The following is a 72089-nucleotide window of genomic DNA, read 5'->3' as shown; positions in this document are numbered from 1 at the left end:
CAATCTCCGTTTCTTCTTCTCAATCCTAGACACTGAGGCAGGTAAATTGATTTACTCTATATTAGAAATTAGTAAAGCTTCCGGAATTGAATTTGACGGAGCCTATAAAATCGGTTCTTTTAATGGGTAAGTTTGTTCTTCCAATTGGACTGATATTGGTTCTTTGGAATTCACACTTCTTAAAGGATCTTTCAACGGAAAGGACATTTCTCAAAACTGTGTAGAAAATGGAACAGCTTGACACGGAACCGAAGCCTCCGTAATTGGTACCTCATTAGGATGCTCAATTGATTCAGGTCTTATATTGAATAAGAGGCCCATGTCAAGACCTGGATTGGATGGCCCCGTAATTGGATCCAGTTGGTCCTTCACTTCAGCATCATCCAAATGTTGAATTGGTCCTTTCTCTTTTTGTTGACTTCTTGTAATGGCAGCTTGGACTACTTCTACCTGATGAAGTGGTGAATCTTGAGGACCTTGATTTATCTCTTCCATTTTTTCTTGGCTTTGAATTTATTGATCTCGATTATTGAAATTGAACGGGGCATTAAATTACTGATAAGTATGATCCAACTACTTATAATTTATACACACCGGCACATAATCATCACTGGCTTTGGAATTGAGACATTCATTGGTATAATGACCAATCTGTTTGCAATAGAAACAACGAATTGGTCTTCTTGTATCTCCATCCGTCATATTGGATATCTCCACCAATATATACCTACTAGGCTTGTTCTATGTAGGGTTAGAAAATGATCCTAGTTGTCCTGTTGATAAGGTACTTGGTTCGATGACATCGGTGGAGCATATTGCTGATACCTCTACTACTCCTTTCCATAGTTCTGGGGGTTTGATGCAAACCCTTGATTAAAATTCGAACTTTAAAAATTATTGAATGTTCAATTTTGTTGATAAGATCGATTTTCATTCCATCCATACATATTTCTCGTTTGAACTTGATTGACTTCTCAATGAATCAGTAGGATCATGGTCTGATTACTGAATTGTTGTTGCATTTGTAAATCCCAACAATTTTGGATAAGGTACTTTCCTCCGCATAATGTATATTGAACACCCATTATTTTGGGTAATGGACATTCTGTATCAAAATGACCTTGTCCCTTATAATTATTACACCATATATTAGGTCTCGTATTAGAAGGCTTATGTTATTTTTTCTTGTCTTTAGCCAAATTTACGGCCAATTCTTCCTTCTTTGTTAGATTTAATAACAAGGCTTCATTTGGATCATTAATAGTCACATTTTTGAACAACTTCGATTGTTGATAGGTTGGCGATGTAAAATAAGGTGTCATTATTATTGGCACTAATGCTTGGAGTAGGGTATTATTAATTGGTTGTTGTAACATAACATTCTTCACATTGGAGGCAACCAATTGTGGATAATTATCCATCCACATATTTCTCGATTGTATTTGTTGGCTTTCTGAACTTGGAATCATTGTGGCCTCCACTGTTAATAATTGGTCATAATGACATTCTTTCCATACCTTTGCTCGTGCCAACGATGCCTCTATCATAGCTGATCGAGCCTCTTTTATAAACATTTTTAATTTTGGTGGATGCAAACCGGTAATTAACATCAACAATATAAACACATCTGGCATTTGATTATTTGACCATTTATCAAGTATATTCACGATACGGCCATAATAGGATTCTACGGATTCTCCCACAAACATCCTACTATTCATAAAACTTTTTCGAAGTCGATCTTCAAATCCAATTGGTCTTAAATGGATTACAAAGGCATTCCTTAAGGCCTCCCAATTGAGAAATCTATCCACTAGTTGCTGAATATACCATTCAAAAGCTACATCTTTTAAAGTTGCTGGCAACCATCTCAACCAAATGTCTTCAATTCTATCATTATTAGCCATGCAGGCTCTCAAGAATTGAGATATATGGTGATCGAGATCAAAGTCCGGCCAACCACTAAAAGTAGGTAATGGTGCCATACTTGTAGTTTGGTCTCCTACTGATTCCATTTGTACTGCAATTGGTACTTGTGGCACTCTCGTGGCCATTGGTGTTATCACTGGTCTCCTTACTATTTAAATTTGAATTTTTCTTTCTTTGGTTTTTCTTGGACCTGCAATTTCTTTTTATCGTTCTTGTAGGATATTTCTTATGTATAATCGCTCCTATCTTTCTTTCGCTTGTCCATTAATTCTTTGTTAATCCTTCCCACTATGATTATCACTCATAATCTTTCATTCTTCTTTACAAAATCAATACTGCCATGAATTATAACTCATATATTTGTAATCCTAAAATTGATTCTTCTCACGTTTTAATTCAACATATAATTCCACCTCTAATATAATCAATTTTTAATATTTCATATTGTTATCATTTCTCCGGCAGCAGTGCCAAAATATTGTTCTCGTTGCATTCAAGCTTTAGTAGAACAAAGCAATTGAACTAATAGAGGTGGGTTCGAACATGGAAAAAGATTGGTTATATGAATTGGGTCTGTCACTATCACACTTCACTGTATTTTGACTATCTAAAATCAAGTATCAAACTACAAAATATCATGGCTTACTACTTCTATCTTAATTCAACCCATAATCCATTCTACGATTATCAATTCAAGAATACTTCTCTCAATCACAATTCTTTATAACCAAATAATAAAAAAACAAAGAAATAGCACCTCGCTTACCACGGCTTATGACTCTCACAATCTGACTCTTATCATTCTTTCCTCAACCTATTAATCCTACTAAAAAGATGATCCATCGACCAGCGGATTCTAAAGGTTATAATCCTTTAAATTCTTAACCATTTATTATAGTAACAGTCTATTATTACCAACTAAACTGCCTAACCATCAATCTAATTCTTAAGGTTGTCAATAACCAATAAGTAACTTATCACAAATTTTATTTACCTATTCTACAATCAACAAGAAGGCTTTTGGTTGCATCACATACATGGAATGATCAGCCTCACTTCTTACAAATCCTTCGTTCAAAAAGAAGGTGTCAATACATTGGTATGATGCCCTTGATGATTGCTTAAGCCCATACAATGATTTCTTTAACTTACACACAAGGTGTTGTTTGCCTTCTTCAATAAATCCTTGAGGTTCATCTATGTGGATTTTTTCTTCCAATTCTCCATTCAAGAAAGCCATCTTCACATCCATTTGGTGCATCTCTAAGTCCATTGTTGCCCCAATTGCCACAATCATTCTAATGGTGGTGAATTTGGCCAGGGGAGCAGATGTCTCATTGAAATCAATATCAGCAACTTGTGAGTAGCTTTTGGCAACCAATCTTGCCTTATACCTCATAATATTATCCATTGCATCCTTTTTGGTTCTAAACACCTACTTACAACCAATTGAAGCTTGATTTGGTAGAAGTTGAGTCAATTCCCATGTTCTATTATCCATGAGTGATTTGTACTCTTCTTCCATAGCATTCTCCCACTTCATAACATCCATGGACTTCATTGCATCACATAAATTCAACGGATCAGCAAGAAATGTAACATGGGCATGTACTTTACTTACTTGAGGAAAAATATGGTCCTTCCACCATTCACCATGTTGTTTTCTATCTCTCAAAAGATATTTCCTTTCCTTTGAAGAAGATTCAACTTGTTGCACTCCATAGTCACCTCCAATCTTCTTTTCTTTTGAAGATAGTCTTTTCTCACTCAAAAGTTCATAATCTTCATCACCATCATCATCAACATCTTCATGCTCTTCATTGTTGGTCTTAGCAATTGTAGAGGTCTTCTTGTCCACCTTCTTTACCTCTTCATCTTCATTTCCACCTTTACAACCATCATTGTCTTTGTCTTCTTCATTCTTTGCTGAATTTGAAGATGTGTCTACAAACACACCATTACTCCTACTTGGACACATCTTCAAGTGCTCACAAGTATCCTTGTGCTCCAAAAACTCAACATCACGACTTTTGATGATCTTTTTAGTCTCCAAACACATGAACCTATAAGCCTTTGTATCTTCACAATATCCAACAAATACACATTTTGTACCTTTTGCATCAAATTTTGATCTCATACAATCTGGTATCTTTACATATGCTATGCATCTAAAGGTCTTCATGTGAGAAACTGCTGATGGAGAATTGCAAGGGAAATTGGAATTCCTTCTTGAAGATAAAGAAGAAGATGAAGGATTGACAACAAAGTGGAAGAACATTGAAGATGCGGTGGGTTTGCTTACAAAAAGAGAAAGGAAGAAGGATAGGAGCAATATTCCGAAAACAGTACAAGCACCCAAAGCGCCAGTATGTACAATACCACCAATAATGCCTACAGTTCAACCTTCGATATCCTTATCAAAGAAAGCAGATATGGGGATGGAAGAAATTATACGAGGAATGCGAGATCTTCAAATCAAATTGGTAAGACTGAAAGAGAATACTTCTACAAATAATTTGAAGAATGTTTCAAAATAAGGATATGGACAAAGATGCATTTGGTGTGATGATGCTTCACACACTAGAAAAGATTGTAATGAATTTAATAATATTATACGGCAAGGAATTATTTGCTAGAAAGATGGGAAGATAGCGTTAAAAGATAGGGAGGATCTTCTTCAAACCAATTTTGACAAGGGAGGAATGAGAGCATTGGTTCAAGATTACTTAAAAGAACATGAAACAGCAATACGAGAAAGTGTAAGTTATGATGCTAGAGTAGATGATGACCTTGGTGGAAGTATGGAAACTAGTGAGTTTTGGGCTTCTGCCATTTTTACAATGCAAGAAGGGAAATTACCTCGAGAAGCATTATTGAGGACTGCAGCTACAATAGGATGTGCAACAGGTTGGAAGGATCTTGTTGAGTCTCTTTCAGTTCATACATATATTGCTAAGAGCCAACATGAAGCTTTGATGGAAGAAAAGAGACGAGAAAATTTTGATGATACAAGAGAAGGAAATTCTTCTAAGATGCAAACTTGAGGAGACAAGGCTCGAGAGACAGCTTCACAAGAATTGCCTGTAAAGGATACCTCAGCATCATTGGAAGAAAAAATAAGAGAGACAAAAGATAAGGGCAAATCAATTGCTTATAAGCTACTTTTTGACATTGAAGCGGCAACAAATTTGAAAGGGGTGTTGGAAGAATGTATATTAAATGCTAAGGTGGAATTCACATTGAAAGAAGTTTTGGAAATTGCAAAGAAGGAGTTTCATGATGTTATCATTGACAGCATTAAGTGAAAGAGGCAATTAATGAGCGAAACTGGAATGAGTCATGCTATTGATGCAAAAATATGTAGAGATGAAGAAGAGGTTGATATTGGTTACAAGCAACCAACAAATGAAAAGAATGGGTATAATCAACGAGTACGTTTTGAAGATTATAGTGATAAGAAAATGGAAACTTTGAGCCATTATACTAGAAAGTATTAGGTAAGGGCAACAACTAAAGTATTGGTGAAAGTAGGAGATATAGAAGAACCAATTGTTGCTTTAGTCGACCATGGTTCTGAAATAAATCTCATGTCTAAAGATCGTTATAAGAAGCAAAAATGGCCAATTGATATGGAACATGGATGGGCAATACAAGTAGCTAATAACACACGGGGCAAATTATATGGAGCTTGTCTAGATGTCAAAATTCGGATTGGGGATGTTGCGACGGAGCAACATTTCTTTATTCAAGATATAACGTCTTATCCGTTGATTTTAGGACAACCTTATATTACGGCAACACGGATGGAAACAAAGGTACTTGACGATGGTTCTGCTTATGCAAGGATACGTAGTGAAGATAGGAGGAAAGCTGTACAATTTCTAACAATATCTCCTAACCATGAACAGAATCGAGATAGGTTAAGGGAGAAACCATTACCAAAGATTGTTGAAGGATTTAAGGATTTTGGAGAGGTACCACTATAAAGCAAGATTATGGAGGTACAAAAGAGGAGGTACTCTTGCTAGATGAAGGTACCTTTGATGCGAGTTTTATTGGTATTTTGAAGAATGGAAATATTATGTATAAGAAAGTTGATGATTTTAAAAGAAAAGAAAGAAAAAGATTACATAATATTGAAGGAGAATTATGCAAGTTAGGTACATTGCAAGATGATGAGAGGATTTTAGGTGTTTATGAAGAAAATGGACTGGAAGATTCATTGGAATTGATTACATCTATTGGATTAGGAGATAATGATAAGATTATTGAGATTCATTCAAGAGAAGTTTATACCATACTTGAATCTTTTCAAGTACCAGAAGTCACTATAGAGACGAGATATAAAACGGCAGATAAGAAGGTAAAGCCTATTGCCAGACCATTACCAAAAGATTCTAAGGAACAAATAGGAGAAGCATTAAAAGAAGCAAATTTAAGAGATCCAATGAGAATAGGACATCAATTTACTAAAGAGACTTTTGAAGAATTAAAGATTGATTTTGATGGTTTTTTATTATCGGAGGAAATTACTTGCTTCAAAAAGATGTTGGCTAAACAAGGTAGATCATTTGCCTTCAAATCTTATGAAATTGAGTAAATGGATCCGAATATTATAACACCTATGGTTATCTTCACTATACCGCATGTACCTTGGAATCTAAGACTGATTCTAGTACCGAGGGCACATTTACCTAAATTGATGGAACTATTAAAAGAAAAGATGAAGATGAAAATATTGGAACTCTCATTTGTATCATATTCTAGTCGATGGTTTACGGTACCTAAGAAGAATGGGTCACTACAGTTTATTCAAGATATGCAACACGTGAATACAGTAACTATCAAGAATCCAGGAATTAGACCTATTGTGGATGAATTTACTGAGGTATTTGCAGGAAGGGCGATCTATTCAATGGGTGACTTGTATTCAGGTTATGATCAATTTCAACTTGCCAAAGGAAGTAGAGATATGACAATAATGAAGACACCACTTGGATTGGTTAGAATGTGCACTCTTCCTCAAGGCGCGACCAACTCAATTATGCATATGATGAATGGGATGAATAAGGTATTGAGAGATTTTATTCCAGAAAAGAATATACCTTTTCTGGATGATGTTCCTATAAAAGAGTGCACAGAAGGAGACAAGGATGAAACTTTAGATACGAGGGGGTGTCGCAAATATGTTGTTGATCATATACAAGATTGTGAAAAGATTTTAACTCGGCTTGGAGAAGTTCATCTTACATTATCGGATATGAAGTCCGTATTTGGAATACAAGAGGTTGTGATTGTTGGACATTTATGTGGATCTTACGGAAGAAAACCAGATCCGACTAAAGTTGATGTAATTGGAAGGATGAAAGAGGATTGTGAATCTTTAGCAGAGGTTCGCAGGTTTTTAGGTGCATGTGTATTTTATCGAATCTGGATCCCTCATTATGCTCACATAGCAGATCCACTATATGAACTGTTATGCAAGGGCTATCGATTTAAATGGAAAGAAAGGCATATTCATGCAATGCAAAGATTGAAGAAATTATTGATGTCACCTCCAATATTGAGGAAGGTTGATTATAAGTGCAATAGACCAGTGATTCTTATTGTGGATACTAGTCCAATTGCCATTGGATGGGCTGTGGGTCAAGATTATTCAAGTGGGAATAGATTTGCAGTTCGATTTGGAGCTAAAGTTTTAAGTATTCGTCAGCGTGCATACTCGCAAGTCAAAAGAGAACTTTGGGGAGTTGTTTCGGCTATGAAAGCTGAAAAGGACTATTTGATTGGGGCAGTAGTAGTAATTAAAACAGATTGCTTGCCATTGCTTAGAATGATTACTAACTGTTCAATGCCAGATATTGCAATGTTGAGATTGATTGCTTATATTAAGTCACTAAATCCGAAATTTAAGCATGTTACTGGGAAGGACAATTTAGTAGCAGACATGCTATCTCGAGCAAGATATGAGAGGGAGGACGAAATGGTTGAAGACATTGATGACATCGGAATGAAATTCTATTCAATATCAAATCTCAACAGAGAAGACAAGCTATTTCTTGAAGAATCTTATGAAGGAAAATTATTGGATATTGGTCATTACTTGAATACCTTGACTAAGCAAGAGAATTGGTCTACAGAGAAATTCAAACAAATAAGAAAAAAAGCATATGGATTTTTGCTTTGAGATGGATTCTTATGGAAGAGACCGAAGAAAGGAATTGGGATGCAACAACGAGTGATAGGAAAAAAAGAAGAAAAACTAAAATTATTAAAGGAGTTTCATGATAGTTTATGGATAGGGCATAGAGGAATCTAGGCTACTTTTGCTAAACTCAAGGAACGATATTGGTGGAAAAATATGTATCAAGATGTGCTCTTATTTGTAAAGTCATGTGAAATCTGTCAATCATATTCTAATATTTGACATCGAGATGGTCTTCATCTTACGTATCCTTTGGCTATTCATTTTAAATGTGTTGTCGATTTGGTTATTATGCCAATTGGGTTATGGCAGATGAGATATTTGGTCTTAGCTCGAGAAGATTTATCAAATCAAGTAGAAGGAAGAGCATTGAGGACAAAATCTACAGAGGGAATTTGTAGGTTTCTGATTGAAGATGTCATTTGCCACTACGGATGCGTAGGAAAAATCAGTGCAGATCGTGGAGAATTAAATGCACAAGAAGCTCATAAGTTCTTTGAAAGATGTAGAGTTAAATTATCACTGACTACTGCTTATAATCCGGAAGGGAATGCAAAAAGTAAACCTGGTCACCCACCGATTGTAAAAGCATTAGTTAAAGCTTGTAATGGAAAAGTTAAAGAGTGGCCACGGCTTTTGTCATTTGCATTATGGGCTGATCGAACAACACATAGTTTGGTGACAAGATATATGCCAGTAGAACTTATGACAGGTCAAAAACCAATTATGTCGATTGAAGAAAGGATACTTACTTGGAGTATGCTACCATCGGAAGATGGATTGACAAGAGAAGAACTTTTGGCTATTAGGATTCAACAATTGGAGCAAAGATCAGAAGATATGCAGATAGTATTGGAAAGGTTAAAAAGAGCAAGGTTACAAAACAAGGCACGATTTGATAAGCAACATCGATTGAGATCTAAAGCAATTGAAGAAGGTGACTGGGTACTTATTTATGATAATAGTCTGGATAATCAACATAGTACTTTGCGGAAATTTTCAAAACGTTGGTTTGGACCATATGTAATAACAACTGTTCATGATAATGCGACTTACTCATTACGGAAGTTAGATGGTATAAAATTGAAAATACCAATTGCATGGAAGTGAGTAAAAATATTTAAATGAAGATACGTGGAGATAAATATGGAAGACTTTAATGAAGGTATAGAGATTCCGCAGCAAGAAGATGAAAGTGATTTGGATAATGAAGGTGACGAAGACAAACTGGACAAAGACGTAGAGAATATATTATAAATCAAACAACAATTGGATAAATTGGTGCATACTAGAGGATGCACAGGTTCAGAGAGGGTGGATTTCGTGTTGTAACACGAGTATACCATGAAAATATAAAGAAAGGGGACTTTTATTAATATTCAGTTACCTCGAATATTGGGAGCAACGACTGATTTCAATGCCAATATTCAGGGGCCAGTTCAGACACCCCATCATAGTCGATTACGACATACTTATCAGTAACGAAATGCTCCATTCGAGTCCAATAGTGGAAGTCAACAGAATCGAAAGGACTAAATCGATGATTGAGCGAGCCTGACGTGAAGGACCAATTTGACCCAATTACGGGAACATCCAAGTCTTACTACGGGCCTCTTAGCCAATATGAGACCTGAATTGGTCGGGCAATTCAATGTGGTCTCGATTACGAGAGTTTCGATTCCGTTTTAGGCTATCCTGTTCTCTGTGTCGTTTCAGAGAACGTTGTTTTTGGAAAAAGAACCTTTTAAAAGGCAAAAAATGGAAGAAAAAGCTCTAATGGTGGAGTCAATTCTAGATCCAAGACGGAAGATTGAAGAAATTTAGAGGCTAGGATTTGAAGGAGGAGAGAATTAGGGTTAAAGGGGAGGATAGGTTAAGAAATAAAAAAAAGGAGGAGAATAAGTTTTTTAAGGGTCGAAAAGCTAGCTTCATGCTTCGAGGGGGAAAAAAAAACAAAGAATTGGGGTTTTTTTTTCTTCATAGAATTTTGAGAAGACTGAGACAATCGTTGCTGAAAGTCAGTGTTATACTGGTGAAACGAGGTTTCAATGAAGTGGGTGTGATTACTCTTGACTGTTTTGTAAAATCTTAGTTACATCTATGATTGAAGAAATAAAAGGGTGTCTATAGGATTGAGTATGCGGAGTGAATGAAAATTTTTGGGTTAATCTAACAAGACAGTCAGTGGATACAAGATCGTGAGTATAAAGCGGTATTGAAGATTAGCAGATTGGGTTGTTCGAGGTTCTCTATAATATCTAGAGACCTATCGGCTGAGGCAAAAAAGATTTCAGCAAGTAGTCAAACGACATCCGTATAGATTTATGGTATATTTTTGTAATTGTTTATATTCCAACAGTCAAAAACCGATAGACTGCTTGAATATTAGCGAATCTCTATACTACCTCCTACAGCCACATGCTTGATGCATTCTCGAGCAGAAAAGCACATAATACGACATTGTGAAAAGTAATGAAAAGTAATCTTTCTTGATAGCCGCATTAAGTTTCTAGAAATCCTGATAAATTTGGATTTTTTCGTTCTTTTTTCGCACCACAACAATTAGTGAAACCCATTCATTGAAAGGACCGGATAGATAAATCTAACCTCCAAGAGTTTATTCAGTTCTTCTTTTACCATAAGTGACTATTTTGGATTAAGTCAATGTTATCTTTGGCATACTGGTGTAGCATTCTCCTCTAATATAAGTCGATCCTCACAAAGTTCAGTTGGAATTCCTTTCAAATCCTTACAGGACCATGCAAAAAGAGTTTTATGCATTAAAAAGTAATCCATTCAAATTTCTTTCTCCTTACCTTTTTATATCGTCGTAAATTTGAATGATTTAAAAACCTTCTATGTACTTAAATTATTGGTTGACATTGTAGAATTTCAAGAGTCCTTGGACTAATGTTCTACTCATTTCCAGAATCCTTTATAAAATTCGACACATTAGAACTTTCCAACTTCAGTTCCATAGCATTAGCGTGATTAACATCCCATTTGTTCATCTAATATGCAATTATATGATCAGAATCGTCAATAACATCTGGAAAAACTAAGTACTCTCCCGGTCCCCTACATTGATAGTTTATTCTAGTGTGCTCGACAACTTACCTTGTATCAACATAAATTGAGGCAGGTGCACCAATTTCTTCTTCTGTAGACTCATCTTCACAATCCCTTCGTGATTTCTGAATTGGCAACTTGAGTTTCTCCTTAATATTGAACAGGGTACATTTGAAGCACAATTTTATCATTATCTTTTCCAATTGTCAATGTACCATGGCCCCAATCGTTTTGAGCTTTAGCTTGATACAACCACAATAGCCCCAATAAAATTGAGTATGATAATATAGAGCTTTGCAATTAAAAAACAATATAATCAATTTTGTGGATAATCCCCACAATTATTGTATCAATACTTTGTAAATACCCATAGGTTTAACTCGATTGGAGTCAACCATTTTCAAAACTACTGTAATAGGCAATAAGTGATCCAAACCCAACTCCTTCATTATAGTGGCATTCATAAGATTTACACTAGATACTCTATCTACTTGCACTCTCGATAATTACATTCTATTAATTGAGATATCAATGAATGGTGCATCCAGATCGAAATTCAAACTTACTTCTTGGATTTCTTTATTTTGAGATCTGCGAAGAATTAATGAGGAATTCAAGAGAGTTCGGTACTCAGGTGCTACCGCCAATAGTTGCTTCATAGAGATCATGGACTATATGGTGCCCAAATCTTTTAGAATATCATATGGTTCTGTATTAGTTGTAATTTTCAATCTCCGTTTCTTCTTCTCAATCCTAGACACTGAGGCAGGTAAATTGATTTACTCTATATTAGAAATTAGTAAAGCTTCCGGAATTGAATTTGACGGAGCCTATAAAATCGGTTCTTTTAATGGGTAAGTTTGTTCTTCCAATTGGACTGATATTGGTTCTTTGGAATTCACACTTCTTAAAGGATCTTTCAACGGAAAGGACATTTCTCAAAACTGTGTAGAAAATGGAACAGCTTGACACGGAACCGAAGCCTCCGTAATTGGTACCTCATTAGGATGCTCAATTGATTCAGGTCTTATATTGAATAAGAGGCCCATGTCAAGACCTGGATTGGATGGCCCCGTAATTGGATCCAGTTGGTCCTTCACTTCAGCATCATCCAAATGTTGAATTGGTCCTTTCTCTTTTTGTTGACTTCTTGTAATGGCAGCTTGGACTACTTCTACCTGATGAAGTGGTGAATCTTGAGGACCTTGATTTATCTCTTCCATTTTTTCTTGGCTTTGAATTTATTGATCTCGATTATTGAAATTGAACGGGGCATTAAATTACTGATAAGTATGATCCAACTACTTATAATTTATACACACCGGCACATAATCATCACTGGCTTTGGAATTGAGACATTCATTGGTATAATGACCAATCTGTTTGCAATAGAAACAACGAATTGGTCTTCTTGTATCTCCATCCGTCATATTGGATATCTCCACCAATATATACCTACTAGGCTTGTTCTATGTAGGGTTAGAAAATGATCCTAGTTGTCCTGTTGATAAGGTACTTGGTTCGATGACATCGGTGGAGCATATTGCTGATACCTCTACTACTCCTTTCCATAGTTCTGGGGGTTTGATGCAAACCCTTGATTAAAATTCGAACTTTAAAAATTATTGAATGTTCAATTTTGTTGATAAGATCGATTTTCATTCCATCCATACATATTTCTCGTTTGAACTTGATTGACTTCTCAATGAATCAGTAGGATCATGGTCTGATTACTGAATTGTTGTTGCATTTGTAAATCCCAACAATTTTGGATAAGGTACTTTCCTCCGCATAATGTATATTGAACACCCATTATTTTGGGTAATGGACATTCTGTATCAAAATGACCTTGTCCCTTATAATTATTACACCATATATTAGGTCTCGTATTAGAAGGCTTATGTTATTTTTTCTTGTCTTTAGCCAAATTTACGGCCAATTCTTCCTTCTTTGTTAGATTTAATAACAAGGCTTCATTTGGATCATTAATAGTCACATTTTTGAACAACTTCGATTGTTGATAGGTTGGCGATGTAAAATAAGGTGTCATTATTATTGGCACTAATGCTTGGAGTAGGGTATTATTAATTGGTTGTTGTAACATAACATTCTTCACATTGGAGGCAACCAATTGTGGATAATTATCCATCCACATATTTCTCGATTGTATTTGTTGGCTTTCTGAACTTGGAATCATTGTGGCCTCCACTGTTAATAATTGGTCATAATGACATTCTTTCCATACCTTTGCTCGTGCCAACGATGCCTCTATCATAGCTGATCGAGCCTCTTTTATAAACATTTTTAATTTTGGTGGATGCAAACCGGTAATTAACATCAACAATATAAACACATCTGGCATTTGATTATTTGACCATTTATCAAGTATATTCACGATACGGCCATAATAGGATTCTACGGATTCTCCCACAAACATCCTACTATTCATAAAACTTTTTCGAAGTCGATCTTCAAATCCAATTGGTCTTAAATGGATTACAAAGGCATTCCTTAAGGCCTCCCAATTGAGAAATCTATCCACTAGTTGCTGAATATACCATTCAAAAGCTACATCTTTTAAAGTTGCTGGCAACCATCTCAACCAAATGTCTTCAATTCTATCATTATTAGCCATGCAGGCTCTCAAGAATTGAGATATATGGTGATCGAGATCAAAGTCCGGCCAACCACTAAAAGTAGGTAATGGTGCCATACTTGTAGTTTGGTCTCCTACTGATTCCATTTGTACTGCAATTGGTACTTGTGGCACTCTCGTGGCCATTGGTGTTATCACTGGTCTCCTTACTATTTAAATTTGAATTTTTCTTTCTTTGGTTTTTCTTGGACCTGCAATTTCTTTTTATCGTTCTTGTAGGATATTTCTTATGTATAATCGCTCCTATCTTTCTTTCGCTTGTCCATTAATTCTTTGTTAATCCTTCCCACTATGATTATCACTCATAATCTTTCATTCTTCTTTACAAAATCAATACTGCCATGAATTATAACTCATATATTTGTAATCCTAAAATTGATTCTTCTCACGTTTTAATTCAACATATAATTCCACCTCTAATATAATCAATTTTTAATATTTCATATTGTTATCATTTCTCCGGCAGCAGTGCCAAAATATTGTTCTCGTTGCATTCAAGCTTTAGTAGAACAAAGCAATTGAACTAATAGAGGTGGGTTCGAACATGGAAAAAGATTGGTTATATGAATTGGGTCTGTCACTATCACACTTCACTGTATTTTGACTATCTAAAATCAAGTATCAAACTACAAAATATCATGGCTTACTACTTCTATCTTAATTCAACCCATAATCCATTCTACGATTATCAATTCAAGAATACTTCTCTCAATCACAATTCTTTATAACCAAATAATAAAAAAACAAAGAAATAGCACCTCGCTTACCACGGCTTATGACTCTCACAATCTGACTCTTATCATTCTTTCCTCAACCTATTAATCCTACTAAAAAGATGATCCATCGACCAGCGGATTCTAAAGGTTATAATCCTTTAAATTCTTAACCATTTATTATAGTAACAGTCTATTATTACCAACTAAACTGCCTAACCATCAATCTAATTCTTAAGGTTGTCAATAACCAATAAGTAACTTATCACAAATTTTATTTACCTATTCTACAATCAACAAGAAGGCTTTTGGTTGCATCACATACATGGAATGATCAGCCTCACTTCTTACAAATCCTTCGTTCAAAAAGAAGGTGTCAATACATTGGTATGATGCCCTTGATGATTGCTTAAGCCCATACAATGATTTCTTTAACTTACACACAAGGTGTTGTTTGCCTTCTTCAATAAATCCTTGAGGTTCATCTATGTGGATTTTTTCTTCCAATTCTCCATTCAAGAAAGCCATCTTCACATCCATTTGGTGCATCTCTAAGTCCATTGTTGCCCCAATTGCCACAATCATTCTAATGGTGGTGAATTTGGCCAGGGGAGCAGATGTCTCATTGAAATCAATATCAGCAACTTGTGAGTAGCTTTTGGCAACCAATCTTGCCTTATACCTCATAATATTATCCATTGCATCCTTTTTGGTTCTAAACACCTACTTACAACCAATTGAAGCTTGATTTGGTAGAAGTTGAGTCAATTCCCATGTTCTATTATCCATGAGTGATTTGTACTCTTCTTCCATAGCATTCTCCCACTTCATAACATCCATGGACTTCATTGCATCACATAAATTCAACGGATCAGCAAGAAATGTAACATGGGCATGTACTTTACTTACTTGAGGAAAAATATGGTCCTTCCACCATTCACCATGTTGTTTTCTATCTCTCAAAAGATATTTCCTTTCCTTTGAAGAAGATTCAACTTGTTGCACTCCATAGTCACCTCCAATCTTCTTTTCTTTTGAAGATAGTCTTTTCTCACTCAAAAGTTCATAATCTTCATCACCATCATCATCAACATCTTCATGCTCTTCATTGTTGGTCTTAGCAATTGTAGAGGTCTTCTTGTCCACCTTCTTTACCTCTTCATCTTCATTTCCACCTTTACAACCATCATTGTCTTTGTCTTCTTCATTCTTTGCTGAATTTGAAGATGTGTCTACAAACACACCATTACTCCTACTTGGACACATCTTCAAGTGCTCACAAGTATCCTTGTGCTCCAAAAACTCAACATCACGACTTTTGATGATCTTTTTAGTCTCCAAACACATGAACCTATAAGCCTTTGTATCTTCACAATATCCAACAAATACACATTTTGTACCTTTTGCATCAAATTTTGATCTCATACAATCTGGTATCTTTACATATGCTATGCATCTAAAGGTCTTCATGTGAGAAACACAAGGTTTTCTTTCACTCCAAGCTTCTTCCGATGTCATTGATGTAAATGTACTTGTAGGATACCTATTTCTCATGTATACTGCATTCACCACTGCTTCCGTCCAAAACTCATGTTCAAGATGTCGTGTATGAAGCATATTCTTTGTCAACTCTACAATCATTTGATTTGTTCTTTCAGCAACTCCATTTTATTGTGGAATGTAAAGAGTGGAGGTTTGTCTTGTAATACCATGCAACTTTAAGAAATCATTGAATTGCTTTGACATATATTCACTTCTATTGTCTGTACGCAATACCTTGATTTTGCATTCATATTGCTTCTCCATAAGTGCCTTAAATTCCTTAAACCTTGTGAAACACTCACTCTTTGCTTTGAAGATAAAAATCCATACTTTCTTTGAAAAAACATCAACGAATGTGAAAAAATATCTTGTACCTCCTATTGATGGCATCTTCATAGGTCCACAAATATCAGAATGGACAATCTCCAATAACTTGGTTGCATGTGTTGCAATTCCACTTGGAAATGAGGCCCTTTGTTGTTTGCCTTGAATACAACCTTTACAAGCAAGTATCATAGTATTGTGGCTTATATGACCAAGATCTAAGCCACTTACTATGAATTGGAGCTCTTTCATGCTCTTGGCATTCAAATGACTAAGGCGTCGATGCCAAATAGTAAACTTATCTTGATCTTGAGGAAATTCAATAAATGCTGCCACTTCAACTCCATTCACCTTCTTATACTTGATGAAGTAGAGGTTGCCATCTCTAAAGCCCTTGGCAATATGATCTTCTTTCAATGTCTTCACAAAACATCCATTCTTATTAAATTATATTTTACAACCATGTGAAACAAGTTTACTCACCGAGAGGAGGTTTTTTTTCATCTTTGGTTTATGTAAGATGTCTTTTAATCTGCTCCTCTTAGTTTGGCTTTTCACAATAATTTCTATAATAATGGAGCCCATTCTAATAGCTTGTACTATGCCATTGTCTTCCATGAGGATATTTGTTATTGAAATCTCTTCATAAGTGTCAAATCAATACTTGTATGGAATCATTTGCTTGGTGGCACCAGAATCAATGATCTACTTGGACATGGCAGCCATAGAAGTACCTTCACTTGCTATGAATGCATAATCATCACCTCTATATTCATCACAAGCATTGTTTGTACTTTCTCTATCTCTTTTTTTAGCCTTGTAGCAATTTCGAGCAAAGTGACCTGGTTTTCTACAAATGAATCAAGTTCTCACATTGCCACGTTGGTTGGGATGATTTCCCTTGCCTTGCCTTGAGAAGAGAGCCGAATCCTTACTTTAGGGCTCTTTTTCTTTTCTCTTCGTCTCTTCATGGATAAGTCTTGTCGTCACATAATCCATTGTGAGTTCTTTTACTTTGATGGATTCCAATACCACAATGATATAGTTATAGGACTCAAGAAGGCTCATAAACAAGGTCATGATAATATCACTCTCTTCTAAAGGCTTGTCAATAATAGCAAGTTACTGAGCAAGGACCTTTATCTTGTTGACATGAGCCATGAGGTCTTCACCTTCTTCCATCTAGCAAGTGAAGAATTTCTTCCATGTGAAGATGATATTGGATAAGTTCTTGCTCTCATATATGTTGTAAAGAGTCTTCCATGCTTCTGTTGGTCCTTTGCAAGAGATGATGTGAGAAAAGTTGGCTTCATCCAAATTAATGGCAATCATACCAAAAGCCTTCTTTTCACGTCTTGTGAAGTCCTTCATCTCTTTAGCATCAGCATGTGTGCTTAGAGGCTCTTCACTTTCATCTACAATGTTCCAAAGGTCCAAAGATGCCAACAAAAGCTCCATTTTGATCTTCCAATGGTAGAAATTACCACCTCTAAATTTTTTAATCACTCTCAAACCTTCACCCTCACTTAAAGCCATATCTTAGAAGAGGTCTATCAAAAAATATCAAAAAAAGAATCTCTATGTGCTTAAAACCTCTAAAATAATTTTGTACTAGCAAAATCTTAGAATGCCTTCTTGTGAACAAATGAATGTTTCTTCACTCCAAACACTCTCAAATCAACTTTTGAAGCTTCCAACAAGTATAAAACTCCAATCAACCTCACCATCTAGTTCTTCCACTCATAAAACTCACTTTTTTACCACAAAATCAAAGATACTATCAAGGTCTTTGTATAAGGTCTTAATCACTCAATCCTAGGAGATAAGAACTTTCAAACTGATGTAAGAGATCTATAAGGCCCAAATCAGAACCTCCACAAGTCAAAACATAAGTTTAGATCATACAATCTCTAACATCAGTAAATACCATAAGATCTATTCCACACAAGAACAACAACCAGCAAATGACTTCAACTTACTTGAATAGTACAACAAAGTGTGTGTGGATCCATAACCTATTGAAGAAATATAATAAGTAAGATATAAGTGAGTAGAAATTAGCAAGGTTAGACAAAAGAGAAGTCTGGAATGAGATACCTCTCACTTCCAACATCCTTGACTTATAGGTAGAGGTTGCATCCATTTTGGCTAGTATTCATCTTACTTTCATTCAACTAAATCCTAGATTCCTCTTATCCTAGCCGCCACTTAAAATCCTAGCCGCCACCTTGATAACTTTCCTTCATCTTTTTGCTGCCCTTTGACCATTAGCAATGTATCTAAGATAATATCTTTTACCTTCTAACTTATCCTCATTTACTTTAACACTATCTTATCAGATTGTCTATACACCTCCATTAGATGGTTTCTCCCAAAGTTTCTACATATTACTCTATTCTCTATCCAACAACTATCTAGTATGTGGCTTTTCCTTTAAAGGTAGTGCACCTCTTATTTTTGTTGTTATTGGTTCCTAAAGCCTTGGATAGGATTTTTTTGAGCTTGGATTTGGAAATTAGAACCAACCATACTTTCATTCTTATGAGGTAGAATATAAAATTGTTGTCTTTCTTGATTCTACTCATAATTTTATTGATTTAAATAAAATTAGCTTGTATACTTTCATTGGTTGCACTAAATGCATCAAAGCCCTAAAGTGTGCCTATCAAATTCTATGGAAGGTGGAGCTTAGTTTGAATTTCGACTCTTAATTAAAAGAGTCATCTACTCTCGCATAGCCTTCATTTATTGTGCAAGTTAATTTTGGAATCCTTATTGGCTTTGAAAGACTTTATTCTTAAGGTCTTTCTTCCATCTATTACTATCTTCTAAGTATATTAATTCATGAAGAGTAGAGAATACTTTAACCTCTAAGGATGTCAAATTATTATTTATGGATTGAAATTGAGTTCTCATAGCCCTATACAAATGTTCTTAAAAATTCCCTATGTTTTGAGCATGTATAGAGATGAAACTAGGGATTCTATGGTCTTCCTTCTTCCACATTTATTCTTATTGCTTGTTGATAACTTTGACTACTTAATCAATTTTTTAGACTTCTTTTACATTAATTAGCCTTCTCTTATGGATCTCTAAAATTGTTCTCTCACTACTAAATCTTTAAATAAAAAAATAAATCAAGATATCATCTGTGAAGAGAGTTCTTATAAACTGGATTACTACAAGATCAAATTGTCAAATATATTTTGTAATTTCTTCTCTTTTTTCTTATCTTAAAGAGAAAAGGACCGTAAAGGCATTACTTTGTCCTACTTATGGCGTAAATTTTTCTAAAAATGCTCTCATGAACATGTCCTAGTTTTTAAAGGTTTAAAAGGGATGGTTTTTTATACTATTTATAAACTCTATCTTTTAAGGTATTTAAAAACCACACTAAATAATAATCTAAGTGGATTATTAAATATGTTGTAAGAAGTTCTATGAATCTTTTTACATGTGCCAATGGATCATCATCTCTAATTCTTTTAAATATAAGAATGCTATCTTTCTTTCTTCTTATACTTCTTCTTTTCAAACTATAATCTATGATTATAAAATAAATTTAAAATTCAATAAATTTTATTGAAAAGATACTCACCTTGGATTGTAATTTGAACTTATTGGTCCTCTTTTCTTTTTCTTTTTTTTCTTCAAATTTCTTCTATCAAAATTTTTAATGTATTTCTTTTTTTGAATTTATTTATTTTTTTATTAATGAAGAATTCTCTTAAAGTTCTTGTTAAGCTCTTTCTATATTACTTCTTCTAAATAGAAGGAATACAAGAGGTAGAGAGAGTGATTAAATCTCCCTACCATTAAAAAAAATCTTTCAATTGGAAATTCAAAAAAATAAATCCAAGAATAAATCAACATCCAACTCAACAATTAAATTTTTCACTATCTTATAAATTAAGAAAAAAAAAAAAAAAAAAAAAAAAAAAAAACTTGCTTATGCTAATAAGGAAGAGATGTAGAATACTTATCAATGATAAAGAGCTACTTAAATTTCTCATCCAATAAAACCAAGTAAGATCAATCACAACAAGCAACTTAACATTCATATATACCATTAGAAGTACCATCTTCCAACAAATACAACAAAATGTGAAGGTAAATTTTATTCCTCAATCCAAATTACAAGATAGCCTCAATTAAGAATTTTTTGTAATTGGTGGTATAAAGTAGAAGTAGCAAGAATAAAAAAAAAAAAAAGCATAATACAAAACAAGTGAAATAAGTGCAATCAAGCAATTGTACACTATAAAACTAGTCAGAGTCTATTTATTAGATTTTTATTCAATAAATAATAAATTTAAAATATAAAAAAATAGATAAATAACCTTTTTTTTCAATAATAAAAAAATATGTAAATTCAAATAACTATGAATGAATTATGATAGATTAAAGATAGAAGATAAATAATAAAAAAAATAAATGAATAATTATTATCTCAAAGATAACTTGCTTAAGAAATTAAGTGTTAAAGCCTCACTAAGATTTATAAGTAGTGTATATGGACCTCAAAGAGAGGCCACAAGGCCTTAGACTTATCCTCCTAACTACCTTCAAGGTGCTACAATCCTTCTTATAAGAACTACAGTAGTTGTTAGTCATCCTATTTCCTACTAGTAAAATCAATATTTTTTTATTTTTGACTTCACCATGGTGTTTAAAAACATCCTTTTAGCCTTATAACCTTATCTTTCCTTCGAATCTTACTCCATTTTTTCATAATGGCTCCCAAAGTGGTAAAACTTATTTTTATCAAAATCTTAAAAATTACTCTAAAACTTCTTTAAAAATTCTAAATAAATTCTAAAAAATCCTATAATATTTTTATAATATCAATATCAATTGGAAGCTATATTTTCTTACTTTGGTGATTTTTATATTAATAAAGTCAATTTAAGTCAACTATAAATCATATTTCCTATGTAACTAATTAAAAAGATATGAAGTTTTTTTTCATACTTTTTTAACTACTAATTAATATTTATAATATTTTATAAGTAATACATATAGATATAAGACCAATTTAAATATTAATCTTAATAAATAATATTTAATACTTAATAATAAATAAAATATTAAATCAACTAAGATAATTACCTTTAATACTTACTAATATTCCATTTCTGCAACTAACATTCTAATGTTCTATTTGTTTGAGGATTTCTACATTACTCACTATATGTTGTGATTTTAAGTATATTAAATATATATTTTTTTCCTAAAATAGTCAGTCAATTTAATGACTTACACCAAATAACTATATGTCCCAAATTATGAACTTGTATATAAAAATTATTACACTATTGAAATCTTAGATACCTTAAGAAAGAAGGTAGGTCAAGTCAAAATTTAAAAATATTGGGATCCAAAAACCAGGGACATCCTTGTAATCCTAAATCCTAAACTTTAAACCTCAAATCTTAAAATTTTAAATTCTTAATCCTAAATCTTTTATGTATTTATTCTTATTATTAAAATTTTATTTTTTTATATTAATTAAAGAATAATATTATAATTTTAAAAAATCCATATTTTTTAAACTACAAACTTGCTAAAGATTTTAAAAATACTATAAAATATATATATATATATATAGATATATATATGAAAAAAAAAGTAAATCAAATCAAAACTTCAAAAAGATAAGACAAAAAAAAAATCAACAAAATAAAGAAGTAAGTCAAATCAAAACTTAATAATTATTATCTATATGCAAAGTCAATTCAAAAATCAAAATAGTCAAACACTTAATATCTAAAAATATATACACTTTTAAAATAATTGGATTATATATTAAGAATTGACGACCTTCAAATGGATTCAATAGTCTTTTTAAAATTTTAAAAAATACTTATCTGAAAAAAGTCAAAATCTTAAAGACAAAGTTAAAATAGCTATGTCTTACAATCTAAGAACTTGCATAGGAAGTAATGTACACTATTATAATTTCAAACACCATAAATAGGAGAATATGTCAAGTCAAAAATTAAAAATAAGTGGATCAAAAAATTAGGAACATCCTTGAAATCTCAAATTCTAAATCTTAAAATCCTAAATCTATAAATGAGAGGAGGGACTAGGTCAAGTCAAAATGCAAAAACAAAGATGTCAAAAATTTGCACACATCCTTGTAATCCTAAATCCTAAACTCTAAAAATTCTAAACTCTAAAATTTAAAATATTTAATATATAAATTTCAATATATAAAACTATTACTACTTAAATGTATCAGTAGTAATTTTAAATTCTAATTGCTAAATATTAAAACAATGAACCTCTTTAACCTAAACTATATAGACCAAATCATTGAAACTTTGTTTTTAAATTCTAAACTCTAATCTTTTAAACTTAAAATTCTAAATCCTTATCTTCAAATCAATACATTTTTTCCAAAGAATTAATTTTACCTTCTAAATTCATGTACTTAGATGAAAAAACATAATAGTATTATCTTATGTTTGGTTCATTTTTGGTTTACTTTGTTACACATTACATATTTGTCAAATTTTTATGTTTTAAATAAAGGTGTAGTGGTTTTTGTTGATTTTCACATGAATACAGCTGATGAATGCTACTGTTTTGTTTTGTTTTGTTTGTTTGTTTGTTTTGTTTTTTTTTGTTTTTTTTTTTTTTAAATTATGAGGGTTTTTTGGTTTGTGTTTCAATGCAGTTGTAAGTCATGGATGTCATATTGTTTTGCTTCTTGGAAAATTTGACTGAATCTGTCATGATGTGTTGTGTGTCAAGTTTGAGCTAGTTGGGTTTTGGAGTAAACCAAGCACAATGTGTGTGTTGTGTTATTGATTTGGCAGAATGGAGACAGTTGAACTGCTTAGCAGCTAGGATCATGTTTGGATGTTTGATTGTGAATCTGTAAATTGCTGTAATTGACCTTTCACAGGCTCTGTACATGCTGTAAATTCTAGGTAAAAACAATAGATTATCATGTATGTCAAACTATTAGATATGTAGCTCTTGTCAGCAGAGAGAGTTGATTGAAAGATCTACCACCCACTGTTTTGTAATACCTCCAAACATTCTTAAAGATTCCAACATCACACTCTGATTCTCATTGAAAACACAAGCATTAATTTATTTATTTTTAAAAAAATAAAGAAAAGGAATTGTCATACTAAGAGTATATGTTTACCTTTCTGTTTGATCAATCTATTTTACAAACAGCACAAGTTAAATTTTAATAGATAGAAATCCTACAGGTGCCTTTGTTGTTTTTTTACAAATCACTTTTAAAGACTAATTCACAATTAATATTTTAAATTTCAATTGATATCATAACACTTGTAGTTTAAACTAATGTTTATGCTCCATTTAAGCATGTATGGGATAGTTTATATGGGTTGGAACTTAGGTTGAAGATGAATTTGATGATGATGAATGCATATCTAACCAAAGGAATATAAGCAATTGTGTGTACTATCTTTATTTGAATTAACAAATGGGAAGTCATTTCACTTGTGTGGTACATGTTTTCATTTTGGGTCAAATTCAAGAAAGGTTCTTTTACAATCACAGGGACACAGCAATAATCCTCAAAATTTTGTGATGTTCAGGGCTCTCAAAGCTTGCACAAGGTCTACTTTTCTTTTGTATATATGTATTAATGAAATATTTATATAACCTTCATGCCCCATATTTGTCTTTATACACACTGCATGTATGGCTAAGTGCAATTTCAATTGAAGCACCTAGATCAATACTATTGAAATTGTACTCATCCTCCAAGGTCTCAGTGCAAGTATGAAAGAAGTAGTTGACTAAGAAAATTTATGCTCCTGGCATTTACACAAATTTGTAAATCACAAAGTCTGCCCTAGGGGTCATTTTTCAGTGGTAGACTGCAGGTTATTGTGGAAACTTATGTATTTTGAAATGGATAAGCTTGGATGGATTAATGAATATTCAAGCAGAACTACAACATAAAATAATTGATTTTAAGATGAATATTTATATAATAGTATATGAATTCGAATTTTTTATTTTCTATGCTGGTAGTAGGCATAGTTTGGTTCTGAGGTTAAATTTCAATATTTCCACAAATGGCTGTTAAGAACAGGCTTTCTACATATTTTCATCATTCATTTGGTGGTAATGATTGAATAAAAATGCATCAAGATAGTGTTTTGATAATTCACATAATGCCTTTTTGTCACAACTTCCAATGATTCAAACTTGTGGAGAATTTTTAACATCATTTTTCTTCATGAAAATAAATGACAATTTTTGGAGTGAAACTATCCAAGTATTAGAATTTTTATATATTTAGGGGACAAGGTGAGAAACCATAACTTTGAAATCTTTTGATTAGTTGAGATTGAAAAGCCTTACTCAGTTTTGTGTTAAGAAAAATAAATAAAAAAGTTCTGAAAGGAAAAAAAATGAAGTGCAATGTATTGTTTTTCCACAAGGCATGAATAGTGTTGTTATCTAGAATTTCCATTTGGCTCATCTCAAGATGTGGTTCTTAGAAAAATAAAATTAAAAGTTGTGTCAACTTACAATTAGCACAAATAAGATAAGAAATAATACTTCTTGTAATTGTTTAGAGTGAAGATATGAATTATAATATTTAGAGTTATAATAACAAATTGATTTGTTTTATGTCGTAGCCTCCTCTCAGTTTTAATATGTCCAAAAATCAAGACTTCTGTAAATGAATTTTTCTTAACCATACCAATTACCGTGGTAAATCCTTTAAACTGTGTCCTTCCGAAGTGAGTTTAAGATGTGAAAACTCCCCTATAGTTGAATTCCACATAAATGATACCTGGTCAATATCAAAGACCAATGGCGTACAGCGCAAAGAGAGCCTGAGAAAGGGAGTCAGTGAGTGGTCACAGCGAGGGGACGAGAGGGAGAGGGAGACAATGGCAGGATCGACAATGCCGTCGTATGATGCCCAGCAGCAATGTCAAGAGCAGCAGCGGTGGGTGTGAGGGAGGTGAGACTACATCGTCAAAACGCCATGTAGAGGACGCTGGTACTAATCAATCAGCTCACAGAGGTGCAGTACAGGCACGGCCCCCCTCCGCCTTGAATGCTACTCTAGCAGCTCCCCGAGTACCACCGTCCTCCACCGGCGCACAACTCCTCTCCTGCGTGTGGACGCAGCACTTCGCTCTCACGTATGAGTCCGCCGGCCCACTGGTGTTCAATGCTTTCTGAGCCTTCAGCGTTCAGTCGCATTGATGGCGCCCAGCCCCCTGTCAGATCTCGGTTGCCGTCTACACCCACCTCCGTCTGTTCCCTTCAGCTCGACTTCCTACCCCTGCTAAACGCTTCATCTGTTGGTCCCTTGCATTCAACGCTATATTCTGCATTGCACCTCGAGAATGATGCCCCTGCCGTCTTTGGATTTCGGCAGGTTTGAGTACCTCTTTCTGCGTAACAACACTTTGGTCTCAACTGGTCGCCCCGGAGTTCGATAGTTAGCAGGGTGACAATACTAACCACGACAAGAGAGTGCAAGTGGTTAAGTCCACCGTTAGTAGTTGAGTGGCATTTCGTTGAACGTAAACTCTACATTTCCAATTCTGTCTGCAGCTGATCATAGGTACAACTTTCCACTATTCTTTTTTGCATATCCTCCAAATCCTGCAACTTCCCAAAGTTTTAAATTCCTACTAGCGTGAAGCAGGAATAGTATCAGCTTGCAATTACAGGAAGCTACACAATCGTCGTCCTCAGGGAATTGTTATCGTGGAATGCTACTGCGGTACATCAAACAGTTGGTCCAGGCCAGTAGAGGTCGGCAAAGACGTTGGATGCATGGTACTCTTTACGAGATTCTCATCTTACCGTCAATTTCAGGTGGCTTGGAAATGACAAACTTTGCCTGCTATCAGTTGACAATCAAACACTAAGCTCCAGGACTTTGTTGACGACCTGTTCATCAGCAGAGTTTTTTATATTTAGAGTCGAGTGAAGTTGATTCGTTTAGCACGCATGGTTTGTGTTGTAATTGCAAATAATCTTGGTATACAGAAAGGCAGTGAAATCAGTGCCTCGGATGTTATATCTGCACACCTATTAGCGTCTAGCTCGGAAGGCATTTGATGAACTTGCAGCACTAGCAAAAACCTGGTTCATTGCCTCATTAAGTTCGTGATTTGTTACGCATGCCGTGAGAACTGCATGATCAATTGGTAACTAAATTGGTGACCCCCCTATCAATACACCAGTTAACGTAGAACACAAGTTTTTTCTTGAAAACTTCATCCACAGAGTTCTATTAGGGCGAAGTAAGTTGTCCTGCGCCTTCCCACTTGCCTGCATTCCTGCCTGGTTTCTAAATGTAATTCTCCACGTCAGTACAAACTATTCTACGCCTTATCTCGCGTATGCTCAGCTATGGGCTGAGCTTCTTCGTCCAGTAGTTTGTCTCCACCCTGTAACCAATTTTATGCAGTCGGGAATTCTCGTAGATGATTTTGATTTCAAATATCGATTCCTAAAATGGTTCAATGATATACTTGACTTGCTGGTGGGATTTCATCGTACTATTTTCTGTGACATAGGAATGCTCCATCTTCACATGAAGTGCGGTAATCAATAATTTGCATTTCAGCGTCTGAAAGCAGGTCATAAGGAATTTCTTAATTGGTTGAACATGTGATTAAAAATCAGAGGGAGCTGGATCCACTTAAAAGCAGTTTCAGAGAAGAAAATGCTGGAGCAGCAGGTGAAGATGAGAGATGAAAAAGTGATTGTGTGGTGCATAGCCATATTGCTGTTGCAAGGTTTTCATGTCCGAGCAAGCGCTCAAGTGACCAACTTGCCGCTGCCCAGCACAGGGTTTTGCGAGTCATTTGTGAGCCCCATCAGCTATAACTGTACCGAGATGATGGTAAGAACATATTTGAATTCATGGTAATCACATGTGCAGTGATATAAACCATGTAAAGAAATTACCCACATCGTGTGTCTCGCATTGTATTGAAGAAGGAAACTTGTCTTGTTGTCACTTCCAGGTCCAAACCCATGATGGATTTCTCCTTGCAATCCAAAGAATCACCACATCGAATCCTCTCACCGTAAGAAAAGGTCCTGCCTTCTTATACCACGGCATCATGGAGGTACCACTCTTAACTCAATGAACAAGTTTATTGCATTCAAGTTCTTTATTCCTACCAAGCGAATTTTACTTGGAAGACGTATGATATCATAGTATGGAATAATCATGTGCTGAGAAAAAAATTCAAAGGTTGAATTGAAATTCTTTGTATTTAAATACCACGATTGAATTTCTGGAGATTTTCTTTTTCTTTTTATTTTTCTTCTACTTCTTCATCTAGGGAGGAGAAACGTGGGCCTTGAATGCAAACGATGATTCATTGGCATTCATGATGGCAAATTCTGGATATGAAGTCTGGATTGGAAACACTCGGTCTTCAAATTATACTTTTGGTCATCTCAAGTTCACTAGGAAGGAAAAGGTTTGTCTTTAAACCCTTCTAAAACACACATTACTTTACTTATTTATAGTATTAAATAAGAAAATAAATAAATTTATTTAACTTTAATGTTGATTTTACAGGAATTTTGGAACTGGTCATGGGATGATCTTGTGAAATCAGATTTGCCTTCAATGTTGCAATATGTTAACAATTACTCAAAACAACCAGTCTATTATGTTGGCTACTCACAAGTAAGTTTTACTTTGCAGTACATGAACAATCTCTGTGACGTAACTTTTGTTATTGGTTTCAAACGTTTTTGTTGTTGATGTTTTCAACTCTGTAGAATTATTTCCTGATGGAAATTCAATAAGGTCGGATCAGTTGTGTTCAGATTTGTGCAGATATTTTCTATAATTGTGATAATGTTCTTTTTTGAAGTTGATACATACAGTGTTGTATTTTAACAGGGAACAATGACTGCTCTTGCAAGCCTTTCAGAAGGGTCAATTACAGCTCTCATCTCAAAAGCTGCTCTGTTGAGTCCAATTGGTTCTTTAAAATATATCACCTCTCCTTTTGCATCTGCTGCCTCATACCTATTTGTGGATGAGGCAAGTCATATTCTTTCACATTCTTGTTCAGTGTGTTAATTTTTCTTGGAAAGTAATATAGTTATTTTGTGATTGAGTGCCTATGTGCACAACTAACTAAAAAACAAATTAGCTCTTCTTTTAAGTGTAATATTCCAAATGAACTTGCAGATCCTATTGCTTTCAGGTGTAGCTGAATTCAGTGCAAACAGGTAAATTATGCATGATACTGTATTCGAAAAGTTCTTTAGAGTTTATGTATTTTTTTTCTACGTAGTATTGAATTTATACATTTTCTTCAACTTCTAGAACATGATATGTAAATTCATGTTGAAACCATGAGTAAGTAAAGTGATGAAGATAATTATGCAATGCGTGCTTCAAATAGAATTTTAACAACACTTGGATGTCATTCCAACATTACAGTGATGTTGGGAAAAGGTTTCTGGACATTACATGTGCATCTTCCCAAGTTGATTGCAGGCATGAGCTGATTAGTCAAATCACAGGTGAGTCAACAACAGTAACACTGAACAAGTTAATTTTTTTGTATTGTATCTTGTTGAATATGAGGTTCATTACAGTCAAAGTTTTTTTAGTCATTTATGCAACGGAGGTGTGAGTAATGAAGTTTTGATTTTGCAGGTACTAATTGTTGCTTCAACACATCACAAATATCTGTTTACAACAAATATTCAATGCAATCTACTTCAATGCGAAATTTGGCACAAATGGCTCAAAGTAAGTGGGATCAGGTTCATATTTATTGGATTGGAGTTTGATGAAATGTAAGAGCTGATGTGTTGAGAAGTAGACAACTGGGTTGTGTTGGAGACTGGGCAGAGAGCAGATGCAGGCAAGTAGGCAGATATGTGGCTTGAAGTCCAGAAGATGAGGAGGCCAGCAGCAGGTTTTAGTAAAGTGGGGTGGGGATGTGCAGTGGTGCGGTCAGGGAGATTCAGTATGTATGACCATGGCTTTTGGAACAATGTGAAGAAGTATTCATCTCTGTTCCCACCAGAGTACGACGTGTCCGTCATTCCAGCCACTCTCCCCATTCTCCTGGCACATGGTGGCAATGATGCCCTTGCGGACCCCAATGACGTGGCAGCTTTGATTAGCAAATTGGCAGGATCTCCCCAAGTTCTTTACCTCCCAAAGTATGCCCATGCAGACTTTGTCATGGGCACCAACGCTAGTCAGGACGTTTACACTCCTATCCTTGAATTCTTTCAGGCATAGACTATACATAACTGTACATATACTTATTATATATACATATATCACTTCCCATTCCAGTAGTAATGTCCAATGTTTTGATTGAATGCTTTATTTCTGTGATGATTTTGTGTATTATAGAATGTTAAGAACCATTTTGATGTCCATGCATGTTGTGTTTTTGAGTTGCACATGAATATCATCTTATTAGATTTAAGTGACCTTACATGTTTTTTCTCCAACTCTTAAGTCTAGAAAAGTCCAAGATGACTGAGGTGGTTTCTTAGAATCAATCTGTCAAACCTTTCATTGCAAAGAACATAATTTTTCCTCAATATTATTCTTATTCAAACTTTTAGGATCAATTGAAATTTTTCTTGTTTGCAAAAAGAATGAGTAGCTTTCATAGTGATTTTTATAGCTATTTCGCAATATTTTTTTCCAGCTTCTACACATAGTCAATAAAACCCCTTAGAAATTTTCATTCTTAGTATATATAATTGCATTAATTTTATCTAAGCAGATTCATTCTCAACTAGCTTTTTGCAATCATTGAGCTTCTTTCAGTTCTCAATTATATATATTTTTCTATATAATATGTTAAATCTAACTTGAGCTCCATGTGAATTTAATAACATGTTTTCGAAAATTAATCCTGCTGTACATTATATTTTGGTTCTGTGATTATTTATTTATTTATTTAAAGAGAAATTGAATATTTTAAAAAAATACTTGCGAAACGAAGTAAATCATTTGCCTTTGGATTTTGTGAAATAGGATGTGTAGATCCTAATATTGTTGCTCCTATAGTTATCTTTACAGTACCTCATGTACCTTGGAACTTAAGGCCAATTCCCGTGCCGAGGACAGATTTACCTAAATTGATGGAATTATTGAAAGAAAAGATGCAAATGAAAATTTTGGAGCCTTCTTTTGCTCTATATTCTAGTCGTTGGTTTACGGTGCCTAAAAAAAATGGATTGTTACATTTCATTCAAGATATTCAGCCAATGAATGTAATAACTATAAAAAATACAAGTATAAGACCTTAAGTAGATGAGTTTGCAGAAGCATTTGGGAGAAGGGTAATTTTTTCAATGGGTGATTTATATTTGGATTATGATCAATTTCAACTTGCACATGGGAGTAGAGATCTAAAAACAATGAAAATGCCACTTGGATTATTTAAAATGTGTACTCTCTCACAAGGTACTATTAACTCAGTTGCACATATGATGAATGGGATGAACAAGGTACTAAGAGACTTCATTCCTAAAAAAACTATGTCTTTTTTAGATGATGTTCCTATCAAAGGATGTAAAGAAGGAGAAAAAGATGAAACTTTAGATGAGAGGAGGTGTTGCAAATATGTTGTTGTTCATATACAAGATTGTAAAAAGATTTTAATTCGACTTGAAGAAATTCATCTTACACTTTCAGGAGAAAAATCTACATTTAGAGTGCAAGAAGCTCTTATTGATAGACATTTGTGTATGTTTTATGAGAGAAATCCAGATCCAAGCAAAATTGATGCAATTGGAAGGATGAAGGATTCATGTGACTCTTTAACAAAAGTACGCAAGTTTTTAGGAGCTTGTGTATTTTATCGTATATGGATTTTTCATTATGCTCATGTAGCGGATCCATTGTATGAATTATTACATAAGGGTTATTAATTTAAATGAGAAAGAAAGCATACTGAAGCAATGCAGAAGCTAAAGGTGTTATTGATGACACCTCCAATTTTAAGAAAAATTGATTATGAATGTAATAGACAAGTAATTCTTATTATGGATACTAATCCTATTACTATTGGATGGATTGTGGGTCAAGATGATTCAAGTCAAAAAAGATTTGCAGTTTGATTTAGAACTAAAGTTTTAAGTACTCATCAACATGCATACTTGCATGTCAAAAGAGAACTTTGGAGAGTTGTTTTGGATATGAAAGCTGAAAGGGATTATTTGATTGATGCAGCAGTAGTAATTGAAACAGATTGCTTGCCATTACTTAGAATGATTACTAATTATTCAACGTTAGATATTACAATATTACGATGGATTGCTTATATTAAGTCATTAAATCTGGAATTTAAACATGTTGATGGAAAGACAATTTAGTAGCAGACATGCAATCTCGAGCAAGATATCAAAGAGAAGAAAAAATGGTTGATGATGTTGGATCAAAATTCTATTCAATATCAAATCTTAACAAAGAAGACAAGCTATTTCTTCAAGAATTTTATGAAGGAGAATTATTGAATATTGGTCATTACTTGAATACCTTGACTAAGCAAAAAAATTGGTCTACAGAAAAATTTAAACAAATAAGAAAAAAAAAACATATGGATTTTTGCTTCAAGAAGGATTCTTATAGAAGAGACCATAGAAAGGAATTGAAAAGCCACAAAGAGTGATAGGCAATAAGGAAGAGAAACAAAAATTATTAAAAGAGTTTCATAATAGTTTATGGACAGGACATAGAAGAATTTGGACTACTTTTTTTAAACTTAAGGAACAATATTGGTAGAAAAATATGTATCGAGATGTGCTCTTATTTGTAGAGTTATGTGAAATTTATCAAGAATATTCTAATATACGGCATCGAGATGGTCTTCATCCTATATATCCTCTAGCTATTCATTTTAAATGGATTTTTGATTTGGTTATTATGCCAATCAGGTTAAAGCAAATGAGATATTTGGTCTTAGCTTGTGAAGATTTATCAAATCAAGTAGAAAGAAGAGCATTGAGAACAAAAACTATAGAAGGAATTTGTAGATTTTTGCTTGAAGATGTTATTTGTCACTATGGATGTGTAGGAAAAATCTTTGCAAATTGTGGAGAATTAAATACACAAGAAGCTCGTGAATTCTTTGAAAGATGTGGAATCAAACTATCACTGACTATTGCTTATAATCCTGAAGGAAATACAAAAAGTGAACGTAGTCACCCATCGATTGTGAAAGCATTAGTTAAAGCTTGTAATGGGAAGGTTAGAGAATGGCCACGACTTTTCTCATTTGCATTGTAGATTGATCGAACAATTCATAGCTCAGGAACGGGATATATGCCTATTGAGCTTATGACAGGTCAAAAACTAATTAAACCAATTGAAGAAAAGTATCTACTTGGAGTATGCTACCATGAGAAGATAGATTGACAAGAGAAAAACTTCTAGCTATTCGAATTCAACAATTAGAGCAAAGATCGGAAGATCTGCAATTAGCATTAGAAAGATTAAAAAGATCAAGGTTACAAAATAAGGCACGATTTGATAAGCAACATTGATTTAAGCCTAAAGCAATTGAAGAAGGTGATTGGATTTTGGTCTATGAAAGTAGTTTGGACAATCAACATAGTGCTATAAAGAAGTTTTCTAAATGATGGTTTGGACCGTATGTAGTAATAATTATTTATGATAATATAACTTACTCATTGTAGGAGTTAGATGGAACAAGGATAAAAATACCAATTGCAGGGAAGTGAATAAAAATATTTAAACAAATCCATACAAAAATAAATATAGAAGACCTTGGTGAAGATATAGATATTCTTCAACAGGAAGATGAAATTGAGTTGGATAGCAAAAATGAGGAAGAGGATTTGGATGAAGATTTGGAGAACGTATTATGAATCAAACAACAACTGGATTATTTGGTGCATACCAGAGGGTGCATAGGTTGAGAAGGAGTAGATGTTGTGTTATAACATGACTATATGATGAAAATATAAATGAAAAAGATATTATTAATATTTAGTCATCTTGAATGTTAGAAACAATGGCCAATTTAAGTGCCAATATTCAGAGTCAATTAATGTCATCCAACTAACATCATCGAATTAAGTACCCTCCGTACCAACGAGACAACCATGATCATTTTCCAACCCTACATGGAACAAGCCTAGTAAGTATATATCGGTGGAGACACCCAATATGCATGTTGGAGGTGCAAGAAGACTACTTTGTCATTTTCATTGCAAACAGGTTGGTCATTGTTCCAGTGAATGTTCCAATCTCAAAGTTAGTGATATTTACATGCCAATGTCTAGGAATTGCAAGCAGTCGGGGCATACTTATCAGCAATGTAATGCTCCGTCTAATTTCAATAAATAAGATCAGCAGATCCAAAGCCAAGAAAAAATTGAGGAGAGAAATTAAGGACCTCAAGATTCTCCAGTAAACGGGTGGAATGTATCCAAGCCGTTCTTACTAAGAGTCAAAAAAAGAGAAAAAAACCAATTCAACAAATTGAGTAAGCTTGATGTGAAGGGCCAATTTGATCCAATTACGGGACATCCAATCTAGGTTCTATTATAAGCCTCTTATCCAGTTTAGAACCAGACTCAGTTACGCAACCCAATGAGGTCTCGATTACAAAGGCTTTGGTTCTATCTCAAGTTTTTCTGTTTTTTATGCCATTTTGGGGGAAACGTCTTTTTTGGTATAAGATCCTCTTAGAGACAGGAATTTCAGGGAAGCACCGTTGGTTGTTCCAATTCAAAGTCCAGAGTAGGAAAAAATAGGACCACACGGAGTTAAACTGAAGGAAATAAAAGAGAGATTTTTAGAGGGATTGTAATATGGGGGTCAGAGAGCGAGTTTCAAGTTCCTTCGGAAAGATATAAGATTAGATTTTTTCATAGGGTTTGGAAGGGGACTTTTGCAATCATTGCTGAAAGTTAGTGTTTGTATTGGTGATTTGGGTTTATTTTGCAATAAAGTTAAGGTTGGTACTCTTGACTGTTTTGTGAAATTGGAGAAACTTCTGCAATTGAAATTTAGAGGTGTCTAGAAGTTTGAGTATGTGGAATGCATATAAAAGTTGTGTTAATCTGATGGAACAAATAGAGGATATTTGACCATTAGTATAAAGAAGTATCAGAAGTTAGTAGATTGAGGTTGTTTAAGGTTTTTGTAATATCTGGAGATCTACCAGCTGGAATAAGGTGACTTTTGGCATGGTAAGTTAAGGGCTTATAAGCAGCGGTCAAGATACAATAGTGTGGATTTATGACGTTTTCTAACAATTTGTAAATTAGATTGGATTGAAACTTCTTGAATATTTAAAAGGCTTGCAAAGACACTAGTGGTTGAAGTTTACAACAATCGGACAATCAGATTGAGAAGTACAGCTTGTCAAAGCTTGCTATCTAAGATTAAGATTTAAAAAATAAAAATAAAAATAAAAATAATAATAAAAAAATAAAAAATAAAATAAAATAAATAAAATAAAAAATAAAATAAAACTAACAAATAACAAAAGATTTTGTGCTTATAATATCTTAAAGTTATTAAAAATAGTGTTTCTAAGGAATTTATATTGAGATTAAGCTTTTACATTGAAATCCGAAATAGTTTGTATTTTGATGGTTGAAACCCACTAGCCTTCCTGGATACTTGTAAAATATTTTTTTATCTTCCACAACCAAATGCTTAGTGCGTTTTCAAGCAAGATAGCACATAATATAATACTGTTCATCTCCTACTTATTCTCTTTGTGGTTTATATATATATATTCAATTACTGATCTCTAGTTTACTTATTGTATTGAGTTTCTCAATTCATTACACAAAATTAAATATTTTAGCTTACGACTCTCACAGTCTAGCTCTTGGCTTATGACTTTCACAATCTGGCACTCCAGACTGACTTCTTAATATTTCAAATCTATCCATTACTCATCAATAACAAAGAAACAAAAAGAGGTAGCACCAAGCTTGCTTCGGCTTAGGACTATCACAGTTTGACTCTTGGCTTATGACTATCACAGTCTGGCTCTGATCTCTCTTTCCTTAACCTCTTTATTCTACCAAAAAGATAATCCGTTGGCTAGCGGATTCCAAAGGTTATGACCTTTTGAATTCTTAACCATTTATTCTACTAACAACCTAATATTACGAACTAAACTGCCTAACCATCAATCTAATTCTTAAGATTATTAATAACCAACCACTAACTTATCACAAAGTTTATTTGCCTATTCTACACTCACACTAATAAAAATTTTGAGTCAAAAATTCATCCAGAAACTTAAGATATTGTTCTAACCATTACTATCAACAAAATGACTCACTTACTGCCTTTGAATTTCACGTGCTATCTTCAAAGCCCTATAACTCCTTCATTTAGGCTTGAAATTTATCAAATAGTATATGTAAAATATAGCCAAGAAAGTGTTCTCTCTAATTCTTATTGCCGATATTTCATTGCTTTCTATAAACATGTGTTATGCTTCAAAGAGTGACAGTAGGTACAAATTTGATACCTTAACTTTGAATACCTATATCTTCTTCATAAAAACTCGAAATTACACAAACTCTTTATGAAAATTATATCCAAAACCCTGAACTTGCTGGCTTTAGCCTCCAAAGCTCAAATGAATTTGAAAGAGAAACCCTAATCCGTAATAAGGCCTCGCACAGTCTCTTTGAAGCCCATTGGATATGGCCTTCGACCAATAGGAATGAAGATCTCCATTCTTTGCCTTCATCCAACCATGCCTTGCTTTCATCCCTCCCAATAAGCCTCCTAATAGTTTAGACTTTCATCTTTAGACTCCAACCTTCCCTTAAGTTTTATATTAAATATCTAAATCTTACATAATATAAACACTATAATCAAAATACATAAATTTCCAAATAAATTTTCCTACATCAATTCTCTTTAAATTTATTTTCTAACCACTCTAATGTACATCAAGAATTACAAACATATTATATATTTTAATTATTTTTTACTTACTATAAGCAATTATATTACGACAACGTGAAATATAAGATGGATTTTCATTGATTTTGGTAGATATAATCAATTAGTAACTAGATTGATTTGTCTACAAATAGAAAAAGGTTCAAATTGTGGTAGTCTAACTTGTTACAAGGACAAATAAACTTCACATTATGATGAAGTAACCATACCTTATCAACTACATTGAATTTGTAGGCATCTATATTGATCTTTTGTTATTCTTGAGCTTCTTTTAATTGCACCTTTATTGTTGCATGTAGCTTTGACAAATGATTTGTTAAATCTTTTGTTGTAAGATTATCATTTTTTAAAAAGTCAAAAGTATCAAATTATAGATAATAATCTTAATTAGAAAAAAAGGTATTTATTACATAGAAGAATGCATTGTATTACTATAAGCAAACTCTACCAGTAGCAAGTAGGTTCTCTAATCATCTTATTGCTAATTGATGGTACATGTTAAGTATTAGTCAAAAACTTAGATTATCTACTCGATCTGTCCATCAATTTGAAATTGAAAGACCAAAGAAAGCTTTATTTTTACTTTTAAAATCTTAAAAAGAGTTCTCCAAAATCTTAATATACATTAAGTCTTCCTATCCGATATAATATCTTTCAGCAATCCATAATACGGATAGATATTGTCAAAAAAAATCTTCATAGTTTCTTCACATGTGATAGATTTTGTGCATGGTATAAAATAAACCATTTTGATAAAAGGATCCACTATCACAAATATAAAATCTCATAAATTTTAGATTAGAAGATCTATAAAAAAATCCATAGAAATAAAAGACCATGGTTTTTTTGGAATAGGTAATGCTTAAAAAAGTTGATAACATTAATGACGAAAAGTTTTTGACCTTGAACAAATATTATATGATTGAACAAAGTCTTTTACAACCTTGTACATTTGCAGCCACCAAAAATCTTTAGATATTAGCTCCAAAGTCTTATTGTATCCAAAATATCATGTTACTAGAAATTTGTGATGTAGTTAAAGAAAATGAAACATGCTTCTCTTTTTGGAACATATATGCATCCTTTGAAATAAAATAGGTTGTTCTTGAATTCAAACTTAGAAGTATCATGAGATTTAAAAGAAGTATTCTTGATATCATAAACAAGAAGATCAGAGGACATATTTGATTAAATTTTTTTAAAAAAAGTTGAATCAATAATCAATGTTGATTTCACTGTTCAAAGATGAAATTATTTTGGCTTCAATAAAATTATTCTTTATTGATCAAAAGTTACATGTCCTTCTTTAGGTGTAAGATAAAGATGTCTAGAAATGACATTGAATAAACCTTGTTGTTTTACTAATTAATAAGTAATATTGAAATAAAATCTTAATAAAAATATGCTCCAACAAGCTTAGCAAAGATTTAAAATAAGAGCTCATATAAAATATTTGAGGTTCTTATGATTCATATATACAATGACTAGATTAAAAATACCTTTTAGATAATGATGATATTTTTGAAAAGAATTCATGTTAGCAAGAAGTTCTTTGTCAAGGATCTCATAGTTAATCTTTACTACTCAAAATTTCTTAGAATAGAAAGCTATTGGTAGGAGCTTGTCATCTTTTCTTATTTGTGACAAAACAATACCTATGACAAAATCTGATGCATCTATTTTTATAAAAAATATCTTCAAAAAATTAATGTAATACAAAATTGGGATAAAAATAAATGTCGATGTTATGGCTTCAAAAGATTCTTTAGCTTCTTTATTTCAATTAAATTTGTCTTTGCATGTAAGACATGTAAGAAGAACTACTACTTAAAAAAAATTAATAAAAATTTGATAGTAATTGGCAGAGCTCAAAAAAAATTATATATTTCTTATTGTTATTAAAATATTTTAATCTATAATAGTTTGAACCTTCTTTAGATCTATCATAAGTCCTTTGTTGGAAATGATATATCCCAAAATATCAACTCAAGTAGTATGGAATACACACTTTTCTAATTTGATGTATATTCATGAGTCCAGAAGGCATGACATTACATTCACAGTATCTATACTTTATTCAAAATGTAATCTTCTATTCATCTATTTCTTTAATACAAACTAAAATGTATGCTCCTCATAGATCTATTTTTGTATAAATCTTAGCTTGATTTAATTGATCAAAAAGTCTAGATATCAAGACTAAAGAATACCTATTCTTGATGGTAATCTTATTGATTTTTTGATAATCTATATACATTTGCAATGATTCATCTTTTTTCTTTATAAATGAAATAAAAACTCTTGCAAGAGATTTCAAATGACATATGAAATTCTTAGCCAAGTTCTTGTGAATGTAGTTGTTGAGTTCAGTCAACTCATTTTGTAATAAATTGTAGATTGGACTAAATAGTGGTTGACTTCCCTCTTTAAGGTCAATTGAGCAATCATGTGAATAATACTTTAAAAAAAATATTTTCATTTTTTTTCTCAAAAACATCTTAAAAATCTTGACATTGACTTAGAATATGACTTAAAGTATTTTCATCATTAAAAATGGATGTGGCACAAATAACAAAAGATAATTCTTTTTTTGTAGTATATAAGAAAGCTTTTGCCTCTACAAATATGGATTTGGCAATACTAAACTCATGGCTTTCTACAAAACTCTTAATAATGCTCTGAAAAAAGTCAAGTTTATAAGAAATCCAATCTATCAAAGGATTATAGTTTTCTAATGAAAATAAATCTAAAATAATTGGATTAGAAGGAGACCAAATTATATTAAAAATTATGCCATGATTATGACTATTTATTACTACATCTATAGAAAGTATTTTATGAGTAATATCTCTAAAAGATAACAAATGGACATCTATGACTTTTATATGTATAGGTTTAGTTTTTTATACTAATAATATTCTATGGCTTTTAACAAATTCTTCATTTAAGAAATAAGTTGAGGCTCTTGAATCTATTAAAGTAAAAGCTTTGTATTTATTAAATCCTAAATACACATCTATTATAAAACAAAGAGAGATTTCTAAGCTCAAAATAAGTCCTTCATTTGTACAAGATTCTAACTACGCGGTTTTTATTATAGCTAGATAAATTTATTTTCTAATTTTTTTTATCTTTAATAATTATATTATTCATTTTGTAGTGGCATCAATTTTTTGGATAATATTAAGTAATGTACTTAGTTCTCCACAATATAAATATACTCCTTCTTAATGATGATGAGTCTTTTTTTATTCAATAAAAGATTTAAAATATACTCCATCAATTTAAATGTCTTTTATTTCCAAATGTTTAGATTAAGAGGTCATCAATATTGTCATTGAGTTGTAATAGCATAGAGGTTTTCTTATACAAATCTCAGATTGAAACTCAAAAAGCCAATTATTATACTTTACAAAAAAGTCAATTTCTGACTCAATATTTAAAAATCAAGTTTGTTGAATATCAATTTCTTTACTTCATATTGTAATCCAAAGAGAAATTGGTTGATAAAGGCAGTATCATCCTATTTAATATTAATTGCCAATTATCAAAATTTTGAAGTATACAATATCACTAATCAATTGTTCTAAGTGGCAATAAACTAAGTTGATACATCGTAAGTATCAACTTCCTCAATTACTCTTACATTTGTGCTATTATAATTTTTATTTCAAGAAGCTTTATCATGATGATACTTAAAATAAAAATGTCTAATATTACTCAAAATAAGCAAGAGGACTTGAGAACAAAGAAAATATTAAAATCAATATTAATTTATAAGAAGGTAATCCGTAACTTCTAATATGCTTATGTTTTATCAAGAAAAAAAAAGTAATCTATTCTTAATTAAGAAAAGACAAAGCTCTAATATTGTAAGTATATTCTTGTCAATTTGTCAAGGACATGAACTGAAAGAAGATGTATTAATCTATAAAATCCTTATCAAAAGAAAAGTGATAAAATAAATATAAAGAAGTATATATATTAAAAAAAAATTGGAATGGCTATTGCTAAAAGATAAAGAAATTAGAGACTCTTGAATCTAAAATAGAAGTAAGAAAGGAGTTGATAAGAGTGAAAAAAGCTTCACTCTTGCCTCAATATATACTATCTATCTAGGATCTATGTAGTGACGTTTTATAGGACTTCTAAAAATATTTTGACTTTGCATGACATGTATTTTGACTTACAAAGCAAATTTTTTATATGACTACCATATAGTTAGCTTATTTTACAAGCTATCAATACATCTGACACATGGATAACTTGTTGACCAAATTTTTAACCTATCAATCAACTACAAATTTAAGTACAGTCAAAACACCATCTAAAAATCTTTTAAGAAGCTTTTTTAGAAGATATTATGAAACTTGACTTGCAAAGTAAATTTTCTATGTGGGCGCTATATAGTTAACTTGTTCTATAGGCTAATAACACATGTGACATATGGATAGCTTATTGACCAAGTTTTTAACCTATCAATCAACTACAAATATGTATAACGTCAAAAGAGCATCTAAAAAGCTTTTAAAAAGCTTTTTTATAAGGTATTATGAAATTAATCTATTTTAACCTAATTCTATCTATTCATTTAATTTGGATAATAATTATAATAGGTATATATTTGTAATACTATGGTATCAATGATCTTTCTAAGGTATCAATTTCCATTAATGTTGTTTATTATGTCATAATATTATATAGCAACATAAGACTTTGTGCTTTAGATTGTACTCTATAATTTTTGAAATCTATAGTATCAATCATCTTTGCAATCCTAATTGCCTCTTCAAATATTTGTGGATTCTTTAATTCCATCTTTTACAAGATCACAAGTTTCAATCCTTGTATAAATCAATCTATTAGCTCTGCTTCTAAAACATTGTTAATTTGGAGCAATAAGAACTTGAATCAAGAGACATAATCTTATACTAACTTGGAGTGTGTTGTTGTACTATAATTGCTTATAGTATGTAAAAATTAATTAAGACATATAATATGTTTGTAAGTCTTGATGTACATTAGAGTGATTAGTAAATAAATTTAAAGAGAATTGATATAAGAAAATTTATTTGGAGATTTATCTATTTTGATTATAGTATTTATATTATGTAGGATTTAGATATTTAGTATAAAGCTTAAAAGAAGGTTGGGGCCTAAAGAAAAAAATATTAACTAAAAGGTGGCTTATTGGAAGGGATGAAAGCAAGGTATGGTTGGATGAAGGCAAAGAATGGAGATCTTCATTCCTATTGGTCGAAGGCCATGCCCAATGGGCTTCAAGGAGGCTATCCGAGGCCTTATTACGGATTAGGGTTTCTCTTTCGAAGTCATTTGAGCTTTGGACACTAAGGTCAGCAAGTTCAGGGTTTTGGGTATAATTTTCATAAAGAGTTTGTGTGATTTCGAGTTTTTATGAAGAAGATATAGGTGTTCAAAGTTAAGGTGTCAAATTTGTACCTACTATCACTCTTTGAAACATAACACATGCTTATGGAAAGCAATAAAATATTAGCGATAGGAATTAGAGAGAACACTTTTTTGGCTATATTTTACATATACTGTTTGATAAATTCCAAGCCTAGATGAAGGAGTTATAGGGCATTGAAGATAGAACATGAAATTCAAAAGTAGTAAGTCATTTTATTGATAGTAATGGTTGGAGCCATATCTTAAGTTTCTGGACGAATTTTTGGCTCAAAATTTTTATAAGTGTTAATTATTAAGTTAAAAAGCGATAGATCAAAGTTTCATGATATTTGAATACTTATTTTGTGAGATACAAAGAGATTAGCATGCGAGTGTACATAAGCTAGGGTTTAAAGCTATTGTGAGGGTTTTAGTGATATCTGAAGATCCGTAATGAATTTCCAATTGAATATTTTTGTAATAGTTTTTGAAAGCATATCAGTACTTTATGTTAAATTTTAGGTTGTTTGGATGGTCCGATCGTGAGATATGAGCTATTGAAGTTTGGAAAACATTTCTCATAAGGATATTTAAGGTTTTAAGATACTTTATCATACATTTGGATGTTTTCTTGGTACTTGGCTTATATTTTGATGTAATTGCCCTAAAAGAGAATATATTATATATATATAAACTTGGTACTTTTATATCTTAGACTTGATTGAGTATTTAGTAGAAGACACAAGCCCAACGCTTTCTTGAGGCAAACTCTCTCTACCCCGACAGTGTAAGGTTAACAAATTCATCATAAGCTATCTTTTTTCCATTGATGGGCCAAAATTGACTCCTAAACTTGGTTTCAAACTCTTCCAAATCACTAAATCTACCTTGAGCTCTATAACTTTGAGTTCCATGTTGCTACCAAAAAGCTGCCATATCTTTCAAATAGCTAGTAACATATGTAATTCTTCTTGTGGTATTTGTTCCAAATAGTTGGAGGTATTATTGCATGTTGAAGAGCCATAAATATACATCTTCTTACCTTGAAGTTCCAGAGTATGTATCAAGATTAATTAATGTCAAGTCTTTTATCCTAGAAGCTTTTATTTATCCTTACAATGTAGTTATTTGGCCTACGAGGTGTTATATCTAAGTCTCCATCTAGGATTGCTTTGCTAAATCTTTCATGCTGCACTTTCCTTATTAAACTCTACTATTGTAATGTCTTATCTCTTCTAACTAATTTATTAAAAATAGCTTATCGTAGCTCCAAAATAGTACTTGATGTCGCTATGCCAACTAACCTCCAACTAAACAATGGCTATTAATATATTATCAAAGAATATACTGACATTCTCTCTAATACCAATAAAATAGGACTGGATTATCTTTAAGATTTAAGATCCTTTTAATCCATAGCAATATTAATCTCATCACACCATAAGACATTGTAGACTAGAATAAAATTGAAAAAAATTAAATATAATATAATATAAATAGAAAAAAAAATAGAATAAAAAAATACAAAATTAAACTTCACTAATAGAAAAGGACCAAAGTCATACTTATCTGGATATCCAAATAGCCTTGACTAGTTCTATTTATATTTTGTCCAACTATCCTAGAACTTTCTAAAATATTTCTAATAGTAGACTCCATCTACATAATTACCTTAAGTCCTTTTTAAAATATTCTATAGTAAATTCTATATAGATTATCAACTTAACTTTAATTCTAAAACCTTTTAACATCTTCTCAAGCATGGTTCCAACTATCTATTTATATGCATCAATAATATGAATATATTATTTCTATTCTATTATAAAAAGAGTATATAATTATTCAAAGATAATATAATATTAAACTAGAATGACTATTATCAAAGATAAAAAGATAAGAAAGCTTAAATTAAAATTAAGGACTAAAAAAGTATTGACAAGAGTGATGAAGGATTTACTTTTGCCTCTATATATACTATCTAATTACAAGCTATATAACAATATTCTATATAACATTCAACACATGTTGATTTTGTAAGATACATATCTTAACTTGTAAGGCAATTTTTTTTGTATGTATGGTACATATTTAATTTTCTCAAACATACTCATGTAAACCAATAATTATATATATAAATAGATAGAAGTAAGTAAAATTAGATAAAATTAAGTTAATTCTATAGTATTTGATATGGAAGCTTCCTAGAAGCTTTATAGATACTATTGTGACTTTATAGGTGTCTTTAATTGACTTTTTGGGATTGAAAACGTGGTCAACAAGTTGGCCATGTACCACACATGTTGTTAGCTTGAAGACCAAGCTAACAATATTACCTACACATTGAAAAACTTGCATTGTAAGTCAAGGCATGTGTCCTACAAAGTCAACAATTATTGGAGGTCATATAGAACGTCGCCACGTAGCCTCTAGTTAGATAGTATATATAGAGACAAGAGTGAAGCCTTCTTCACTTTTGTCAACTCCTTTTCTTGCTTCCAGTCTAGTTTCAATGGTCTCTAGTTTTCTTGTCTTTTGGCAATAGCCATTACAGTTTCTCTTTCAATATACATAATTTTTTATTTATATTTTTTAATCTTTCTTTGAATAAAGGCTCACTTATTTGAATTAATTTTTTGTCGAGTTCTTATCCTTGACAGATTGATAAGAATACACCTACAATATCAGAGCTTTGTCTAAACTTCATTAAGAGTGGATTACTCCTTTTTTTTGATAAGATATAAGCATATTAGAAGTTACGGATTACCCTCTTCTAAACTAATATTGTCCTTAATATTTTATTTGTTTTCAAGTCCTTTCTTTTATTTGTCTTGAGCGATATTAGACATCTTTTCTTTTCTAAGTATTATCATGGCAGAACTTGTTGAAATGAAAAGTGCAATGGCATAAATGCAAGAAAAATTGAGGGAGTTAATGCTTGCCATGTATCAATTCAATTTATCACCACAAGGAGTAACAAGATTGGCAGGAAGTGAAGATATAGAAATGACTGGAGCTGCTTCAACATCTATACCAAATAATATTCTTTTTCCTATGGTGGAACGTCCTTCTAGTGTTAGAGAATCAAGAATTATCCTACCCAAGAAGTTTAATGGTACTAGATTCAAGTTTCGAAGATTTATCAATCAAGTACAATTTATGATTAAACTTCAACCCCAGAGCTATCCAACTCTGGGATCGCAGGTTAGATTTATTAGTACGCTTCTTTCAGGTTCAGCACTATCGTGGTTTTCATATTTTCTTAAACAATGAGATCCAATATTGGATAATCTAGAGGCTTTTTTGGCAGAGTTTTGATCCATGTATAGAGAACATAATGTAATTCATGTTGCAACCAATAAGATCCGTATTTTACGACAAGGCAATCGATCAGTAACGTTCTATGCTTCACAATTTTGACAACTTGCAACTCATATCAAGTGGGATGATGCTGCACTTATTAGCCAATTTCTCTACGGATTACAATATGAAGTAAAAAAATTAATGCTCAACTTACTTGATCCTCAAACATTGAGTCAAGCAATTGACTTTGCTATGAAGTGTGACAATCTCCTTTTTGAATTCCGATCTGAGAACCTTATAAGTGGACCTCAACGTTACTATAATTCAATGGCAACACCAACATCTCTTCAACACATACATTTGGAAATAAAAGATATGTAAATTAATGCAGTATGTTTCAAATCTCTTATTGAGCAAGAAAAGAGTCATCGTTGATAAGAAGGATTATGTTTTTAATGTGAAGAACCAAAACACACTGCTCAATATTGTCCAAAGAAATGACACAACCAAAAAATGAGGAATATGGCTGTCAAAGAAGATAATATGTCAGAATACGAGTTTGTCCAGCTACAATAGGAATCATGTGGCTAGAACCTTGTACAACATCTAGTAAAGGTCATATTCTCTCTTTAGAGTCCTCTCCTTGTTTTACATTAAATGTTATTTTAGGACCTAAAAATTACAAAGCTTCTACCTTGTTAGATTCAGGAGCCTCAACGTGTTTCTTAAATGAAGAATTTACTAAAAGACATAGCATATCTTTAGTAAAGAAAACTAAACCTTTTCATATAGAAGTCATAGATGGTCGTCCATTATCTTCTGGAGATTATACTCACAAAATCCTTCCTATAGAAGTAATAATCAATGGTCATAATAGCTTTGTAGTATTTAATATCATTAGATCTCCCTCTAATCCAGTCATTTTAGGCTTATCGTGGTTAGAAAAATACAACCCTCAAATAGACTGGATTTCTCGAACTCTCACTTTTTCTAAAAGTATAACTAATAGTGTAATTAATCAAGTAGAGAGTCATAAGTCTAATTCAATTAAACCCGTATTTATAGGTGCAAAAGCTTTCTTACATGCTACTATGAAAGAATCACCATATATTATTTATGCCACACCCGTTTCTAATGGTGAAAAGACTTCAAGAGGCATTTCAAGCCAATATCAAGAATTTCAAGATGTATTTGAAAAAAAGAATGCGGATACACTCCCGGAACATCATCCCTATGATTGCTCAATTGACCTTCAAGAAGGACCACAACCGCCATTCAGACCAATCTATAGTTTATCACAAAATGAGTTGACTGAACTAAAGGAAAATATTGAAGAAAATCTAGCCAAGAATTTCATACACCATTCTAAATCTCCAACAGTAGCTCTAATTCTATTTGTGAAGAAAAAAGATGGATCATTGCGGATGTGTGTTGATTTTCGAGGACTCAATAAGATTACCATCATGAACATGTATTATCACGAACATACTGATGTAAGCTAGTAATTACATATACAAATAAGTAGAAGTAAATAAAAATAGGTAAAAGTAAGTTAATTCTATAGTATTTAATATGGAAGCTTCTTAGAAGCTTCATACATGCTGCTTTGACTTCATAGGTATCTTTAATTGATTTTTTGGATTAGAACTATGGTCAACAAGTTGGCCATGTGCCACACATGTTCTTAGCTTGGAGATCAAGCTAACTATGTGGCCCACACGTAGAAAAACTTTCCTTGTAAGTCAAGGCATGTGTCCTACAAAGTCAACACATATTGGAGGTCCTATAGAAAGTTGCCATATAGCCCCTAGTTAGATAGTATATATAGAGATAAAAGTGAAGCCTTCTTCATTCTTGTCAACTCCTTTCTTGTTTCTAGTCTAGTTTCAAGGGTCTCTACTTTTCTTGTCTTTTGGCAAAAGCCATTCCAGTTTCTCTTTCAATATACATACTTATTTATTTATATTTTGTTACCTTTCATTGAGTGAAGGCTTATATGTCTGGATTGTTTTCTCATCGAGTTCTTGTCCTTGACAGATTGACAAGAGTACACCTACAATATCAGAGCTTTGTCTAATCTTCATTAAGAGTGGATTATCCCTTTTTCTTGATAAGATATAAGCATATTAGAAGTTGCAGATTACCCTCTTCTAAACTGATATTGTCCTTAGTATTTTCTTTGTTTTCAAGTCCTCTCTTCTATTTGTCTTGAGCGATATTAGACATCTTAACTTTTCTAAGTATTATCATAGCAGAACTTGTTGAAATGAAGAATGCAATGGCACAAATGCAAGAGCAATTGAGGGAGTTAATGCTTGTGATGCATCAATTCAATTTACCACCACAAAGAGCAACAAGATTGGCAGGAAATGAAGATATAGAAATCGTTGGAGCTGCTTCAACATTTGCACCAAACCATGTCTTTTTTCCTATAGTGGAACACCCTTCCAGAGTTGGAGAACCAAGAATTGTCCTTTCCGAGAAGTTTTATGGCACAAGATCCAAGTTTTGAGGATTTATCAATCAAGTGTAACTTGTGATTGAACTTCAACACCAAAGCTATCCAACTCTAGGATCGTAAGTTAGATTTATTGATATATTTCTTTCAGGTTCAACACTATCGTCATTTTCATCTTTTCTTGAACAACGAGATCCAATATTGGATAATCTAGAGACTTTTCAGGCAGAGTTTCAATCCATATATGGAAAACATGATGCAATTCGTATTGCAACCGATAAGATCCATATTTTATGACAAGGCAATCGATCGGTAATGTTGTATGCTTCACAATTTCGACAACTTACAACTGATATCAAGTGGGATGATGCTGCACTTATTAGCCAATTTCTCTATGGATTACAATATGAGGTAAAAAAATTAATGCTCAACTTACTTGATCCTCAAACATTGAGTCAAGCAATTGACTTTGCTGTGAAGTGCAACAATCACCTTTTTGAATTCTGATCTGAGAATCATATAGGTGGACCTCAACGTTACTATAATTCAATAGCAACACCAACACCTCTTCAACACATACATTCGGAAGTAGAGGATATACAAATTGATGCAGTACGTTTCAAACTTCTTACTGAGCAAAAAAAGACTCATCGTCGACAAGAAGGATTATGTTTATATTATGGAGAATCAAAGCACACTGTTTAACATTGTCCAAAGAAATGACGCAATCACAAAATGAGGATTATAGCTATGAAAGAAGACAATATGTCAGAAAACGAGTTTGTCCAGCTACAATAAGGATTCTGTGGCTGAAACCTTAGACAACATCCAGTAAAGGTCCTATTCTCTCTTTAGAGCCCTCTCCTTGTTTTACATTAAATGTTATTTTAGGACCTAAATATTACAAAGTCTCTGCCTTGTTAGATTCAGGAGCCTCAACATGTTTTTTAGATGAAGAATTTACTAAAAGACATACCATATCTTTAGTAAAGAAAACTAAACCTGTTCATGTAGAAGTCATAGATGGTCGTCCATTGTCTTCTGGAGATATTACTCACAAAATCCTTCCTATAGAAGTAATAATCAATGGTCATAATAGTTTTGTAGTATTTAATATCATTAGATCTCCCTCTAATCCAATCATTTTAGGTTTATCGTGGTTAGAAAAATACAACCCTCAAATGGATTGGATTTCTCGACTCTTACTTTCTCTAAAAGTATAACTAACAATGTAGTTAATGAAGTAGAGAGTCATAAGTCCAATTCAATTAAACCCGTATTTATAGGTGCAAAAGCTTTTTTGTATGCTGCTATGAAAGAATCACCATATATTATTTATGCCACACTTGTTTCTACTGGTGAAAAGACTTCAAGAGGCATTCCAAACCAATATCAAGAATTTCAAGATATATTTGAAAAAAAGAATGCGGATTTACTTCCGGAACATCGTCCCTATGATTGCTCAATTGACCTTCAAGAAGGAGCACAATCGCCATTTGGACCAATCTACAGTTTATCACAAAATGAGTTGGCTGAACTCAAGGAGTATATTGAAGAAAATCTAGCTAAGAATTTCATACGCCATTCTAAATCTCCAACATGAGCTCCAATTCTATTTGTGAAGAAAAAAGATGGATCATTGTGGATGTATGTTGATTATCAAGGACTCAATAAGATTACCATCAAAAACAGGTATCTACTACCTTTAATATCTAGACTTCTTGATCAGCTGAATCAAGCTAAGATCTATACAAAAATAGATCTCCGGGGAGCATACAATCTAGTACGCATCAAAGAAGGAGATGAATGGAAGACTGCGTTTCGAACTAGGTATGGATATTTTGAATACAATGTCATGCCTTTTGGACTTACAAATGCACCAGCAGCTTTTCAACATCTAATGAAAAGTTTTTGGACGATTTACAAGAGTTTTTAGATGATTTTGTGGTCTATTATCTAAACGACATCTTGATCTATTCTAAGAATCCAGAAGAACATGAACTTCATGTTCATCATGTATTACAAAAATTAAGAGATGCAAGACTCTATGCGAAGATAGAAAAGTGTGTATTCCATACTACTCAAGTCGATTTCTTAGGTTACAACATTTCAAATGATGGACTTATGATAGATCCTAAGAAAGTTCAAACTATTATAGATTGGAAGATCCCAAAAACGGTAAGAAATGTCCAATATTTTTTGGCATTTGCCAACTACTATCGAATCTTCATCAAAGACTTCTCTCGAGTTGCAGCTCCACTTACACGTTTGACTTGTAAAGACAAACTATAATGGAATCAAGAAGTGGAAGTTGCTTTTGGTTCTTTGAAGACAGCGTTTGTTTCTACACCAATCTTATATCGTGTTGATTTTTTCAAAGCATTCTTTATGAAAACAGATGCATCAGACTTTGCTCTGAATGCGGTTTTATCACAAATGGGAATAGATGACAAACTTCATCCAGTAGCCTTTCATTCAAGAAAATTCTCACAAGCAGAAATCAATTATAAAATCCATGATAAAGAACTTCTTGCAATCATGGATTCTTTTCAAGAATGGCATCATTATCTAGAAGGCGCTTCCTGTCCAATCACCATGTATACAGATTACAAGAATCTTGAATAATTTATATCAACACATGTATTAAATCATCGTCAAGCTTATTGGAGCATGTCTTTATCAAGATTCGACTTCATCATCACTTATCGGCCAAAAAAACAACGAGGTTTGTTCGATGCCTTGTCTAGACGTTCTTTTCTTGTACCAAAAGAAGGAGATGTAGCTTTTGAGCAACAAAAAACGGTTCTCTTGAAGCCAGAGCAATTTCATCTTCGAGCAATAAAATTAACATTAACTGTTGATTTAACTTTTCTTAAGCAAGTCCAGTTAAGTATGTCTTTAGACCCTCTTGTTCATGATATCAAGAATAATTCTTCTAAATCTCATGATCCCTCTAAATTTGAATTCAAGAACAACCTACTCTATTTTGAAGGACACCTATATGTTTCAGAAAGAGAAGCACGTTTACATGTTCTTCAAGCTCGTCATGACTTCCCAACAGCAGGATATTTTGGATAAAATAAGACTTTAGAGGTGATATTTAGGTATTTTTGGTGGCCTCAAATGAGGAAGGCAATCAAAGATTTTGTATAATCATGTGATGTTTGCTCAAGATCAAAAGCTCCTCATCATCGATCTTTTGGACTTCTTCAGCCATTACCCATTCCTGAACAACCATAGTCTTCTATTTCTAAAGACTTCATGACGGATCTTCCAATCTCATGTTCTTATGATTCTATATTCATGATAGTAGATCGTTTTACCAAGATGGCACATTTTGTACTATGTACAAAATCTATCACAAGTGAAGAAACAACTAAGCTCTTTCTTGACAATATCTATCGCTATCATGGATTATCCAAGGATATTATATCAGATAGGGGAACTCAATTTGTATCAAGATTTTGGCGGACTCTTTTCAAGATTCTAAAAGTGATTATAAAACTATCTTTGGCATTCCATCCTCAAATTGATGGACAAACGGAGCGTGTTAATCAAGTTTTGGAGTAATATTTAAGATGTACCATTAACTACCAACAATATGATTGGACAACTCTTTTGCCATTGGCAGAGTTTGCTTACAATAATATGGTACATTCTTCTACAAAACAAACACCTTTTTTTGCTAATTATGATTATCATCCACGACCTGATACTTTTGATTTTTTAAAAGTTGATAATCTTGCTACGAAAGATTTGGCGATTCATTTATCAGAGCTACATGCAACGATGAAGGCACAATTAAAAGAGGCTCAAGAATAACAAAAAGTCAATGCAGATGTCTATCGAAAGGAACAACCACCATTCCACTTGGGTGATAAGATATGGCTACTTCATCACAATATGAAGACCACTTGTCCTTGTGACAAGTTGGACTATCGAAGTCTGGGACCATTTTCTATTTCTGCACAAATCAATCCAATTGCATATTGTTTACATCTACCAGAGTCAATGAAAATCCATCTAGTATTCCACGTGTCTCTTCGTGAACCATACAAGATAGTGGACATATCAAGAAGATGACAAGCTCCACCTCCTCTTATAGAAGTGAACAATAATGAAGAGTTTGAAATAGAAGAAGTCTTAGATTCACGGCGGTGTCAAAATTAATTGGAATATCTTGTCTATTGGCACAGATATGATATTAGTGAACGCACATGGGAGCCAATAAAGAATCTTATAAATACAGCAAAGGCGGTAGAGGCTTTTTATCAATGACATCCATCAAAATCAAGATGAAATCTTCTTTATAAAAGAAAAAATATCTGGGTAAGATAACATTCTATTTTCAATCTTTGTTTATAGCTTCTTTGTAGTTGTGACGCTCAAGAGATGGAGAACCAACAGCCAACGGATTTGACTCAAGAGCCTTCATTTGCTGACTTGCTGAATGAGATATTACGATTGTCACAACCTTCAAGATGACACAATCGAGATGAAGATCTTCAAGAACGACATGTTCTTCCTCGAATAGATGAGGAGATACACCACGTTTGATATGACGACTTGGAAAAGGACTCCTAATGTTTAGTGATTTTACTAGAGGTATGAACAACTCCTAATGGTATTCCAAATGTTCTATTCGAAGGAAGTTATGAAGGCCTCAACAATGATCAAATAATTGGGTGGTCTTTTTGTCCTTATATGGGACACTACCGATGGTTGAGAGGCCCTATCAATCATCTTCGAAGAAAACAAAGATCATAATATGAGGCGAATACAATTTGTCTCATCATAGATTTCTTCAACATATGATGACTGCTCCTCATGAAACTCGTCCCTAGAAGGGCGGATATTATCATGGACATATTCATATAAACCAGTAATTACATATATAAATAGGTAAAAGTAAGTAAATATAGATAAAATTAAGTTATTTCTATAGTATTTGATATGTAAGCTTTCTAGAAGCTTCATAGATGTTACTTTGATTTTATAGGTGTATTTAATTGATTTTTTGGGATTAGAAACGTAGTCAATATATTGGCCATGTACCACACATGTTGTTAGTTTGAAGACCAAGCTAACAATGTGGCCCACACGTAGAAAAACTTGCCTTGTAAGTCAAGGCATGTGTCCTACAAAGTCAATAATTATTGAAGGTCATATAGAACATCGCCACGTAGCCCCTAGTTAGATAGAATATATAAAGACAAGAGTGAAGCTTTCTTCACTCTTGTCAACTATTTTCTTGCTTCTAATCTAATTTCAAGGGTCTCTAGTTTTCTTGTCTTTTGGCAATAGCCATTCTCGTTTCTCTTTCAATATAAATACTTCTTTATTTATATTTTGTTATCTTTCTTTGAGTGAAGGCTCACTTGTCTGAATTACTTTTTCATGAAGTTCTTATCCTTGATATTAACTTCTTCTAGAAACTATCATTATGTATGATAATGGAATAACTTACACTTTCCTTGATTTTTCCACTATCATATGTATAATGAAATGACAAATTAACTAGATAAGTTTTTTTTTTTTTTTTTTTTTTTTTAAATAATATAAAATAAAATCAAACATCTATAAATGAATTAAATAAAAAGGATTATTTGAAATTTACCTTTACAAAGATCAAAGACCACCATTTATTCTACTTCAATGTAACCTTGATAATACCAAGAATGCAACACAAGATATCTAATAGAAATAGAACAAGAATAACTAAAAAAATCATATAGGCTAATGTATATCACTTACAATATGTCAAAACCAATGACCATCTATTTAAAGATAATTTTATACATAAAAATCAATCAACATTAAACAAATAAGGCAAAAAAAATAATAACATAATTGCCACCTTCTTGCAAGCGTACCAAAATGCGAGCCCAAATTTCACCACTTGATGAAATTGATGCCAAAAACAAGTTCAAGAGGTAGAATAGGAGATCTTCCAATTGTGTAATTATAAAATTTATTTAAATCTTTGCATTAATAATTCAATTAATTTCAAGCCTTTCAAGCAATAGTTATCAAAATAAAATAAAATAAAAATTTAATGAAACTATTATGATCTTTAAGGCTATTTGCATGACCCCCACTTAAATCTCAATTGATTCTTCAAGTTCATTTATATAATCCATAATTAATAATTTTTATATGATTAAAAAATTATAATTAATCAAAGTAAATAAATAACTAATTAGTTGAAACTAATAAATTATTATCTCTTAAATAATTGATGATAAAATTAATTGATCAAATTATTACGATTAATTCATAGTAAAAGTAAAAACATCTTATAGATTGAGTTAAAAGTAATGTTGAAGTTGTGGAGATGATCTCTAAGATCCCTAGTGTAGATCTATGGCCCTCATTTATCTAAGAGCCAATTTTGTTACTAAGAATGATGGCTCTTGTAAGTAGTCTTTGAAAGAATTTTTTGGTAAATCTAACTTCATTATTATGATCAAAACACCTTTTTATGCTAAAATCGACTTCTCACATGCCTCAATCCGTATTCAATTGTAATTTTCATAGAAATTTTTACTTACAAGGATCTTGGCAATTTTTTGTAAAATTCTTCAAAATGAAAATTTTATTACTTCACTTGTATTTTGAAGGAGTAGATGCTAAACTTATTTTCTTCACTCCATGGGATGAATTCGATGCCACCATTGCATTAAAAAGGCTCCCATTAATTAAAAGAATCACAATGCTGCTTAAATTTGTCAAATTTAGAAGAAAGCTCAAAACTATCATTACTAAATTTTATTAAATATTTTAGAGAATTATAATTCTAACTTATTATAAATCATGTGAAATAATTATAGATGCACATATAGGCTTTTTGTCAATCTTCATAAATATGACTAACAACTTTTAAATTATTAAAACTAACTAAGTTGTTATTCTAATTTTCTAACTCTTATCACTTTAGTCTTAATTAACCTAATTCAAGGAATTAGACTATAAATCATACCATCAAAGATTGTAATCCTAAAAATTCTATAAAACTAAATTATACTTATATAAATCATAATCTAACATATTCAATTATCATAATATAGGAAAATAAAAAAAATTTAAATTTTAGAGCATAATTGAGAGCTCACACTTATTGACTAAGTTTCTAATCCATCAACCAACTACAAATATATATAAAGGCAAAATTTTATCTATGAAATTTTTAAAAAGCTTTCTTAAAAGATATTATAAAATTTATCTAATTTTATTTAATTTTATATAGGTAATTATTGGAATAAATACATATAATTATAACTAACAATCAAAGTGGATGATTTATCATTTTAACTTCTATGCAAAGAAGGAGCTAAAGATCAGACATCAATGAAATATTCTTGTCATATTAGGATTTTTTTTACTATTTTAATTCTAATTTCTTAGTGATTGCCATTTCTATATACAATAGCATGAAAAAGATCAAGAATTGGCATATATTTTAGTGATTATATGAGGCATTGTCATATAATATGTCGTCCTATTAAGGAATGCACTAGGCATCTAACTATAGAAGGTGAGGTTGTATTTTATAAGTATCCAATAATCTTAATATGTTTCACCTTTACAAAAAAAATATAATTTGAATTTTAACTCAAAAGGCTTAAATCCAATACAAAGTACTCAAAAATATTCTTTTTATTAATGTCTACTATTTATAAAGTCCAATTACCTTATTACTTTTATAACTAGGTAATTTTGATTTTTTTGCAAGCTTTAATCTTAATCAATAAACTTTAGCAAGCTGTAGCTTATAATGTAACCATCTACTTGTAGCAAAATTTTGCACAAAAATGCTAGTATAAGTCTTCTATGTGCTCAAAAAGAATTCACTCCAATCCAACTTATAGATTGTGAGAAAACATCCAAAAACCACACTGATGTTATTTGGCTGCCAACTTGAAAGTTGATGCAAATGTCCTAATAGTGATTTCTCCTTCTCCAACCATTAATTTTAATTCAAAATTGGTAAATAGTTTGATCTTAAAGTCTTCTAAGACCATGCTAAATTTTAATTTGATCTACTAGTAGATCTTTAGATATCATAGAAACCCTACTCAATCCTAAACTGCCAACTTCTAATACTTTCTTCTACCAAAACTTAGATATTTTTCAATTATATTATTAGATTATTACAAAATATCACATATATTTAGCTCAACTAATTAACCAAAAATTATCATATTTTGAACCATAGATATAACACCAATTTTATAAACTAGCTGAGAGTGCTAGCCTTAATTGTATTGCATAAATTCCAAATTACCTATACAAACCCTGGTTTTGAATAAAAATTTCAAAGTCATTCCAAATCCTACAAAAAAAAAGCCTTATATCTTTAGAACAAGCTCTAAGCTAGCTCTTCTATCCTAATTACTGATCTTTGAATGCCTCCCTATTTTGCCCTATGTTGTTGTTTTAGTAGCTAGAGGTCTGTTTTCAATCCTATCTCACAAACAATCAACCTTTGAGTATCTAACTTATTATAGGTATTTTTTAGCCCAATCTTACCTTTAAATTAATTCTAGTACCAACCATACTAATTATTTATCTCTTTTAATCTGATTTATTAATTTATGGTCTTTTTAAGGTAATAAAAGAATCTCTTTAGCCTAGAAGGTAAAATTACTAATCAACCTTTAATTTACTAACCTTTAAGATAGGAAAATAAACTAAGAGGATTTTATAAAAGCCATGTTTAAATATCTTGAATTATTATTCAATGAGTATAATTAGGTATTAATTAGAGATTAAATTTTGATTGTATTTTTACTATATAGTCATATTACAATTCAACAACTTGTAGTGGTGTTAGTATCAATTATTGGAATTGATCTTATTTATTGAATGTATTGGCATTAAGTTATTACATATAGAGAGGATGACTTATTGGAGTTATAATGATTAGCTTAGAGGCTTGTACATGCAAAAAAAACCAATGATGTGTCAAGAGGGTGAATGTTTTTTGAATGTGTTGTATTGGAGGTATTAAAACTATTGAACATTGTCCTTCCATACTAGCTGATCAAGAATATTATTCAAAGCATTAAAATTTTAATTAAACTTAAAAGAAGATTGAATATTGAAGAATGGCTTATTTGTTGTAATTTAGTATTAGTACATTGTTACAATTAATTGTTAAAGAGTTCAAATTTTATCCATATCTTTTTATAAAAATTTTGTATTAAGAATAGAAAGTTCAAAGCATTAGACTATTGTAGCAATTATTAATAAACAGTGATTTGTAGCTGAAGTGGCATCAAGTGATCAAGCTGCTTGAAAATTAGAATTATCAATGTAGAATCTAAGAAATAGCACGATTTGTTTAAGAATCACTATTTCATTAACTAGGCAATGCAAAAAAAATCCAGCATTGCAAGATTTGTTGATTCATTGAAAGTGATGCGACATTAAATCCTTCATTACAAGCTTGCTAAGGCATCACTTTAAATGTGGACTCAATGGTTTTATTGATAGCTAAGATTGTGTGATACTTATGTACTTGAAAAGAATACTAGAATAGGTGGTATTATTATAAATGGTTACTTTGATTTCTATGCAACCTATACACATTTCTATTACTTTAAAAAAAATTGTAAAAAAGAACTTATCGACTTGTAGAAGTAGCACAAGGCAAATTTAAAAAGTATCATAGACATACATATTTATTCCAATAATTACTTATATGATTAGATAGAAGTAAGTAAAAATAAATTAATTTTAAAATATCTTCTAAAGAAGCTTCCTAAAAGCTTTATAGATGTGGTTTTGACTTTACACATCTTTGTAATTGATTGATAAGTTAGCCATGTATGACACGTATTAGTAGCTTGTGGAAAAAACTAATTATGTAGCACTTATATAAAAAACTTGCCTTACAAGTTAAATCATGTATCTTATAAAGTCAACACATGTTAGAGATTTTATAGAATATTATCATATTATTATATTGTAACATGACTATATGATAAAAATATAAATAAAAATAATATTATGGTTATATTCTATCATCTTAATTTAATAATAATTCTAGAAATTTAAACAAGGCTTTTTTGAAAGCCTCTTGGTTTTCACTCCTTTATATACGTACATATTATGTTTAAAATAGTGATAGTAGGTACAAAATAAATACCTTAATTTTGAGCACATATATTTCTTTTATAAAAACTCCAAATCACACAAAATTTATACCAAAATCATAGTCAAAAATCTAAACTCTCTAATCTTAACTTCTAAAGTTTGAATTCCTTTAAAAGAATAATCCTAAACTCTAATAAGGCCTTGAGCAACTTCCTTCAAGCCCATTGGACATGCTTTTTGGCCAATAGCAATAGAAATTTTCATCATCCATCTCCATTCATCCATATAGATATCCTAACTATTCTTTTTGCTATCAAAATCCTTCTTCAACTCTTTTTTTTATAAGATTTACATAACATAAGCCTTGAATATTAAATAAAAGAAACAAAATAAGATTTTAAAAGTAACCAATGTCTAATAAAGGTGGCTCTAAATATATGAAAATATTATTAATATAAATTAACTTTAATAATAGCCTTTTTAAATTATCTACTTCAAAATAGTAATCATATTTTATAATCAACTAAAATCTAATAACAATGTCGTGGTATGGTTCGGCTACTATATGAAAAAAATATAATTATGTATACAATATATAATTTATTTAATTAACATGGTGAAAGCCATGTTAGTAGTTTTAATTGGTTTTAGAATATAATTTGATTATTACCTTGAGAAGAGGTTGTTTAAAAAGATTACTATAGAATTTGTATAACTTTAATTTTCTTTTGATAATAGCTTTTAAGATTGGTTTTGGTTGATAGTAACTTCTAAATATTTAGAGTCACCTTTGTTAGACATTGGTGACCTTTGAAAACTTATTTTGGTTCTTTTATTTGGTGTTTAGAATATAAATTATATAAATCTTATAAGAAAAAAGATTGAGTAAGGGTTTTGGTAGCAAAAGGAGTAACTAAGGTATCAATATAGATGAATGGAGATGAATGATAAAAATCTCCATTCTTATTAATCAAAAATCATGACTAATGAGCTTTGAGGAGGCTGCCCAATGCCATATTAGAGATTAGGATTAGTTTTTTGGAGCCAATCGAACTTTGAAGGCTAGGATCAATAAGTTTAGGAATTTGGCTATGGTTTTGGTACAAATTTTGTATGGTTTGGTGTTTATATGAAGGAGATACAAGCGCTCAAAATTAAGGTATTGATTTGAGAGCTACTATCACTCTTTTTGGCATAACGTACGCGTACGGATAGAAATTAAAGATCAGCAACCGTGACTAGAGAGAGCACTTTTACGGCTACACTTTTTGCATACTGTTTATTGGATTCCAAATTTGGATGAAGGAGTTATTGGATTTTGAAGTTAGTGCATGCAATCTAAGGGTAGTAAGTGACCCAATTTACTAGTGGTTGTGTCTTGAATTATATCTTCAGCAATTTGACAAGGTTTTGGCTCAAAATTTTAGAAAATGTGTAATTTCATGTTAGTAAAATTTATACATAAGTTTTATGACATTGAGTATTGGATTCTTGAGATATTAAGAAAATAGTGCTCGGATGCTCGTAAATTAGGATTAAGAGCATTTGCTAGAATTTCTTAGATGTCATAAGATGTCTAAGTATCTTAAGTATTATTCTTGGGAGATGGACCTCAATAAAGTAGTGGAAAAAGATATGATCCTAATATTTGAGCTTGCAGTTGTACCAGAGCTTTGTGAGCATATAAAGGGAATTATTAAAACTCATAGAGAGAAATGGGAGGATTTTATCCTTCAGCTAAAAGAAGAGTATTCTTTGGAAGATGTAGAAAGGATGACAAGAAAATTGTTTATAGAATGGATCAATAAACTCAACAAGAGGTTGGTTGCAATGAGTTATTCCGAGAGTTTGAAAGATAGTTTCTTCAATTATCTTGAGTGAAAAAGCTTACACTTGAAAATGATAAGGTGGAGTTATTTCTTCAATCAATTGGCAATGATTTACAAAGGAAGTTGGAATTACTATTGGAAGATAATACAAAGGATACTAGACTTACTACTGATTGGAAGAAAGTCTTTGGAGCTGTGGGCATACTTGCTAAAAGAGAGTATCAGAGGAATAAGGTGGTAGTAAGGCAAGAGACTAGACCTCCACCAACTATAACATCTTGTAGGCAACTGCTAGAACCTACCATATCAGTAAGTACTATTCCAATTCCTATGTCTATAGTTCCACCACAGAAAGATGTAATTGATGAGTTGGTAAAAGAAATGAAAGACTTACAAATCAAAATAGAAAAGCTAGAAGAAAAAGAAGGATTACCTGAGAGTAAACCTGTATCAAAGCCAGAATATATACAAAGATGTATTTAATGCGATAGTATGGAGCATCCTTGAAACGAATGTGGAGATTTTGCTGATATTCTATGAGTGAAAGTAATTTTATGGAAAGATGGAAAAATTGCGTTGCGAGATACAAGTGAATTTCTCAAAACCAAATTTGGAAAAAAGATGATGAAAAAGGTTTTAGAAGAGCATTTATCTCAAGAGGCTATCGCATCAAGAGAAGCTATTACTTATGGCATTGAGGTTGTAAAGGAGAAGGAGGATGTTTTTGACAAGCATTTAAACATAAGAGATCTATGGAATCATGCTACTATCAACATGAATAAAGAAAAAATAACAAGGTAAGAATTACTTCATATAGCTACAATAATTAAAAATGCCACAAGATAAGATGATCATGTAGATACTATGTCTGTACATGCTTATTTGACAAAGTCTCAATATGAAGCTCTAATGGAGATAAAAAAGAAAAGAAATGAAATAAAAAAAAATTGAAGAGCCAATCAACAAGAAGAGATCTCAAAGGCATGCAGAAACAATACAAAATAAAGAAATTCCTATACCACAGGCTAATAGGCCATCCAAGACTAGGCCATCGACATCGCACCTTAGAAAAGTACTATTTTCAAAAGAAAAATGGAAAGAAAGAATGGAAGTTGATAAAAAAAAAGGGAAGAATAAGCATGTTACTTATAAGCTACAATCAGATATTGAGGCAACCACAGATTTGAAAAGGATATTGGAAGAAAGAGTATTGAATGCCAAAATTGAATTTACTCTTCGAGAAATTTTAGGCATTGCAAAGAGAGAGTTTCATGAAGTCATCATAGACACTATTAAGTAAAAGAGGCAGTTGACAGGAAAATCTGCTATATCTAATGCTTTGGATACAATCTTGACTGAAGAAGAGGAACATGAATTGGCAGAATGTTGTATCAATAAAAAATGACAATTTGATTTGGATGAATACAAGGATGATGACAAGGACCTTTGACACTATACCAAAGGATATTGGACAAGAGCCACCACAAAGACTTTAGTAAAAATAGAAGACTTGGTAGAACTAGTAATTACTCTCATTGATCATAGATCTGAAATTTATATTATGTCAAAAGAAGTCTATAAATATGAAAGGTGGCCAATTAATATTAAACATGGATAGGTGATTTGGGCAGCAAATAATACACAAGGAGATCTTTATGATACTTGTTCCAATATAAAGGTAAAACTTGGAGATGTGACCACAAAACAAAATGTTTTTGTTCAAGATACTACTTCATATCTAGTGATTCTTGATCAACCATAAATTATAGCTGTAAGGATGGAGACCAAAGTTTTGGATGACAGATCAGTATGTCCTTGTATTAAAAGTCAAGATGGAAAAAAGGCAGTGTAATTTCTAACAATATCTGCAAACCATCAGTGCAATCAGAATTATTTACAAAGTGATTTATTACCAAGGGTTAGTGAAGAGTTTACAGATTTTTATACGGTACCACTATAGAGCAGGAATGTAGTCATACATTAAAGAAGGTACTTATCAAAAATATAATGTTTTGTTCAATTTCAATAATCAGGATTAGCAGATCCAAAATCAAGAAAAAAATTGAAGAGATAAATCGAGGTCCTCAAGATTCTCCAGTAAATTGGATGGAATGTGTCCAAGCCGTTCTTACCAGGAGTCAGCAAAAAGAGAAAGGACCAATTCAATATTTGGATGAGCTTGATGCAAAGAGCCAATTTGACCCATTTACGGGGACATCCAATCCATGTCCTGTTACAAGCCTCTAATCCAGTATCAGACATGATTCGGTTGAGCAACCCAATGAAGTCCCGATTACAGAGGCTTTGGTTCCATTTCAAACTCTTCCATTTTCTATGCCATTTTGACGAAACGTCTTTTTCATGGAAAGATTCTCTTAGAGGCAAGAATTCGTTAGAAGCATGGTCTGTTGTTCCAATTCCTAGTCTTGGGTGGAAGAACAGGAGACCTCATGGTATTAAAAAAAAAAAAAAAAAAAAAAAAAAAAGAGAAGACGGCATTCAGAAATCAAGAATTTTTGAGGATCGAAGAGCTAGCTTCAAGCTCCTTTGAAAGGTGTAAGACTTAGTTTTCATAGGATTTAGGAGCATTTAGCAATCGTTGTTCAAAGTCAGTGTTTGTATTGTTATTTGGGTTTTTTTGCAACAAAATTAAAGCTAGTACTCTACACTATTTTGTAAAATTGGAGATGCATCTGCAATTGAAATTTTAGAAGTGTCTCGATGGTTGAGTATGTCAAGTATATGTAAAAATTTATGTTAATCTAATGGTATAGATAGAGGATATTTGATCATTAGTTTAAAGAGGTATTAGAAGTTGGCATATTGAGGTTGTTTAGGGTTTCTATAATATCTGAAGATCTACAAGCTGGAATAAGGTGAATTTTGATGTGGTAAGTCGAGGACTTAATAGCAGAGCTACACTTAAAGTTTGAATGAGAATTAACAATTAGAGAAGGAGAAGTTGTAAGTCAAATTTCATCATCAACTTTCTAGGTGGCGGTCAAGGGACATCAGTGTGGATTTACGATGTTTTATTACAATCTGTAAGTTGCATTGGATTGAAACTTGAGCATTTAGAAGACTTACAAAGACACTAGTAGTAGAAGTTTTACAACAATCGGACAGTGAGATTAAGAATTACAACTTGCTAAAGCTTGTTGTCTAGGATTTAAGTTTAAAAATTAAAAAATTAAAAAATTAAAAAATAAAATAAAATAAAATAAAATAAAATAAAACTAACAAATAACAAAAGAATTTGTGCTTATAATATCTATAAGTTATTAAAAATAGTGTTTCTAAGTACTTTGTATAGGGATTAAGCTTTCACATTGAGATCCGAAATAGTTTGTATTTAGATGGTTGAAACCTACTAGACTACTTGGATACTTGTAAAACATTATTTTATCTTCTACATCCAGATGTCTGGTACATTTTCAAGCAAGATAATACATAATACGACAATGAGATCCTAAACAAATTGACCATAAGTTTACCAAGAACATACTCAATGAGTTAAAAATAGGATCTACAAATTTTCTATTACTTGCTGAAGAAATAGAATTTAGAAATATGTTAAGTATGCATGGAAAGGCTTTTGCTTTTGAACCTTCAAAAATTGGATGTGTTGATCCAAGTTTTGTGGCATCAATACTTATATTTACAGTTCTGCATGTTCCTTGGAATTTAAGACCAATTTTGGTACCTAAAGCACATCTACCTAAACTTATGGAGCTTTTAAAAGAAAAGATGTAAATGAAGTTCCTAAAGCCATCATTTGTACCATATTTCAATCATTGGTTTACAGTACCAAAGAAAAATAAAATACTACGATTCATTCAAGATATACAATGAGTGAATCAAGTAACTATTAGAAATACTGGAGTTGGACCAATTGTTGAAGAATTTGCTTAGGTATTTGCTGGTAGAGCTATTTACTCTATTGGAGATTTTTATTCTAGATATGATCAATTTCAACTAGCTGAAGGAAGCAAAGATATTACTACTATGAGGACACCTTTAGGGTTAGTTAAGATGTGTACATTGCCACAAAGTGCAACAAACTGAGTAGTTCACATGACGAATGAGATAAATAAGGTTCTTCGTGATTTCATTCCAGAAAAGACCATGCCCTTCTTAGATGATATTCCAATAAAAGGGTGTATAGAAGAAGAAAAAAATGAAACAATAGATCACAAGGGATTCCGTAAATTTGTATCTAATCATATTTCAGACTATGACAAAACTTTATCTCGACTTGAGGAGGTTCACTTGATACTATCAAAAGCTAAATCTACCTTTGGATTTCAAAAAGTTGTTATTGTGGAGCATTTGTGTGGATGGTTTGGTCGCAAATCTGATCCTAATAAGATGGATGCTATACAATGAATGAAGAATATTTGTAGCTCTTACACAGAAATACAGAGGATTTTAGGAGCTTGTATATTTTATTGTGTTTGGATTCTTTATTATGCACATATAGCTGATCTTTTTTATAGTTTGCTATAAAAAGGGAAGAGATTTAAATGGGAGAAGAAGCACACAAAAATAATTCAAAAGCTAAAATAATTATTATCTTCTCCACCCGTATTGCGAAGGATAAGTTATGAAAATAGTAAATCGATGATACTTATAATTGACACTAATCCAATAGCTGTTAGTTGGGCTTTAGGACAAAATAATGAAGAAGGTAATAGATTTGCTATTACATTTGGAGCTAAAGTATTAAGTGAACGACAAAAAAACTATCCACAAGTGAAACGAGAGCTATGGAGAATAATTACAACTATGAAAAATGAAAGAGATTATTTAATTGGAGCACCAGTGATAGTAGAAACCAGGTTTAAGATTTAGGGAAGTTACCTATAGAAGCGATGCAAACAGGATAGTGGAATGCCACAAAGAGTAGTTTGTGAGAAAGAGATGTAAGAACAATTAATCCATGAATTCCATGATAGTTTGTGGACTAGAAATAGAGGTATTTATGTCAACTTTAATAAGATCAAAGAAAAATATTGGTGGTATAACATGTATAGAGATGTGGTGAAATTTGTAGAATCATGCCAAACTTGTCAGATATATTCGGAGATTCGACATAGAGATGGTTGCATCTTACATATTTACTTGCAATACATTATAAATGGATTGTGGACCTAGTAAGTAGGAGAAGTTAGAGTAACTAGTGCATTGGAGCGGCTATGATATCAATGAGCGCACATGGGAACTAATGAAAAATCTTATCAATGCATCGCAAAAGGTACACAAGTTTCATTGACACTATCTTCAAAAACCTAAGCCCTTTTGATGAAAGTTTTTTAAAGAAGTTTCTTCTCCTTGAAGTGTCTTAATCCTCGACCTTACAAAGAAGAGGGAGAAGGAACTTCTAAAAGACATAGTTAGAAACTATAAATCTGTAACTTGAGCCCATTCTTCCAAGTTTAGTGTTGTAATTTTTGGTCTGATATGGATAGCTAAGAGATAGATACTATACCAATCATGTCCTCTCAACTGAGTATCTCATGAAGATGACTTCAAGATAAAGAACTGCCTGTACCACAAAGACGATGGAGGATACCTAGTAACAGGTCGCTAGTGATTATGTTTGAGGTAGAACTTGCCTACAGTGATCTTCTTGAAGGAGTATTTATAGGGCATTTTCACAATGAAGATACGAAAATTCATGCTTTGTCGGAAATCAAAGGCATAGCACATTATCATTGGTTACAAGGACCAATGATCTACTTATCATGCAAACAACAATTGGAGTATATTGCAAACACTATGCGACAAATTTTTAACTTCTTACATTGGTATTGATTTGTAATAAGAGTGCTTCTCGGAGACCTCGAAGCTAAAGAGGGAGGTGATGTCAAGGACATACACTAGGAAGTTGTAGAAGATTTTAGAAGGTTCTAGAGAAGCTTTGTACTTTGTAGAAACTACTGGAGAAGCTTCTTAACTTATGGAAGTTGCTTGAGAAGCTTCCTAGTTTGTGGAAGCTACTTGAGAAGCTTCTTAGCTTGTAGTATATATAGGAGCCGAGAATGAGAGGATCCTCAGTCTCGACAATACATCTCTTGGAGCTCTAGCTCACCTCTTTAGTATTGTTCTTGTATTCATCTAATTAATCTAGTTCTTGTCGATTCTTCTTGAGCTTCTTGTTTAGATTTCCACTCAGTATTCTAAATTCCTGACAAGAACTAACTAAGTTTTTTTTTGACAATATTTATTACTATCATGGCTTGGCTAAGGATATTATATAAAATAAAAAGATTCAATTTTAGAAAATCTTTTTTAAGATTTTAAAACTAAACATAAAGCTATCTTTGATCTTTTATCTTTAAATTGATGGATAAATAAAGTGTATAAATAAAATTTTACAAGAATATTTAAGGTGCTTTATCAACTACCAATAAGATTATTTGACAACTCTTTTGCCATTCACAAAGTTTATTTATTATAATATAGTAGAATCCTAAACCCTAATACCACTTTTTCTTATAGAAATGGATAATAATCAAGAATTTGAAGTAAAAAAATCCTAGATTTACAGCAATGCCAAATAAATTGAAATATTTTATTCATTAGTATGAATTTTATATTAATGAACACACTATCAAGAAAAAGAACTTAATAAAAATAAATAAATAAGTATAAAAAAATAAAAATAAAGAAGTATATATATTAAAAGAAAAAAAAATGGCTATTGCTAAAAGACAAGGAAACAAAAGACTCTTAAATCTAGACTAGAAGGAAGAAAGAAGTTGACAAGAGTGAAGAAGGCTTTATTCTTACTTCTATATATACTATCTAACTAAAAGCTATATAACAATATTCTATAGGATCTCTAATATGTGTTGACTTTGTAAGACACATGCATTAGCTTATAAGACAAGTTTTTTATATGTGTACTATATGATTAGCTTATTTTTCAAGCTACCAACATGTGTGGCACATGGCTAACTTATTGACTACATTTCTAACCTAAAGAGTCGATTATGGACACTTACAAAATCAAAACAATATTTATGAAGCTTCTATAGAAGATATTAAAGAAATAACCTACTTTTATGTACTTTTATCTAATCATATAGATAATTATTGATTCACATGTGTATGTCCGTGATATTATCCTCTCTTCTAGATACAAGTTCTACAAGGAGTGGTCATCGTATATTAAAAACATCTAAGATTTAGCAAATTATATTTGCCACATATTCTAATCTTTGTTTTCTTTGAAGATGGTTGATACGACCTTTCAACCATTGATAGTATCTCAAACCAAGGTGGGAAGATCACCTATTTATTTGATCATTGTTGAAGCCTTCATAATTTTTTTTAAATAATACATTTGAAATACTATCAGGAGTAATTCCTACCTCTAGTAAAATCACCAAACATTGGGAGTCCCTTTCAAGGTCGTGATATCAAATGTGTTATATCTTGCCATCTATTTAAGGAAGAATATGTTATTCTTGAATATCTTCATCTCCATTGCATCATCTTGAAAGTTGTCACAATCATAATGTCTTATCCGGTAAGTCAATTAATGAAGGATCTTGAGTAGAATCTACTAGTTGTTGATTCTGTATCTCTTTAGTGTCACAAATATAAAAGAGCTATAATAAGGATAGAAAGTAGAATGTTATTTTTTCTAGATCTTATTTTTTTTTTTATAGAGAAGTTCTTCATTTTGATTTTGATGGTTGTCATTGATAAAAAGCTTCTGTCTTCTTTATTGCATTTGTAAGATTCTTTGTTGACTCCCATGTACATTTATTAATATCATATCCACGCCCATGAACAAGTTATTTTAACTTATTTTGGCACAACCTTGAATCTAAGACTACTTTTATTTCAAATTCCTCATTATTATCCATTTCTATAAGAAGAAGTAGCACTTGTCTTCTTTTTATTATGTTCATTATGTTTTATGGTTCAAAAAGCGGCACATAGAATATATGATGGATCTTCATTTATTTTGGTAGATATAATCAATATGCAACTGAATTTATTTCTTTAAAAATAAAAAATGGTCTAAGCTTATAATAGTGCAAATTCTTACAAAGATAAGTAGTCTTGATATTGCAACAAAGTAACCATATCTTGTTACCCTCATTGAATTGTGGTTGTTCTTTTTGATAGACATATGCATTGATATTTTATTACTCTTGAGCTTCCTTTAATTACACCTTTATTGTTGCATGTAGCTTTGATAAACAATTTGCCAAATCTTTTGCCATAAGATTATCAACTATTAAAAAGTTAAAAGTATCAAGTCCTAAATGATAACCATAATTGGCAATAAAAAACTATTTGTTGCATAGAAGAATGCCCCATATTATTATATGTAAACTCTATTGATGGAAAAAGAGTTTTTCAATTATCTTGTTGATAATTAATTATACACCTTAAATATTGCTCCAAAACTTGATTTACATACTCCATCTCAACAATATTTTGAGGATAAAAGGCCAAAGATAGTTTTATATCTATCTTTAAAATCTTGAAAAGGATTCTCCAAAATATTAATACAAATTGAGTCTCCTTACCTGATATAATATCCTTCGACAATCCATAATATCGATAGATATTCAAAAGAAAAAACTTGGCTATTTCTTTAGATGTGATAGATTTTTTATATGGTACAAAATGTGTCATCTTTATAAAACTATCTAATATCACAAATATAAAATTATATAAATAAGAGATTAAAATATCTACAATAAAATCCATAGAAACAAAAGACCATGGTTGTTCTCAAATAGGTCATGGCTGAAGAAATTTGTAAGATCAATGATGGAGAGTTTTTGAACTTAAGCAAACATCACATGATTAAACAAAATCTTTAATTACCTTCCATATTTATAGCCATCAAAAATCTCTAGATATTAATTCTAAAATCTTGTTGTATCTAAAATATCTAGCTATTAAAAAATTGTAGGATGCTTGAAGAACACATAAACATACTTCTTCTTTTAAAACATATAGACATCTTTTGAAGTAGAATAAGTTGTTTTTGAATTCAAATTTGAAAGCATCATGAGATTTAAAAGAAGAATTCTTGATATCATGAATAAAAAGATCAAAAGACATACTTAATTGAATTTATTTGAAAAAAGTTGAATTAATAGTCAATATTGATTTTATTATTTGAAGATGAAAATTCTTGGGCTTCAAGAAAAACATTCATTGTTCATCAAAAGTTGCATTTTTTTTCTTTTGGTGCAAGATAAGAATCTCTAGAAAGGATGTTTGATAAACATTGTTATTTTCTAGGACAATAAGTGATCTTGAAATCAAATCTTAATAAAGATATGCTCTAACAAGTTTAGAAAAAATTTAGAATATGTGCTGAAATAAAATATTTGAAATTCTTGTCATTTGTTTATAAAATGATTGGATTGGAAGTGTCTTCTAAATAATGATGCCATTCTTGAAAAGAATCCATAATTACAAAAAACTATTTATTGTAGATCTCATAGTTAATTTTAGTTGCTTCAAAGTTTTTAGAATCAAAAACTATTAAGTGAAGTTTATCATATATTTGTATTTCTGATAATATCACATCTAAAGTAAAGTCCAATATGTCTGTTTCCATAAAAAATGCCTTGGAGAAGTCAATGCAATATAAGATTGGTGCAAAAACAAAAGCTATCTTTAAAGCTTCAAATGTTGTTTTTGCTTCTTCATTCCATTGAAGTTTGTCTTTATAAGTCAAATGTATAAGTAAAATTACAATTCAAAAGAAGTCCTTGATGAAGATTCGATAGTATGTGGCAAATTCCAAAAAACATTGGACCTCTCATATCATTTTTAGGATCTTCTAATCTATAATAATTTTAAATTTCTTAAAATCCATCATAAATCCATCATTTAAAATGATATAACTAAAGAAGTCAACTTGAATAGTATGGAATACAAACTTTTCTATCTTAGTATAGAGTTCCATATTTTTTAATTTTTGTAACACATAACAAATATGAAATTGATGTTCTTTTATATTCTTAAAATAGATCAAGATGTTCTAGATAACAAACTATAAAATTATTCAACAACTCTCAAAAAATATTATTCATAAGATGTTAAAAAGTTGTTGGTGCATTTATAAATCCAAAAGACATGACATTATATTCAAAATATCCATACCTGATTTGAAATGTAATCTTTCATTCATCTCTTTTTTTTTTGATGCGTACCAGATTATATGCTCTTTGAAGATCTATTTTTGTATAGATCTTAGCTTGATTCAACTGATCAAGAAGTCCAAATATTAAAATTAGTGGATACATATTCTGGATAGTAATCTTATTGAATCTTCAATAATCAACACACATCTACAATGATCTAACTTTTTTCTTTCCAAATAGAATTAGAGTTCTTGCTAGAGATTTGGAATCGCATATGAAGTTCTTGGCTAGATTCTCTTCCATATACTCCTTGATTTTAGCCAACTCATTTTGTAATAAATTATAGATTTGTCCAAATGGCGGTTGTACTCCTTCTTGAAGGTCAATTAAATAGTCATAGAGATGATGTTCTAGAAGAGTATCTACATACTTTTTTTCAAATACATCTTAAAATTCTTAATATTGGCTTGGAATGCCACTTAAAGTCTTTGCATTATTAGAAATGGATGTGGCATAAATGACTCAAGGTGAACTTTTTTTTGCAGCATATAAGAAGGCTCTTACACCTACAAATGCAAGTTTAATTGCACTAGACTTGTGATTTTTTACTTGATCAACTACACTCTTAGTTATACTTTTAAAAAAGTCAAGAGTACAAGATATCCAATCTACTCAAGGATTTTATTTTTTTAACCATGATAAGTCTTAAATGATTGGATTAGAAGGAGATTTAATGATATTAAATACCACTAAGCTATTATGACCATTGGTTATTACTTCTATAGAAAGAATTTTATTAATAACATCTTCAAAAGATAATGGACGACCATCTATGATTTCTACATAAATAGGTTTAGTTTTCTTCACTAAAGATATACTAAGTCTTTTAGCAAATTCTTCATCTATGAAACACATTGAGGCTCCTAAATCTAACAAAGTAGAGGCTTTATAATGTTTAGGTCCTTAAATAATATTTAATGTAGAATAAAGAAAAGATTTTGAAGAGAAATTATGACCTTCATTAAGTATTGTATAAGATTTTTGCTACACGATCCCTATTATAGCTGGATAAATTTTTTTTTCAATATATTTTCTTCTTTGATATTTGTACTCTTCATTTTACAATTTTGTTGCTTCTTTGGATAATGTTGAACAGTGTGCTTAGGTTCTCCATAATATAAGTATAACTCTTCTAGACAACAATGAGTCTTTTCTTACTTATTAAGATGTTTGAAATGTATTGCATCAATTTGTATTTCTTCTACTTTTGAATATATGTATTGAAAAGGCATTGGTGTTGCCATTGAATTATAACAATGTTGAGGTCCACTTATCCAATTCTTAGATTAAAATTCTAAAATTTGATTGTCACACTTTATAGCAAAGTTAGTTTCTTGACTCAATGTTTGAAGATCACGTAAATTCACCATCAATTTCTTTACTTCATATTATAATCTATAAAAAAATTGGCTAATAAATGTAGTATTATTCTACTTGGTATCGATTATAAGTTTTCAAAATTGTAAAGTATATAATGTTACGGATTGATAGTCTTATCACAAAATATGGATCTTATTGGTTGCAACACGAATTACATCATGTTCTCCATACATGGATTGAAACTCTGTCAAAAAAGCCTCTAAATTATCCAATATTTGATCTAGTCATTCAAAAAAAGATGAAAATCATGATAATACTGAATTTGAAAGTAGTGTATTAATGAATCTAACTTGTAATTCTAGAATTGGATATCTTTGGGATTGAAGTTCAATCAAAAGTTGTACTTAATTGATAAATCCTCAAAACTTAAAACTTGTGCCATCAAACTTCTTAGGCAAGGTAATTCTTTGGTTTTCTAGTACAGAAAGGATGTTCTATCATCTGAAAAGGGACATGATTTGATACAAATATTAAATCAACTCCAATCATATCTATATCTTCACTTCCTACCATTCTTATTGCTTTTTGTAGTAGTAAATTGAGTTGATGCATCACAAGTATTAACTCTCTCAATTGCTCTTACATTTGTTCCATTGTACTTTTGATTTCAATAGGCTGTGCTATGATAATATTTAGAAAAAAAATATCTAATTTTTTTCAAGTCCTATAAAAGAGAAGATTGGACATCAAAGAAGATACTAAGAACAATATCAATTTAAAAGAGGATAATTTGCAACTTCTAATATGCCTATGTCTTATTAAGAAAATGAATAATCTACTCTTAATTAAGAAAAGACAAGGCTCTAATATTATAAGTATATCTTTGTCAATCTATTAGAGACAAGAATTTCATGAAAGTAAATAAACAAGTACAACAAAATGGAAATAAAAAAATATATATATTAAAAAGAAACTAGAATGGCTATTGCCAAAAGACAAAAAAACTGGAAACTCTTGAATATAGACTAGAAGCAAGAAAGAAGTTGACAAGAGTGAAGAAGGCTTCATTCTTACCTCTATATATAGTATCTAAGTAGGAGCT

General features: G+C 31.7%; 1 protein-coding gene across 1 annotated transcript; it reads left to right on the top strand.

The window, feature by feature from the left end:
• Positions 1-25519: 25519 nt before the first annotated feature.
• LOC149986589 (triacylglycerol lipase 1-like) lies at positions 25520-29758 on the top strand. Its single transcript, XM_090246684.1, has 10 exons — positions 25520-25684; positions 27095-27314; positions 27439-27543; positions 27763-27903; positions 28005-28115; positions 28335-28478; positions 28629-28669; positions 28884-28966; positions 29103-29198; positions 29398-29758. Exons 1-10 carry the CDS (start codon positions 25596-25598, stop codon positions 29697-29699), a joined length of 1332 nt encoding a protein of 443 aa, XP_090102810.1. The 5' UTR covers positions 25520-25595; the 3' UTR covers positions 29700-29758.
• Positions 29759-72089: the final 42331 nt, after the last annotated feature.

This window comes from Physcomitrium patens, chromosome 23 (genome assembly GCF_059467195.1).
Source record: "Physcomitrium patens ecotype Gransden chromosome 23, ASM5946719v1, whole genome shotgun sequence".
In the NCBI taxonomy this organism is placed as follows: Eukaryota; Viridiplantae; Streptophyta; class Bryopsida; order Funariales; family Funariaceae; genus Physcomitrium; species Physcomitrium patens.
Note: the sequence above shows the minus strand (reverse complement) of the source record. Positions and strands in the feature narration are given on the sequence as shown.

Bases quoted from the DNA above. Each gene is read 5' to 3' on its own strand.
- LOC149986589 (XM_090246684.1), top strand. From the start codon at position 25,596: ATGAGTCCGCCGGCCCACTGGTGTTCAATGCTTTCTGAGCCTTCAGCG. The intron at 28,967-29,102 runs GTGAGTCAACAA...TTGATTTTGCAG, and splicing joins GCTGATTAGTCAAATCACAG to GTACTAATTGTTGCTTCAAC. The intron at 29,199-29,397 runs GTAAGTGGGATC...GGGGATGTGCAG, and splicing joins TTTGGCACAAATGGCTCAAA to TGGTGCGGTCAGGGAGATTC.